Source organism: Mytilus trossulus, chromosome 5 (genome assembly GCF_036588685.1).
Source record: "Mytilus trossulus isolate FHL-02 chromosome 5, PNRI_Mtr1.1.1.hap1, whole genome shotgun sequence".
NCBI lineage: Eukaryota > Metazoa > Mollusca > Bivalvia > Mytilida > Mytilidae > Mytilus > Mytilus trossulus.
The window spans coordinates 52,325,946-52,398,034 of NC_086377.1; the positions used below are offsets into that span (position 1 = coordinate 52,325,946).

At 32.0% G+C, this 72,089-nt stretch overlaps 2 protein-coding genes and 1 long non-coding RNA gene across 3 annotated transcripts; all 3 read left to right on the forward strand.

Annotated features, from left to right (window-relative positions):
* The first annotated feature begins 11,648 nt into the window (after positions 1-11,648).
* Positions 11,649-17,372, forward strand: LOC134718908 (uncharacterized). Its single transcript, XR_010107470.1, has 2 exons — positions 11,649-11,828; positions 15,571-17,372. It is a non-coding gene; the product is annotated as an uncharacterized LOC134718908 (long non-coding RNA).
* Positions 17,373-24,768: 7,396 nt separating this feature from the next.
* LOC134719713 (uncharacterized) lies at positions 24,769-37,141 on the forward strand. The gene is made up of 7 exons (XM_063582678.1): positions 24,769-25,634; positions 27,205-27,263; positions 27,844-27,897; positions 33,785-33,838; positions 34,346-34,426; positions 35,423-35,479; positions 36,753-37,141. Exons 1-7 carry the CDS (start codon positions 25,223-25,225, stop codon positions 37,113-37,115), a joined length of 1,080 nt encoding a protein of 359 aa, XP_063438748.1. The 5' UTR covers positions 24,769-25,222; the 3' UTR covers positions 37,116-37,141.
* A 447-nt stretch (positions 37,142-37,588) lies between these two features.
* LOC134718909 (uncharacterized) lies at positions 37,589-42,980 on the forward strand. Its single transcript, XM_063581757.1, has 7 exons — positions 37,589-37,759; positions 38,216-38,316; positions 38,781-39,330; positions 39,909-40,195; positions 40,874-41,069; positions 41,397-41,760; positions 42,281-42,980. Exons 1-7 carry the CDS (start codon positions 37,654-37,656, stop codon positions 42,906-42,908), a joined length of 2,232 nt encoding a protein of 743 aa, XP_063437827.1. The 5' UTR covers positions 37,589-37,653; the 3' UTR covers positions 42,909-42,980.
* Positions 42,981-72,089: the final 29,109 nt, after the last annotated feature.

Genomic DNA, 72,089 nt, shown 5'->3' on the forward strand with positions numbered 1-72,089 from the left:
ATTCTGGATCTGGAACCAATACAACTAAAATTACATCTCCGAAAAAACTATATGTATGATCGCCTAACCATAAGCCATACGTCATTTGTTCTGTTAAAGAAATAAATGAAATTGATATGAAAAAAGAAGATGTGGTATGATTGCTAATGAGACAACTCTTTACAAGACACCAAATGACACAGAGTTTATCTGGTCGATCCATCAAACATTGCCAAAGAAATATCTTAGCGTCACATAATAAATAAAATTAAAGAGGCAAAGTTCATGAAAAAAACAAGGACAGTTACAACAATGGGTAATACAAAAATACAGAATTGCTACCTTAAACTTTGGTAATTTGGAATACAAAAAAAGATCAAATGCGCTCCGGAGTATTTATCATATACAGCTCCTCATGCAGCATCCATTGTAATTTGGTTGAAACAATAGACCAACGTATTGCCAACATAAAAATGAGAAATACCTACCTTGGACCAACACAGTGCCAACATAAGAAAAGGTATTTCTACGTTGGTCCAACGTTGTGCCAACATGGATTTCGTTTTTCATACAATGGGCCAACGTTGGCTCTATGTATTGCAAATAACCGTACAACGTTGGGCCAACATGAAGCCATCATGTTGGGCCAACGTAGGCCCACTTTGCACTTATACGTTGGGCCAACGTTAAAATACAACGATGGGCCAATGCAATGATATACGTTGTGCCAATGTTGGGCCAACATACTCATGTTGTCTGGGATACTATTAAACATGTTTTAATTAATTGTATTGACTTTGCTGATATTCGTAAGAAGCATTTCAATGTCAATAATATGTATGATTTATTTAATGATGTTCCATTTACAAATATTGTTGCTTTTTTAAAAGAAATTGGAATTTATTATAAAATTTAAAAAAGTTAATCGATTTTAATTTTTATCACGTTATTTTACTGTTGATTTTTATTTGTATATACTCAATTTGCTTTAGTCAATAATTTTAGTATACTGAAGGACTTTTTGTCTTATTTTAAAATATGCTTTAAATTGTAAAAATATTCGAATTAGCTCTCGCCGCGATATAGCCTTTTTGTGCTAATGCGGCGTAAAGCAACCAACAATCAATCAATCAATCAATCTGTGGATATTACTCTGAAATAGTCGGTTTATATTACGACTTAAGTAAGGACATATCGACTTTTAATACATACACTTGTAATGCCAACTTTCTCCAAAGAAATGCGGACCCCGTTGGAAATTGATGCCGCTTGGTCTATTGTATACATTGGGGGGTTAAAAAAATCTTCTCTCAAACCCACCTCAGTTTCGTTGAGGGGACTACTTGTTTTCATTATCTGAAATAAGGAATTCGTGATGCAGTTTGTTACTATTTCATGGATATTGAAACTAACGTTGTACTAGTTTATCAAACAAATAAGTATAAACAATGTAAAAGAGATGTGTAATTTAGATAAATTCATATTTGGATCTTTTAATTTGAAAACCGAAATGCTAAAATAATGTATATGTATTGCTACAACACCTTCTGCTTTGCTGTCACATAGTTTGTGTTATGTTTGTAATAGATGTATTTTATGTATTATTGATATTTATGCAATTCAAATGTATACCTATAGTTTACATTTAGACTTTGGTAATTTATATAACTAGTATCGTCTGCCTATTTTGCTTCAAAATCTGTAAGACTTCAAAGATTATTTCTTTGATTACATATAAGGGTAGACCTTATTTTTTATAAAATGAATATATATATATAAGGTTGATTGTCTAGGCACTTTATATATATATATATACAATACATATTAACAGATAATATCAAAGACGAAAATTAAAAGGTACAAATGTAATTGCAAGTTGTTAATGAAATTTGCAAAACATCATAAACAGAATATGTGTCCCCTTTATGCAAAGAATATGTTGTTTCTTTCGTAAACCGAATATTTAATGTTCCCTTTATGCAAAGAATAGCTAGGTTTTGAACTCTAGATTCCCGTCATGTCATTCGGGACTTAAATTTTCAACTTTAAATATTTCTTTATACAAATTACAACTGTGTCCGGCCTAATGATGTAGCCGTATGTTGCGTCACGATGTATTTTGATAAACTTGATTGGCTCGTCCCTGTTTAACTGCTGGGCCTTTTTTTCTTTAAAAGTTGCTCTCTGACATATTTTACTGTCAACTATTGCCCAAACTGTATATTTGAGGGATTTCCCTTCAGGGGAGAATTTACTTCTCACTGGAAAAGACACCACGTCTTCCAATATATAGGCTCTGAAATAAAATAAAGTTTTCCTAAAACTTTTAAAAATAGAATGGGACTCTATCAAACAAGACACAATTAAATGTTAAAAAGAAATAGTTTATGACTTGAAATAGATTAATTTCAACCTATTTCACATAAATTGAAGATAAATTAAAGAAGCAAAAAATATTAATAAATTAGCGAGGTTGGAACACGCATTTCTATTCTGCGTGCATTGGGAGAGCAACAGCCTAAACATGACGCCATCAACTCATGTATATAGAAGAGTTTAAAGTAATATTTATACATTAGACATATAAAAATTAAAAAAAAAGTTTTCCTTAAACTAAAATTGAATGGGCCTCAGTCAAACACGACCCAATTAAATGTTAAAAAGAAATAGATTATGACTTGAAATAGATTAATTTCAACTTATTTTACATAATTTAAAGACGTAAGCATGGACTAAAGAAGCAAACATTATTTATATGATGGGGAGGTTGGAACATGCACTTTTATTCCGTGTGTCTTGAAAGAGCAACAGCCTAACCATAACATCATCAATGCTTTTACCATATCTGGTTCCATGGCTTTAGCACTCCCACCAAACTTTTTCCAGCACTGATTTATCTTTGGTATGTTTCCTTTTCTACTGGTACCTCACATATCCTGCAGGTTTTTGACCTCTATTTGTAATCAATTATTTGCGGGACATTGAGCCAATCATTGAACAATGTCCTGTTCAAACAGGATATCCAAGATTTATATTCATTATAAAAGCTCAAAAGATATTAGAAATATATATCAATCACAAATTCGAAGCCTCGAAATATTTAAGAACTGGTATGAGGGGGAAACTTACAAGTAATATCAATTAAGCTAACTTAACAAAATAAATCTTCATATTTTTGATGGACATCTATTTGCTCTAAATGCTTTGGTTTTAGAGTTATAAGCCAAAATCTACATTTTACCCCTATGTTCTATTGTAGGCCATGGCGGTTTTTCTCTTTAGATGATCCCTAAGGCCTGTTTTTCTTTCCCACTTTGGACAAATCTTGATTATGTACCCATTATAATGAAATGGGGACATACCAATTTCAAAAGAAGGCATGCAGGGAGAGGTAAGTTTGAGGTAACTAGAACAAGGGGCTGAAGGGGTTCACCAGTCATGTTGCTGAGGACATTTGATATCTGCTTGTGCTTGCCCACATTTAAAGCACTGTAATTTCTGATAGATTGCATTTTATGACAAGATATCTGCATTATGTCGGTATCTTGCATATTATTGTCCTTCAGTTTTTGGACTAAGTATTTTCGCGCACTGTCAGTCCATTTTTATCGTCCAAATTGCCCTTTCCATTCGATAGTTTCTTGACACTGGCAAGTATTGTGGACCCTAATCGGTGTCTGATAAACCACAGTTCATTTTCAGCTTCTTTAAGTGGTATAGTCTTTTTTATTTGACCTCCCAGTTGGCTCTGTGTTGAATGCCGTAATTATACCTATAATTATTAGCTTTCAGAACATTAACTTGGATTGAGGGTAACAGTTATCCGATTGACACCAATACCATTTCTTCGTATATTTAAAATGTAATATTGGTAAATGTTTCCCCGATATAAATATATTAATTTGGCTTTTGAAAAGGACGCAAGCTGAATCTTCATGTTTTCACTCAAATATATCTTTTTAATAATGCGTCTGCTTTAACTTGCCCTACATCGCTATTACGGTGTACACTGAGTAATGCAAAACCACAAAGCCGATCGTCTGTCATTGCAGCATGTCTCCAAACAGTAGAGAAATATCTCTCACACGAAAACGAGTCGACCGGCCGTGTCAGAAATAACTGTACTACCACATTGACATTTGTATACAAGTCGGGATCAGCACAAGAATTGCGCATGTAAGCAATGTAAGCGTCGCAACTAGCTGGAGATCTCCAAGTATCTTAAAGGTAGTAAGTACATGTAGTTATTAAATATAAAGTTGTAGGCTCTGGGACTGTGATATGAATTCCAAGTAATCCCATTATCATATAAAGCAAAATTTATTTCATTGGCCTTTTTGTAGAATGGAGAGTTCCGCATTGGTCTTTCGTCTGTTACAATACACCAATCTACCTCTTCAGTGTTTAATTCATCTTCTATGATTTCAATTTCTGTGTTGTCTATCTTTTCCATCTCTTTCTGTAAAATTTAAAGGTGCTCATCAACCTCATTGCAAAATGTTAGATAAGAATCACATATTCTAATTTTGTATTTCATAAATACAGTATTCGTGTATACATGGAGTGTACATATATATTACTGAACAAAATGGATATCGAATAATTTAAACTAGATAAGACTTTTTTTAAAGAAAATATAAACAGAATATAGGCTTACGACTGCTTCTGGTGGATTTTGATTATGAGGCACAATTTTTATAAGAGATTTATTGATTTTTTATAACGCACTTCTGGCGTATCAAAATTTTTGAACTTTTGTTGGCTGTTGTTCGTGTGATTCTTTGTCAATTGTGTTCTCCAATTTATTTAAATTGTAGTCCTGTGTTGTCATTTTCAGGTTATATTTCACATGGCCATAAAAGTGCGAGGTTTGGCATGCACAAAACCAGGTTCAACCCACAATTTTTTTCTTTAAAAATGCCCTGTACCAAGTCAGGAATATGGCCATTTTAATATTATAGTTCGTTTCTGTGTGTATTACATTATAACGTTGTGTCGTTTGTTTTCTCTTATTTTTGAGTGTAAATTCACATTGCGATAAGACGTGTCACAGTACTTGTCTATCCCAAATTCATGTATTTGGTTTTGATGTTATATATATGTTATATTTGTTATTCTCGTGGGATTTTGTCTATGTGTGTTACATTTTAGTGTTATGTCGTTGTTCTCCTCTTATATTTAATGCGTTTCCCTCGGTTTTAGTTTGTTACCCCGATTTTGTTTTTTGTCTATGGATTTATGAGTTTGGAACAGCAGTATACTACTGTTGCCTTTATTTATTCAAGGTATTGTCTGGCAGATTTTCGTTCTAAAATATGTACGATTTACCACACAACAGGAGTGAATATGTCGTGTACAAGTTGCGATTTTGTACAGATTATAACTTGTACAAAAATTGTGTACATGTTATGATTTGTTCAATGTTAAAATAATAATTACAAAATTACCGCATACATTTTATCTATCTTTCTTAGATATCGCACTGTGGTGCTCCTTTGTTTAGTAACGTTTGTTTTTAGATTTAATGTCCTCCTCAACTTTTTGGTGGTGACAAAACCTTCCTTCATGGCCTTTTTTATCTGGTCGGACATGCGTCTTTTTAACTTTTTCAAATTTCAAGGTTTCATAATTCCTGGCAGCTGGTGGGAGTAGAACTTACCGTCTAACATCGGCCTGAATAGCCACCCAATTGCTGCTATTTTTCGAATAGCTATGTAAAATTAAATCAACCTCTGTTGGTGTTTCTTCCACGTGCGTTTTTGTTGTCATTTTTTTCTTTCTATTCGGTCAGTTATATATGCTTTTTGAAAATCGAGTTGAGGTTTTTGATTAACAGCAACAACCTATCTGTTCATAATGAATTTGAATCAATTTATTTTAACAAATGTCGGATGATTGCCAATGAGTCAACTCTCCAAATGAGACCCAAATGAGACCAAAATGACACAAGACTTTGAAATCACTGTACAGCCTTCAAAAGTTATCTTTCTCAAATACAAAATTTCTATAAGACTGCAAAGTATATATACCATGCCTGAATGACTCAAATACAAGCATTGTTATCAATTATTAAAGGAAACCAACAATTAAGGCGAAAAACAGTCCACTCAAGTTCAAATGAAGTGAATGTAAGCAATTGTAGGCAACTGGATGGCTTGCAGCTATGAGCACACCAAACACGTACACAGTCGGTTATAAAAGGTACTGACAGAAAAATCATGACCGACATGAACCAACATAAACAATTACATACTCCTGTCTTAGGACAAGGATGTAACCACTTCTTTGAAAGAAGATATTGTTTTCTATTCTGCAAAATCATTGACATGACGACATTTTAAATGTATATGTGTATTATTAAAGCCTCCTTTGTGTTCACTATGTTGTATTTACAGATATACTTAAATATGCATGATTTGACATTCGGGTAAAGACAGAGATAAATACGAGTCTTCCAACGGTTGTCTTTTTGAATGTGGTATACAATAACTTTAATCAATCATACTATTTTTATTGAATTGAGTTTTAATTAAATTGTTGAACGAACACCACCAAAGAAAATGTATTTAAATCAGTCCACTTCAAAATTATTCTTATACTTGATATAGAGATGCATTTTTATATTGTCGGGTTTTCCTGATAAAATTGATGAGACATGTAAATTTTATACCTCAGAACTTTTCTTCAATTTAAGCCATGACTAAGTGTCACATCTCAAATAGTAGTCCTCAACATAATAAAAGTGTTTGTAAAGTTATAGTAATGTCGTGTCAAAACTATTTAATTGTTATATGCACAAACTTTAAATAGTGTAAAATTACGGTATAAATCATTTTTCAGCTTTGTATAAATCTCATATACTTAAACGAAATAACATGATTTTTACCGTATGATACATGAAATAGCGTTAAATTTACGTAATATCCATATTTTGCGAGGGCTGATATGAAAAGTTTATCACATGCTTCGAATGTAATCACATGCCTTTCCGTAACGTTACCGCATGGCATTTCGGTGATACTCGGCAAATTCCGGAAAATGCACAAGAAAATGTAAGTTTTCAGTGAAAAACATTCTAAAGTAGGATTTGGATACAGTTTAACATAATGTGTAAAATGAAGAAAACAAACAAACAAATGATAAAATAAATGCATTTGTAATACAAATTCAACATAATTAAAAGAAATATTATTTTAAAAATATCAACAATCAAAACTCACAACACGCCGTTTCGTGTTCTATCAAGACAATCCAGATTTTTAACCTTCGTTCTTTTGTTAAGGCCAAATGAAACTTAATTGTAGGATCTCACCCAAAAACTTACTTACAATTGTAACACGAATAGGTTAGAGTTAAGATTACAGCCATTAACACACACACAATGTGTAATCAGATTGAAGAAGATTAATAGACATATTTGGGTTGAAATCTGTATTGCTTTTGCACCACGGTTATTTACAAATGTGCCTTTGTGAGAAAGCTAGGACACAAAAGTGTCGGTGACATTGACGATAGCTTACTTTGTGGAGAAAGCTTGAATAAATGTACGGAAAATATATTCAAGCAACTATCACAATTTTCAAAACTTTGTTATATAATCTATACTATTAAACGAGAGGACCTCATGTTGTGTGTCGCTCCTCTTCCTTCCACCATAAATTAAATATCCTGCCTCTGTGTCCTATAGGTACCATGCATAATCTCATTTGTCATCCATTCTTTTGCTTATTCAGATTGAGTAGTTTTGGGAGAAAACGGAAAAAAAGGCGTCCGGATATTGTTTCCGTCATCAGACCGACTTTCAGTCATAGATAAAACTTCAGGTTATACACTTTCGCATGAATTTCATACGTACTCGGGAGGCAATTATTTTAATGTTTATCTACATTTATACTATGATTATAATATATAGGGACTCTCTTTATAACTATAGCAGTGATCGCCGTGTAGAAAAAACTTTGAATTGATAGTTAATAGCAAATACACTTTATTGGTAATATACGTATGTTCATAGTATACAGAAGGCTTCAGACCACAATTATTTCCCTTTGTTCGTGGCCTTGGAATACAGTTCCAAATTAATATATGGGGTCATGCTTCCAAAGTACAGCATAGTGCCATAAATGAGTCAACTTTTTTAATGGATGCCAAAAATAACAAAAATGTTGAATAAACTTTGAATAAAAACTAACCTCACAAAACAAGTTTTATACTTTTAATATTTTGTTATGCCACCCTTCTGAACAAGAACTTGTCTGCAACGACGTGGTAGACTTGAATAAAGTCCCTGAATATAAAATAATGGCACTTCTAACCAGACACGCAGTAATTCAGACTTAAGGTCTTCAACGTTACGAACCAGATAAAGTCTATTTTTTATTTTATTCTTCATCAGAAGCCATACATTTTTCGATTGGGCTCAAGTCTGGTGATTGTGCAGGCCAGGTAAGTTGTGGTATCTGGTTTTGCCTTTTCCATTCTTCCACAACCCTTGACCGATGTCAGGGTGCATCATTATCATCTTGAAAAAGATAAGGTACATTGCCAAAATGTTTGGTTACAACTTGCCATAAATTATCGTCCAGTGTTTCTATATACTTGACAGAGTTCATATTACCATTTATCATAGCTAAAGTACCAACTCCATAATATGTTATACATCCCCAGACCATAATTTAAAGATTGGTGGACGGTCGCTGTGCAACATATCCCAGACATTCAGGTCTCCACATTTCATTTGACTTCCTCCAAACTTTAAGTGTTCCGTCAGGTTTGATCACCATCATCATCTCATTTGTAAATATAACTTTTTTCCACTGATTGTTCACAGTCCAATGAAGTTTACTCCTGCAATAAACCACTCTTTTCTTTTGATTCACAACCCTGATGCCAATTTTCTTCCGAACAGATCGTCTGGTGTACCCTAGTTCATGGAATTTTCGTTTAACAGTTCGTCTGGACACTTTAGCAGGTGTGCGAGTGTTGAATTTCTTGGTGATATCCTTGAGGGTTGAACGGCGAGACGTTTTCACAATCCGTGACAGAGTGTTTTCTGCCCGTTTGGTGACAGTTTTTCTCCTTCCGCTTCGAGGAACATTTTCGGTATTACCACGCACCCGCCAACGCTTCAAAAGCCTGGAAATTGTGGATTTAGCTATTCTTAAGCTTTTCGCAACACTGCTTGCTCGATGACCACTTTCAATTAAACTTACGATAGCCTTTTTGATGTCGTCTGATAATTCTTTCCGGTGCTTCGCCATTTTTGTTGCCATGGCTAAACTTCGCTACGATTCCGGTTTAAAAGTCCGTATTTTAAAAGTTTAGTTCGAGTAATTCCCCTTTGAACACATGTTATTGATTTTACGTTACACAACATCGATAATGACGTTCTAAAAAGTCGGACAACGAAAATCATCACCAATCGCCATTAAAAAAGTTGACCCATTTATTGCACTATGCTGTATTATGTCTACTGTTTTCCTTGAAATGTTTACTATTTACGGGGTCATATCAGTTGCATATATGTGACCCGCCATGACATTTGCAGGCTTATGGAGGTAGACCGACATTGTTAGAAAAATTATAAACATGATAAATATCGAGATTCAATGAAATACGTATTGTGAAGAAGAGATAAACACTTTCCTTGGCTTCTTTTTTGCGGACGCCGAACTATACATCATATATAAGTTTTGAAGAAGTTTTAGTTTATCGTTTGAAGTGAAAAATATTTGGATCTACATTTTAAATTGATACAAAAAAAAATAATTTCTGCTCTATAGATTTCCTTTCATAAATGAAGTCTCAAATATATCCATAATAAATTAACCGTATCTAATGCATATAAGAGAACACCTACTTATAAACGGTTACGCGTCGCATACCATGTAAAGAGGCATGCATTATAAACCTAAATTAAAAAAAGGAATTCTTAAAGCTTACTTTGACAAATTTTAAACTAACTTCATTTCAACAAGTTTAAATTACATGTTACAAAATAGAGCTACAAACAGAATAAAAATGCTCTGCTCGAAAGATTTTCTTTCATAAATGAAGTCTGAAATATATCCATAATAAATTCACCGTATCAAATGCATAAATGAGAACACCTACTTATAAACTGTTACGCGTCGCATACTATGTTAAGAGACATGCATAATAAATCTAAATTAAAAAAAGGAATTCTTAAAGCTTACTTTGACAAGTTTTAAACTAAGTTCATTTCAACAAGTTTAAATTACATGTTCTAAAATAGAGATAAGAATTGTTTGTATTGTAGTAAATTCAAGTCTTTGAATTTTTTTTCAAATACGCTATTGAACATCACTAAGAGCCAATAAATACAATAAATTTGTGTTTTATAAATTAGTGCCTTCAATAAATAAAAGTCGTCATATAACAGTCTTATTTTCACACCGGTATTCGAAATTACTCGTTGCTTTTACAACAAATATGTCATAATAATGTGACTAGATCTTCTAGATAAATATTCAAAAAGCAAACTTTAGACAGTGTACCCTCCTAAGCCTTGACGTGGCTAGTCACTTATAGTTAACGGCGTTTTTCTCACAATGACTTTCTACCTCCATAAGCCTTGATATGTCGTGGCTGGTCACATATATTGAAATAAGTAAAACATGTGGAGAAAATTATTGTTGAAAGTGAAAGTAGTGTTTTGGCCAAAATGAAAATAAGGTAGAAATTAGCCTTAGTAATTTATAAAAGATTCAAATCCAACCATTGACATGCTAATCGTGCTCTCAAAAGAAAAAAGCACTGATGTTTTATCCTAGAAGCATATTCTATAAGAATAATAATGGTCTATAAGAATAATAATGGTCTATAAGAAGTTACATTTACTTCATGTTTGAAGCGGTGCAATTTTTAAATTTAATTTGACTTTTACCAAAAAATGCATTGTAACATCGGGTAGAATAATTTTGGTCTGTGGCCAGAAATGCGAAAAATGGAATTTAACAGAAAGGAAACAAAAAACAGACTTTGGAAAAAAGGGAGAGGGCTTTTGGTACCTTTTCTGAAGTTCTCCAGACATAAATCTTTTACAAAAAATACTACAACAGTTTACAATTGTAAATGCCCGCTATTTCGCGGGTGTGTTCTAGTAAATATAAAAACAGAAATCTGATAAAAAAAATGTTTAAGAAACATTATAAAATCTGAGACAATGACAGAGAAAAAAAAACCATTAATGCAAATAAATGTGAATAATTGCAAAAAAAAACAAACAGCAAAAAGTTACTAAAATTTGTTGGTGTGAGCCAGGGTTGCATGTTGAAGACCGTACGTTGACCTATAATTGTTAACTTTTTATACATTGTGACTTGGAATGGGAGTTGTCTTTGGTAACTCGTACCAGATCTTCTTTTATTTAAACTTTTCTTTTAATGAAAAATAAAAACATAATCTTTAAGATCTGGACGATTTTTAAATTATTTGTGTATAAAGTTAAAATTCAGAACCCAATTTTGATTTAAGTCAATGATAATATCAGACGTCTAACTTCAGTTTAAATATAATTTACATGGACTGTCAGTTTTCTATTGATCAATCTCAGGTATTATGTTAAAATATTGAATTAAAATACACTAGTTATTAAAATATGTCGCAATGTATTACGATAATTAGTAATGGGTTTGTCCATATAGTTTTAAGTGTACATGTGGAAGCTGTTGTGTAAAAATAGGAATAATATCAAATTAAACTATAAAAACATATGTGATTTAATTGCACAATGGACGCTTAGTACTTTCCAGCCTATTACTTATAATGGACAACATAAAGCATATATTTCTAAATTTTTGTTTTATGTATCTGGATAAGAATTTCAGGTAAGCATAACTGGTTGAATACACATTGACATCCTACCTAATTTCAATTTTTAAGGTAAAATGTAACCACAAACAAAAGACAATAACAGGATTTTACTTAACATTTGACCATAATCTTGACAAATTGATTTGTTTGTAAAGGTCATTTTAGCGGGATGATTGTTAGCGGATTTATTATTCATTTTAATCGGTAAGTATGCAAATACATTTTCAGGTTTTACCAGTTCTCCCATATTCCTATTCAAAATCCCCATGTCCCAAACCCCAAAATGATTTACTCCTTATTTAACAAAATGTTAAAATTTATTGATAGCGTGTTGCTTATGTATAACGTCCAGTGACAAATATTTCATGAATTTTTAGCAATACATCGAGTCAAAAAGATACCGATAATAATAAAATAAGACATGAAGATGTGGTATTAAGTGCCAGTCTTTGTAAGAATCAGGCAATTTAGGTAAAAATTAAAACATGATTAGAAAAACCCACTGAGCTAATCATGCTAATTAGTTCTAACCATCATACTGAGTTAGAAAGTATTAGTCTTTTGTTTGTGTGTGTCTGGTAATGTCAAATAACTTGGTTAGAAAATTGGTTAAAATGATAGCAAATTACAAAGTTATCTCCCCCTTTTCGTTAATTTCTAGTGCATTTCAACCAAATTGTATCTTCAATTACCAGAACAGAAAATGGAAATGAATGTTATTTTTGTGCATAACTACATATTATGAACTGAAATCAATGTCAAACTGGGTGGGTTTTTTTTGTCATGTTTTCACCACTGCCTGATTCTTAGACAGACTGGCACTTAATGGCAATGAGACAACTATCCTTTGAAGATTAAATTAAGCGGACATAAGAAATTAAGGGTAACCGTGTACGGCCTTCCATAATGAAAAAAACCTCTATACCGTATAAGTGGGCTATTAAAGTCCCCGACATATAAATGTAAATCAAATAGAATCGAAAAAAACCAACGGTCTTATACTAAATTTCCAAATATTAAATATAAGTCAACACACATGAAAACAACGATCACCACTGAACTACAGGTACTTGCCTTGGGACAGGAATCTTAAGTATATGGCAGGCTCAATCATGTTTGTGATCGCTCAACTATCCCCTTAACTAGGACAGTGGTGTAACAGTTAGTACAACGTAAGAACAAATTGTAAAGCTAATTTGCAATATTGACTATACAGTCAGGATTCTACTTCGTCAAAACTATATCCCCATTACGCCAGTTCATTTTCACAATCGTAGAATAGGAAGCCATTGTAGGGATGACGCGCTGTCAATTTTGGTCTTGGAAACCGATAAATTTATCCACATAGCACCATTACGATCCTTATATGTCAGTTGTATTTTAAAAGTCAAATGTATCTACTAGCTGATGAGCATCAGTTAATGATCTTGTCTGCATTGGTTCAACTTAAAACTATTGTCTAATCGGTTGTCTGGTGGAATTTTCGAAAATTCTAAAACATATAAAAAATTCTAATTAAATATTTTGTGGAAGGGCAGACTAAAAATGTTCAGTGGTTGAGGATTATAAACCCCAGTTATCACACACACAATTTTTTTTTTCGAAGATATGCATTTTCATCATCCAACTTAAAAGACTATCGTCAAGTACTTTTTGTTAAAAAAAAATAGCTATTCGAACACACCTACTCTGTTTTTGTGATTCATTAGATAGGTACTTCACTTGACCCATATATTTCATCTTTTCGTACTGTGATTTTATTATGTTATATATACAAATGATAGAATCTGAAGCGAGATGATACAGTCCTTGGATGGTGTAAACTTCCTACTAACACAATACACTATTACACCATACACATTGTACAATTACACCATACACGTTACACCTTTGCACCATACACCTTACACTTTACACCATACACCATTCCCATTCTATCTACACGATCCGAAATTACCCATAATGCAATTGAATATCAAATATTAAGATCATTATTATTGTTTATGTTTACAATACGAAAAAATAAAATAAAAATGAAATGTCGTAGACCATCATTCACACCATTCCCGATCTCACGTTACACAATCACACCATTCCTCAAACACCATTACACCATAGCACCATACACCATTGCACCATATGTCATACACCATTACACCATTGCACCATATGCCATACACCATTACACCATACACGTTTTTTGGGGAAGTGTACACCATCCAAGGGCTGTATACCAAATATTCTTTCTTTGTACGTTTTAAAGACAAATTATACACCTCAAACACGCCCTAACATAAAAAGGTGCACTCGATTTTCTCTTTTCGATACAATTGTTACCCAATTTTTGGATTTTGTTCTTGAGACACATAATGGAAGGGCAGACACGAAAATTACTGAACTAATAGATTGATATGTTCGCCGTCCGTGTTAATTTTTTTTTAAATCGGAGGTTATGCATTTTCTTCATCCAACTTGAGAGATACCCATGTCGTCGACTTGATATCTAATTGTTCTGCATTGATATGAAATAGATAAATTGTAAAACTTATGCAAATGGTGTTTTTAAAATAAAACACTTCGTAATAGAGAAAAAGAAATTACCGTTTATTTTGTTTCTACTAACTTTTAAAAAATTAGTTACTATAGTAAACATTACAGTAAGCATTTATCGTCTTCTCTAACAAAGAGCTTCGATTCTTTTGATCTATTTCAACTTGGTTTCCGCCTGTATATAGATACGAGACACACCAAAAAAAAAACGACTGACATTAAAACAATAGACACAAAGCACCGAAATAAGAGTATTTGCATTTACTGAAAATTTGTTCAAAGTCAATTGCAACTATTACACAAATACATCACAAACTACAGTACTACTCAGTACAAACTCAACGGATTTGGTTATTAACAGTTTACTTGTATATTGTTGTGTGAAAATAGGAAGATATTGGAACATAGCAGTTTTGCTCTGTTAAGTGGATATTACATTACGTTCGTCCAACTCGTGATGGCGCCTGACTAATTCACCATTTGAAACTATTGGTTAATTGGCGTTCTTGTTAACAGTAACTCAAGAAGTTCATCATCGGAAATACAAGCTCTGGAAAGCTTCTCCAAGATAAAACAGAAATCCAATAACAAATTGTTAAATCGCAGCTCACCAGCAGTCAGCATTATGTTGTTATCGTAATTATTATGCAAACAAACAACTATGTCAATAAAGAAAACAAATGGTTTATATAAATACTCTTTTGAAATCAAAAAGGCAAATACGAAAAACAGGATTATTAAAAATGAATTAAGCACTAATTTCGTCTGTAAAATAAGGAAACAATGATAATTTAATGCGTCCGAAACACTTTTTGGGATATACCTTCATCGGGAACGCTCTCGGCCGAATATCTGTTCTGGTCATATTGCTCTCCAACTTTCATTATGTATAAGAACCGAAACAGTTGTAGAGCAATATAACAAACACTACAAAAAAATCTAAAATCGAGACTCGCCTAAAGGACATAACCAAACAATGATTTTAATTGTAGGAAAAAGTATATAATTTCCTCCAAAATTAATCATTAGAAAATAAGCATAGGATTAATGGAAACACAACAATAAATGCAGTTTGCAGGCTCATGTTGGGAATATGTTTCATTAATTAATAAACCTTGTTAATGTAGAATTCTTATCCTTAGCATGTTTCGATACTATTTTCTTTTTAAATAATTGTTTACCTCTAGTTTTTTTTTTACTTTTTAGTTTGAACATGGTTTTAATTTTATTGATCAACATTCGCATACTTTGATATTGGAGAAAAAATGAGGACTGGAATAAGATCAGTTAATTACTAAGTTAATAAAAATGCAAATGAAGGTTTTGAAAGCAGCGATTATCGCAGCTGGAATAATAATCATTATTTCCTTTTTGATGAATACATTATTCAGAAACAACTATTATTCCAATGGAAAAGATGCGTTTCATAAGGTCACTATGACAACCGTTGGATTATTGAAACCAAACTCTTTTGAATCATGGCTTTCGTTATGGGGACCACACATGTTAATCTTGTCTAATCGACAAAAGGCAAAGGGAACAAAAATTGAAGGACACATTTGGAGTCACAGAAAAAGTAACTTTTTACGTAAATCACAACTTCTTGCTTATTATAGACATATCATGAAATATAGACACACAATCAGGAGAATTTGTGAAATAGGATTTAATGGTGGCCATTCAGCTCTCATGTGGGCTATTCTTTTTAAAGGAAATATTGATATAGTGGTATTTGATACGTGCATTGATAAACGATGCGATATCGGGGAAGAATTAATTCGTGAAATGTTTCCAAAAATCAGGCTCAAAGTTGTACGAGGAGATTCAACAAAAACAGTTCCTATATATCGTCATAATAATCCTAATGTAAAATGTGATTTTATATCAATTGATGGCGGACATCTTGGCGAAGTACCGAAGACCGATTTGCTAAATATGCAGTATCTAGCGACAGACAACAACATAATTGTAATGGATGATGTCAACATAAAGTCGAATGCAACCTTCGAAAAAACAGTTGGAAAAGCCTGGAAATATGCAATTACAAACAAACTCGTTAAACAAATTGGAGAATGCAATCCCTGCACAACAGATTTTACGACAACTTGTCAATTTTGTTTCGGGAAGTATTTAAATAATATGATTTAACTAGATGAAGAGTTTTTGATCAATTCTTAAACCTTTAAAGATGATGTCTCCAATATTTTGACATTTGTGATCTCAATTTGCATTCAGATGCCCATTAATTTCATTGATTGTTTTCATTTTTGTTGCTATCAGTATACTTATAGTGAGAACGAGCTTTAACATTAAAATTTGTCTCGCACATAAAAATAGGCATGGTGGTTATCCTAGACAAAGTATTAAAAAAACTCAAATGACTTTAAAACTACATTAATTTTCGCACAATTACCAGGATTACAACAATTACATCATGTTGATACATATTTTTTTCTGATTTCAGTTTTTAATATCATGTCAAGAGGACAATACACATTTGTAACTTTGTAAAGATCACTTAAAATTTTCTTTTCCCATGGCAGTTTATAATCTTCCAGGCAAATCTGGTGTGGGTTAATCTGTTTAATATTTATATATTATTGTAATTCCTGATTTCAACCTATCCAATATTACCACCCTGATAATCACTTATTCTTATTTGTATGGTTATGAATTCTGGTTCAGTAAATATATTTTATATTTATTATTATTTTTTGTGATACAACTCTTTAAAATAAATTCTTGGACAGACCAAATTATAACTTAGTAACATTTGTGTGCTTGTTAAACACAACTATTCTACATTTCAAGAACCCCGCCTATGTTAACTTAACGGTGATGCTTATAGAAACATTTCATCGGTTTGTTATTTCATCAATATATTTAGATAAAAATCTTTCTTAAAACTTAACAACACAAATATATGATTCTCACATTTCTTTTTAAGTTTATATAAATACTAATTACCAAACATGTCTGTATATTCAATAAACATATTCATATTATCACTATTTCTTATCATTAACACCACTAAAGTACATGCAATTGAAGTTTAATTCAAAATTAATTTAGCATTACATGCTTTTTTTCATTGTAAATAATTAAAGTTAAAAAAAAAATTACATTGGAAAATGTTGTGTACAAATATTAACCGACAATACTTTAGTATATTTTGCACATAAAAAGATGAAAATTGTATCATTCTTTATATGTTATTAATGAGATGTGGTATGCGTGTCAATGAGACAAGCTGTATATCCAAGACAGCATGTAGTTGAATTATAGGTAACATTACAACTTCCTCAAGAAGGAGTCTTGGTGCACACCGAACAGCAAGTTACTGAGGGCCTCAAAATGACCAGTATGTTTTCTATGATCAATATATTCAAAATGATCTTTTCTATAATTTGAAAATATATTTTTTTTTTACCTAAATCTAGATTTGCATACATCAAAGGTATGTTGCAATATAGTGCGTGTCTCTGCGTGGGCCTTGTTGTGTTTCTCCACAGCCAGTGTGTCTGAATTTAATTTTAGATTAAGAAAAAGTTGACAAATTGACAGTAAAATGTGGAAAAACTATCTATAAAGGTAACATCCCAATGAATATCCAAAAAGAACATAAATTGACTGAAATAATTGACATTTATAAATAAAGCTGTGGTCGGTTAAAATGTACTTGTAATACAATTGTCAATACACATACGAAAATTGTCTTGATCAAATGTCCGATTTAAGGTGAGATCAAATAGAGTTATCTTAAAAATTACATATTTACAGTAAAATGTGGAAAACTTAATAATACACCGATAGCAGGTTAAGAGAACATTTGATACAAATATTGAAATAATTTGGTCCATTTAACGTTTCATCTACTACAATAAATCAAAAAGTGGCTATTTAATTTTAATTTTAATTATAATACAATTGTCAATACATATTAAAAAATGATCTTGATCAAATGACCGATTTACGATAACATCATATCGTTTATCAAAAAAATTGTCAAATTGACAGTAAAATGTGAAAAAATATCTATAAAGGTAACATCCCAATGAATATCCAAAAAGAAGTAAAATTGACTGAAAGAATTGAAATTTTTAAATAAAGCTGTGTTTGGTTCAAGTGTACTTGTAATACAATTGTGAGAACATACAAGAAAATTATATTGATCAAATGACCGTTTTAAGGTAACATCATATTGTTTATCAAAAAAGTTGTCAAATTGACAGTAAAATGTGGAAAAACTATCTGTAAAGGTCACATCCCAAGGAATATCCAAAAAGAAGTAAAATTGACTGAAAGAATTGCAATTTTTAGATAAAGCTGTGGTTGGTTCAAGTGTACTTGTAATACAATTGTCAATACACATACGAAAAATGTCTTGATCAAATGGCCTATTTAAGGTAACACTAAATACAGTTATCCCAAAAAATGACCTATTTACAGTCAAATGTGGAAAAATTAACAATACACGGATGGGAGGTCAGTGCACATTTAATACAAATATTTAAAACATTTGGTCGATTTAAGGTTTTATCTAACACATTCAATCAAAACGTGGCTAAATTAACTGATTTTTTTTTTTTTTTTATAAAACCTGTAGTTAGTTCAATTTTAATTATAATACAATTGTCAATACATATTAAAAAATGATCTTGATCAAATGACCGATTTACGGTAACATCATATCGTTTATCAAAAAAGTTGTCAAATTGACAGTAAAATGTGGAAAAACTATCTGTAAAGGTCACATCCCAAGGAATATCCAAAAAGAAGTAAAATTGACTGAAAGAATTGCAATTTTTAGATAAAGCTATGGTTGGTTCAAGTGTACTTGTAATACAATTGTCAATACACATAAGAAAAATGCCTTGATCAAATGGCTGATTTAAGGTAACATCAAATACAGTTATCCAAAAAAATGACATATTTACAGTCAAATGTGGACAAATTAACAATACACGGATGGGAGGTCAGTGCACATTTCATACAAATATTTAAAACATTTGATCCATTTAAGGTTTTATCTAACACAATCAATCAAAAAGTGGCTAAATTAACTGAAAAATGTATATATTTTTTTTATTAAACCTGTAGTTGTTTCAATTTTACTTCTTATACAATTGTCAATACATATTAAAAAATGATCTTGATCAAATGACCGATTTAAGGTTTAAGGTAACAGCATATCGTTTATCAAAAAAGTCCAATTAACAATAAAATGTTGAAAATTATCAATATAGGTGTTGTACCGACTTTCTGTGCTGTGTCTGATGACTTTTAGCACCTGGTGTAAAACAAGAGAAAGTTCTAGTAAATATAGATGTTTATTTCTTGAAATCAGTAATCAAAAGTGCTACAGATTTTACACAATAAAATAGCAAGTCTCACTTGATAATAAATTTAGAATTTCATAAATGAACTAAATTAAGGGACACAACTCTATGCAAATTTTAACTAATTAAATAAAACTTGCCCAAATTATATTTTATCAAGTGAAACCACTTTACAAAACTTAACGCACAGGTTAATGCATAATACAATATGTTAAATAAACCGAATCATTTCAACTAAAAAGAATACTTAATTTAAAATGTTTTGTATAATAACTTGTTGCTATGGAAATAATAAACCTTTAAAATTAATAAAATCTTTGCCAAACTATTTCTATATTTAATCGCATAAAATCTAATACCAAATACAATTTATTTCTGAATAAATTGGTATGTAAAATAACTTTGTATAATTCCTAAACAATATGAACTGTTTTTGCAAAATATTAAAATAACAATATACCAATGTTGCTTAGCAACAAACATGTACTTCGGTCACGAGTTCCGTGTATGTGTGTAATACAATAAAATTAACTAAATTCAATTTTAAATATAAGTTCTAAAGTCAATTCAAAATGTTCAAACAATTTTGTAAACAAACTTAAATCTTGACAAGTGTCGCTTTGTAAAACCTAAGTAATGAACTAAATATGCAATCTATATACAAAATATAACAAGATGCTCCGCAGGGCGTTGCTTTATACGAACGCAGAGGTTGAACCCTGAACGGTTGGGGCAAGTATGGACACAACATTCAAGCTGGATTCAGCTCTAAATTTGGATTGTGATTAAATAGTTGACACAGCATAGGTTTCTGACAACGAATGAATGTGTTCTAATGAACTTCAATTTTTTGTTTTCTCATAGAGAAATTCACTATGCTGTTGAATATTAATCCTCTCAAAAAAATGTTTGAAGAAATTTTCTTTTTATTTATGAAATTTCAAATGAGAAAAATTGAACCCAATTTTTTAATTACATCCCCCTTTCCCTTATTCCAAAACTAATCTCAATTAAAATATTCTAATGGAGTTTGCAACAATAACTACTCATTTAAATACATCATAAAATATTAAGATGTAAAAAAACTGCTTGTTATCACTGAATGGTAAAGATTATTTAAATTTATCAGTTGGTAGTAAAAAGTAAATATACATTGTATATTGTACATAACAAAGATTTAAGTTGATTCTGGACAAAGAAAGATAACTCCAATTAAAAAAAATTCTTGCTATTGCACAATAATGTGCAATAAGATATTTCTTGCTTACTATTCCGGACAAAGAAAGATAACTCTAATTAATTTTTTTTTGCTATTTCACAATATTGTGAAATTAGATATTTCTTGCCATTGCACAATACTGTGCTATTGAAAAGACTTGCTATTGCACAATACTTAATATAATAATTTTAGATCCTGATTTGGACCAACTTGAAAACTGGGCCCATAATCAAAAATCTAAGTACATGTTTAGATTCAGCATATCAAAGAGGCCCAAGAATTTAATTTTTGTTAAAATCAAACTTAGTTTAATTTTGGACCCTTTGGACCTTAATGTAGGCCAATTTGAAAACGGGACCAAAAATGAAGAATCTACATACACAGTTAGATTTGGCATATCAAAGAACCCCATTTATTCAATTTTTGATGAAATCAAATAAAGTTTAATTTTGGACCCAGATTTGGACCAACTTGAAAACTGGGCCAATAATCAAGAATCTAAGTACATTTTTAGATTCAACATATCAAAGAACCCAACCGATTCATTTTTTGTCAAAATCAAACTAAGTTTAATTTTGGACCCTTTAGACCTTAATGTAGACCAATTTGAAAACATGATCAAAAGTTAAGAATCTACATACACAGTTAGATTCGGCATATCAAAGAACCCCAATTATTCAATTTTGATGAAATCAAACAAAGTTTAATTTTGGACCCTTTGGGCCCCTTTTTCCTAAACTGTTGGGACCAAAACTCCCAAAATCAATACCAACCTTACTTTTATGGTCATAAACCTTGTGTTTAAATTTCATAGATTTCTATTTACTTATACTAACGTTATGGTGCGAAAACCAAGAAAAATGCTTATTTGGGTCCCTTTTTGGCCCCTAAACTCCCAAAATCAATACCAATCTTCCTTTTGTGGTCATGAACATTGTGTTTAAATTTCATTGATTTCTATTTACTTAAACTAAAGTTATAGTGCGAAAACCAAGAAAATGCTTATTTGGGCCCTTTTTTGGCCCCTTATTCCTTAACTGTTAAAACCAAAACCCCCAAAATCAATACCAACCTTCCTTTTATAATCATAAACCTTGTGTTAAAATTTCATAGATTTCTATTCACTTTTACTAAAGTTGGAGTGCGAAAACTAAAAGTATTCGGACGCCGCCGCCGACGACGACGCCAACGTGATAGCAATATACGACGAAATTTTTTTTTAAATTTGCGGTCGTATAAAAACTGCAAAATTTCCTTAAAATAACCAATTCAGGGGCAGCAACCTAACAACGTGTTGTCCAATTCATCTGAAAATTTCAGGGCAGATAGATCTTGACCTGATCAACAATTTTACCCCCATGTTAGATTTGCTCTAAATGTTTTGGTTTCAAAGATATAAGCCAAAATATACATTTTACCCCTGTGTTCTATTTTTAGCCGTGGTGGCCATCTTGGTTAGATGGCCAGGTCACCGGACACATTTTTTAAACTAGATACCCCAAGGATGATTGTGGCCAAGTTTGGTTAATTTTGGCCCAGTAGTTTCAGAGGAGAAGATTTTTGTGAAAGTTTACGGACGACGGACGCCAAGTGACGAGAAAAGCTCACTTGACCTTTCAGGTCAGGTGAGCTAAAAAATTAATACATTTATATTCACCGTTTACGTGACATGAAACCAAACAGGAAACCAATCTTTAGTTTCTTTGTTTTGCACAATATAATTCAAAAGGCATAAATAAACACCATTACTAGTGTTACTTGCTTCATGTTAATATTTAAAATCTATTTTCAATGTTATATTAAATTTTTTTTTAAACCGGACAGGAAACCATAAGAAACCGAAAGCATTTTTTTAGTTTTATTTTATTGCAAAATCTGCTTAAAATAATCTGAACAGTATACTTTTTCTTAAAATCCATCTTAAATGTAACAGTATTATAAAACTCCTAAATATGTGCTTGTTTTGAAATCAATTAGTACAATTTATTCAGAATTTTCCATATTTTCTTCATTGATGTAGGGTACCATATTCGTTGTATCTTGATGTTTAAGCCAAAAAAATGTATTTATATTTGGTTTTGATATTCCAGTTATATACAATTTATTCCAAATCATTGGCAATGTAACATTATTTAAATCCAGTAAAGACATATTTTTTTTATGAATAAAGCACCATAAATCCAAAACTTTAAATCTGAAATTTATAAAAATTGAAAGGGAGCTTACATCAATAGATATAAACAATTCAAAGTTTCATGGACATTGGTGAAAGCCTTTTTGAGTTATTGTCCGAAGTGTTAAAAATCCCCCTTTTTTTTATGAATTTTTTTTATGAATTAAACTAGGCACAATGTGATACTTGTGACCTGTACACCATCTACATGGTTTCCACATTTTAACCTACTTTAGTGGGCTAATATGCTAACCCCTTTTTTCAGTAAGAAAATATCAAATTTTCCGTATTTTTGAAAAAAATCTCAGTAATCATTCATAAACTTGTATTTACATGTACCAATAAAAAATACTGACAAGTGGTTGCAAAATGATGTGCACTTAAATTTGTCGTTTAACATGTTGTCTGTAGTACATGTATGTATTCCAATCATTAATTGTTCAGATGATCTCGACTTGTCAAGGAGAAGTAGAGAAAGGGGAAAGCTACTTAATAAAATGCAAGTTTGCCTCTTCAGAAGTCAGTTAGTTCCCAACAATAGGTTGATAACTCCCAAGAAACCGGAAGCATTACATTGGCGTTTTCTAAATACCGGACCAGGACGGAAAAGTAATGATACAAATCCGCGTTTTACAAAATTGAACAGCGATGTTTACGACTCCGTCACTATTCGACTTTGAACATAATAGCGTAGTTTTTATCACAAAATCCGAAAAACTACAGAAAAATCGTAATGGTTGGCATCTTTGTAAAAAGATGTAGGGTCGGGGTTACTCAGTAACGGTCGGTCAGGAAACAGATATATATTTGTTTTGCCTCATGTGACTTCCCATGTGTGCTTAAATTCCATCACATGTTGAGTAAACGTGTGAAAAAGTTTTATTTTATACGGCACAACATATTTGGGAGATTAAATTCTAAAAGTAAGGTCAGGGGGGATAAAAACATAAGGACCAATAGGCTGTGCCTATTGTTCGGCATGTATCTTTTATTATTATTTATAACTTATCTTGACCAGATGACACCATTCATGATCAGTTCGTTGGTCCGAAAAGTCAATAGTCCGAAGGTTCAATGGTCCGAAGGGTCAATAGTCCGAAGGTTCAATGGTCCGAAGGGTCAATAGTCCGAAGGGGCGTTGGTTCGAAGGGAACTAGTCGGTAATGCTCTGTTAATAATCATCTCCCAGGGAAGGAGGGGATGGACAGGACCGGAACCCTGGAGTGGACGGGACCGGACTGAGGGACAGGAACCTGGGTGAATGGATAAGAGTGGACAGAGGGACGGGGGTAGAGGGAATGGGAAGCGGTGGTCAAATGGGCGGGAAGAGGGGGTAGAATGGATGGGAAGCGGGGAAAAAGGAAACGGGCGAAAAAACGGGATAAAATAAAAAAAATGGGAAAGTGGGGGTGCAGGGGTTTGAGGGGACGGTGGTAGAAGTGCTGGCTATGGGGTTTCGACACCCCCTGTCCACTCCCTCATAAATAGGTTTCAGGATAGAGAGACATTTTTTTTTCAATTAACAGGTGTTTTTTTTTTATTGAAGCCAGTGGAAATATGTGTGTAGTTTTCAAAATACGAGACATTTAGAAAATGGCGGGAAAAGGGTTTTCTTCAGACTTTACTATTTGTTAACATTGGAATTGTTTTTTACCCTTTAAGTAGCTGTCTGCCTAAGAATCATGCAAAATCAAAAATTAGTGGCAGACCCATTATTACATATTTCACTGAAATTGGCTGTAATATCAAGAAAAAGATGTAATAATATCATTAAACTTAATAATTCCTACTGATATGGGTCGATTTGGTTTTTATCAGATCATTCAGTTCATGGATTTTGAAGAAATGCACTGTTGTTTCCTTTATAAATTTTGCATTTTTAAATTGAAATAAAATCTTTTATCGGTTACATTCATTAAAAATCTTTATAAAATCTGAAAGATAATTGTTTTACTATCCAATTTTGAAAAGAAAATGATTTGGAAATAAATAAATTAATTTGCTAAAATTTAAAGAAATTTGTATTGTAAACAGTGTATTGGTTGCTAATGGAAGCTTCAAATTATCTCCCCTTTCGTGACTCTCCAGTGTAGAAATACAATTACCCTACAGTTGTATAGTAACAATATGGCTGAGGAAGTAGACATCTCAGAGCAGACTACACTTTTATGCAGCCTTTCTCACTTTTCTAAGACTCCATGTTCACATGTTTCAACCTCAGAAAATGCTTCAAAGTTATTTTATTTGAAAGAATGTAAGAAGTCAGTATCAAATCACTTACGTTCATTGAACATTTCATACGATGAGAACATTTTGACAGAAGGTCTTCTTATATGCTTACGTGTTGGTATATTTCGTTTAATGCCACATTTCACTGTTTGCCCTTATCATCGGTCATCTTTGGGGTTGAATTGGAAGAGGAAAACATCATGTGTATTTCCTGGCCATACTGGAAAGAGTAAAGGGGATAGACCGATATCATACAGGACCAGCTACGCTCTGATTTCCCAGGGAGGAACATTCTTGCCAATAGGATCAGGTAGGTTATTTCAGAGTTTTGAAATAATTATATTCTCATAAATGGTTGTATCTTTTTTGTCATTGATGCCCAAATAATGGAGTTACCATTTGATTTGTAAAAAAAGGGGGGGGGTAGGATGAAATTAAAAATAAGCAGGACAAGACTTTTGGTAAAGAAAGCAGGATTAGCAACTGGGTCACAAAAACCAGGATATAAAGAATATCACACTTGGAGAAAATTAAGAAAATTAATTCCTGCAAAAAAAAAAATCAGTTTGTAAGCCAATTTTATTGACAGTGTATCCCAAGATCTTATAATTTCCACAATTATGTTCTAATTGCTGGAAATTCAATTGCCATATTCAAAGTAAATGGAAGTAAAGATATAACACAATATAGAAACCATATATAGTACATTGTGCATTTACATGTAAACTCAAGAACATTTACAATAAAAAATGTCCTACTATTTACTTGCTCACTTGTTGGTACATGTATAGTCTATGAATGGGTAGCTTACTCAAAATGATCAACATTTTGTAGCTACAATGTTTAGCAGGTTATTCAACCGTTATATCTAATCTAGTTTGATCTTTTAAAAAAAAAATATGCCATGAATGTCATGAATGTTATTAGCTTTTCAGCATGTTTAGTATACATAATACATTTGAAAATAAGAAGATGTGGAATGATTGCCAATTAACTAATGATGGGACAATTAACTCTCAATAAAAAAAAATAATGTTTGCAAGTATAGGTTATTAACTTATATGGCATTCAACAAAGAACATTTGCTTACTTCACATAGAAAGCTTTAATTGTTTAAATGGTCAATGCAAGATTTGTGTAAAACAATCCAAACAAAAACAAAACATGCTGATTTTGTCATTCTTTTACTGTAGCAAAAATCAGGACCCTATAATTCAGCTGGTGTCTTTGGTTGCTGTTGATTTTCATTTTTTTAATGGCCATTCAATTAGTTGTCTCTTTTCCTATAGTTTCTTAATAGATATAGGAAGATGTGGTGTGAGTGCCAATGAGACAACTCTCCATCCAAATAACAATTTAAAAATTAAACCATTATAGGTTAAAGTACGGCCTTCAACACGGAGCCTTGGCTCACACCGAACAACAAGCTATAAAGGGCCCCAAAATTACTAGTGTAAAACCATTCAAACGGGAAAACCAACGGTCTAATAATATAAACAAAACGAGAAACGAGAAACACGTATATATTACATAAACAAACGACAACTACTGTACATCAGATTCCTGACTTAGGACAGGTGCAAACATTTGCAGCGGGATTAAACGTTTTAATGGGCCCAAACCTTCTCCCTTTTTCTGAAACAATAGCATAACATCACAACATATAAAAACATACGATAAACTATCAATTAGCAGACTTAACTCAATCAAAAAACGTATGATTACACAAAGAATACTCATTTTGGTTAAAAAGGTTGGACAAACTATTCATTGATATGCTTGTGGGTGTTTCATACAATGTATATTCCTAAAAGTTAATAGGGATTCAATTGAAAATAAATGTGTTATATTTTTATTTATATTGTTATATTTTATTTCAGCTATCTGTAAAGTCTGCAAAACAAAAACATGTAACATCCTAGAATCATTTCCTGATATGGTAAGAATAAACTTACTTCAAGTAATTTTTTATTACATGTCACTCAACTGTATACAAATGTAATACAGGATAGTTTTTACATTATTTATATATAGTCAAACAGTCAGTGTCTCCTTACAAACTTATGGAATGTGGATACTGACAATGTATGACTTAGGAGGAACATAAAAAAATAGTCAATATTTATAATATGTATAATTATGCATTAAGCATACCAATCCAAACCTGACAGAGAAATATTTCATGCTACATTCATTTCCTAAATTGATAATTCAGAACTATCTATTTTTTGTTGTTGTAATATAGTTTTTTTTTCAATTGTTAGATATGCATAATGATAATCCTTACATGTTTTATATAAACAAAAACAGATGTGGTATAATTGTCAATGAGACAACTCTCCATACAAGACCTACATTAGTAAATATAAGCAATTATAGGTTACAGTACAGCCTTCAATATGGAGCCTTGATTCACATCACAGGTATATTTTTAAAAGTAAACACACTACCAGTTTGTTATTTATTATTTTCCTAAATGATTTTTGAGTACAACATGTATATATTTATCTTTATTTTAGATGGACATTATTCCTGGTGATGAGAATTCAGGAGAAATAAAAATAAATGATCAGGTATGGATATTTATTTAGTTTATAAAAAAGTATTTCTATTGCAATTATTGTACATGTGTATCAATGATTTTGATTGGATGACAGGTTAACTCAATTTGTGTCAGTTAAACTACAGATTGACGTCCGCAAAGTTTCAAATATAATACAGTTATCTCTTAAATGTGGTATGGGTGCCAATAAGACATGGCTCTATCCAAGACGCAATGTAAATTAAGAAAGAAGAAGATTCACTTTTCAATAATATAGCATTTTTAAAAGCATAATTTAACCTTTCTCAGTAAACAGCAATAATTTAACATGATCTATGCAAAAGAAATTGACCACCAAGACAGCACATTTTTTGGAGATGTCTAGACACACTGAAATACAAAATACACAACTGAAAAATGGTTTGAACAAAATTTCACTGGAGACTCCATCATCTTCTTTTTGTAAAACATCCCCCAATTTATATTTTGAGAGGTAAAAATCCCATTTTGGTGGTCAAGCAATCACTTTTAAAACTACTTGTATTCTGTATACCAAACTAAAACTTTAGTTTCAATTTTAGGATACATATATGACGCCCGTCAAGCAAAAACCACCCTTATCGCATTTGACGTCGTTATCGGTAGTCAACGCTAGAATGTAACGTAGAACAAACCGATAAATTGCACATTGAAATTGAGATATTTTTTCTAAACATAGCGTTATCCATGTGAACTGCATAGTATAGTCTTATATTAAAACATTTAAATACTTCTGTCAAATAATGTCGTATTTACGATTTAAAATTTAATTTTGTAATACATTTTTATTAAAACTTTTCAAATGCTTGTTTTGACGTGCTGTATAATCTTACTTTCTTGAGCGGAATAATTTATAAACAATATAATAAAATCCCACACATCAGCAAGTCTCATTATGACATAGTACCACGATATGTGATGATTTACGTATGAACCGAACCTTCTACAATATATAAATAATACCAATGTTGTGTGAAAAAAAAATCCACTAAAATATTTTTGTAAAAAACACTTAAAGTTTTTTCCGCAGCTAGATTTCTTTTATACTTTTAATACAGCAAGTTATTGTATGAAGAACCCAAGAAAATAATTTAATATTTGGCACAACATCATTATGCATGCCAAATGCGGAAAATCTTGCATGGTTAATCACACGAGAGAGTTTGCTTACAAGAAATTAAGTACGACAGAGAAGAAAGTCTGTTTGAAATTTTTCGTCTTTTATTTTGCCACGCAATATTTACTTCTGTACAGAAAACAATAAACCAATTTTCCATGTTCAGTGGACCGTGAAAATGGGGTAGAAACTCTAATTTGGCATTGAAATTAGAAAGATCATATCATAGGGAACATGACTGTGTACTAAGTTTCAAAGTTATTGGACTTCAACTTCATCAAAAACTGCCTCGACCAAAAACTTTAAACTGAACTGGGACGAACGAACGGTACGACGACGAACGAACGAACGGCGGACTCACAGACCAGAAAACATAATGACCCTCTACTATCGTAGGTGGGGCATAAAAATTTGCAATGCGTTTAAAACTGTAAGTATTAAACAAATATCAGTCTATAATTATATCACTAACTGTAAAAAAAAAAGTGGGGGTATACTGTTTTACCTCTGTCTGTCCTTTAGTCAGTTCACCGTCAGTCCGTCCGTTCGTCCGTTGAATATTTTCGTCGCATTACAAGGAATTCTGAAATTTGGTTTCAGGGTTTATATAAATCAGTTATATCGTGCAATGCGTTTTCAGATTCATCACACAACAACTTCCTGTTTACCGAAATATTTTGGCGGGGGTATCATCAGTAAGTAGTAACTCAAAAGTTTCACTTGTTTTAAATGCTTTAAAGTTTACTTAAATTTCCTACTAGAATCACCAAAATCGGGTTTAGAGGTCCCGGCCACTCATCTTCTATGTGGAAAGGGGATGGAATTAACTTGGATCATACGGCACAAAAACTATAATAAACCTATAATTCGATTCTTTGGCTAGGATGTTGTCTTTTTGACAGATTCTGCATTAATTTTTCTCTCTCAATTTTATTCAGGACAAATTTTATCGTAATTATTGTTTTACATTTTCTAAAAGTGAACAAAATATAGGTGTTCTGCTTCCATTCGAAAACAAATTCTTTGAATCTTTTATTCTTAATGGTTTGTGTGGTAGGCCATGAAGAAACAAAACAACAAAGAAAGGAAGAAAAAACAACAGTTATCATTAGAAAATAAAAGATGCTAGAGGCTTGAGCTTATTCGAAATATGATTAACAATTTTGGATGCATACACGAGATTGTTTAAGCTGGTTAATCATTGTTACAATGTTGTCAAATATATGTATACTATTTAATGGTCGCAGTTCAATTTCATTTGTCTTAATTTTCTTTGATTGTGAATAAAACGAGATGCGGGATATTGTTTGACTTAAATTGAGTTGTTAACTTTCTTGAAATAAATATGCAACTCCAGTACGAAAGGTTATACAACGACGAGAAGACAATTTTTATATTGATGTTTTTGACTTAATAATCAGAAGTCACTGACTGGATCACCCGTCATGTAAATCTCTAAATTCACGGATAGATAAGGTTAATACTCCGATAATAAACTTTCAATGGAATTTTTAAACGCCATGTAAAAATCAGAAACAAAAACAAATGCAAGTTTGCAATATCGCGTTAATTTAAAAAAAAAAGATGATGCTGGATATATTAAAATGATCTGTAAACATGAAGCAAGGACTAACTGAGGCAGCACAAGCTGAAAAAAAAACAACAGATAATTAGATCACATCAAATAATCTTGTTGTTCTTCATATTTATTTCAATCTTGAAATGTCATACTTTAGATGTTAAAAAACGATCTATTTTACTTTTGCATAATGTTGAAATTTTCAAGTTCACTTCGAATCGAATTTCTCTGATAAGGGATATCCAGCGAAACTTATTATAATCATAGTAATACATAAAAATAGTCACGCATTTTAGCGCCTGTCCCAAGTCAGGAGCCTCTGGCCTTTGTTAGTCTTGTATTATTTAAATTTTAGTTTCTTGTGTACAATTTGGAAATTAGTATGGCGTTCATTATCACTCAACTAGTATATATTTGTTTAGGGGCCAGCTGAAGGACGCCTCCGGGTGCGGGAATTTCTCGCTACATTGAAGACCTGTTGGTGACCTTCTGCTGTTGTGTTTTTTTATTTTGGTCGGGTTGTTGTCTCTTTGACACATTCCCCATTTCCATTCTCAATTTTATCATATTTATTACGAAGACGGACAGATTGAAATTTCGCTTTCGAGATATATTTTTAAAATATAAAGTTTTTAAATGTTATTTTTAGCATGTCACTTTTAATTTAAAGTGCGTTTTAGTTTGTTTTGTAAAAATTTACATGCATATATATTTATTGCAAGAAATATATCTGAAATGGACGAAATATCACACGCAGCTGCAGTTCTCATTTAACGATAACATTGAAGATAATACATGTAGAAATGAACAATCCAAAGAAGGCAAAGATACGTATTTATTTGGTAAATTAAAATAAAAAGGCGTAGATAAATACCGTTCTAGATACGGAGAGCGAAAGCGAACACAATTTTACATACACTTTTGACGACAGGTAAGTTTGTCGAGATGTATTTCTGTTACCTATAGTATTCGAGAGTCCCGTTTAAAATCTTTGATTAAACACATCAACAGTAATAGAAATACCAAGAAAATATTTAAATTTTAATAGACGTTTGAGGGAAATTTCAAATCTGGTACAATATTTGAAAAATTAGGCTAGTCTGCATGGTTTACCACAAACAGTACCTCATAACAGACATGACTCTGAACCTCAGATTGTGTTATCTTCTTGTGAATCAAAACAGTCGGTTTTTGACACATATGTACCAGCATTTCAGACAAATGGAACTGGATGTAGATATAAGAAGTTGAGTATGAGTGTCAATGAAACAACTCACCAACCATGTCATAATTTAAAAAGGTAAACCCTCATAGGTCAAAGTACGGTCTTCAACACGGAGCATTTATAGACTAGATATGTCCACTGAACAGAATGAACAAATGTCTGTTCGCCTTGCTGTCCGCACATAATATTTGCATCTATATATTCTTATGTCGTAGGTGGGACTCTTATACTAGTATAATAGTCCTATGTCGTACGTATATGCCTTCAACATTGAGATAAAACATACAGTATGATCGTCGGCTATAAATGAGCCCGATATGAAAAATTTGAAACAACTAGATTAATCACAGCCGATTCCATTGAGTGTGTAGGCAAGGGTAATAACTTTGGTTAGCTAAGGTATACGCCCATCCTTTCGGAGTAGCCTGGTCTTATAACAGACAGATACAGATTGGTTATCTGTCTGATGAATTTACATTTAAAGGAGGATAGTTTACCTGAACTAAAAATGACTTCACAGTTAAGCTAGTGGCGAATCAAGATAACCAAAGATATTACCTTTGCCTTCACACTCAATAGAATCCGCTGTGAATTAATACCAGTATTAAACGCCCTATTGGCAAAATACATTCCACTCCTTTAGATTGAATGTTCAAAACACTGACCTTCAACGACAAATTCCCACATTGACCTCCTTTAATCTATATTTCATTTCTAATTTTATTGTCAATTTGATTTTGAATGGCCAAACTGTTTTAACTGTATGAATTGATTCAATCTGAACCTGAGAAAGATCGAATAAGAGTAAAAATTAGCCAAGTTGGTCCTTAATATCAAATAAATACAAACAGACACCACGCGTGAAATCATAAATCATAAACAGAAAACTCAGATGACCATGTCTTAAAATCAAACGAGTGATACAAAAAATAACACATAAATTTTAAGTTTGAGCAACACGAACCCCATGAAAAACAGATAGTGTCCTGTAAGAATCAGGAGTTCACATTTCAGTGTTGTTTTGCTTATTATATTTTAGATAACACTGAAATTTCTACCAAAATAAAAAGAATTCTTTTATATTTGAAATCCAACAAATGAAAGTCTTAGTTTATTGTTCTGTTATTGTAGGAGAAAAAAAGTCGGTATATGACGGACTATCTTGCTTTGTGTGTGCTACATGTAACTGAACAATATTAGAAAAAAAGCCTTTGGTCATACTAAACGTTTGGTAGATTTTGTCAAGCTAAAAAAAATATTGACGATCAAACTGTGATACTGTATCGCATGTGACAGAATTCTTCCAACAATCATCATCAATTAGTTAAGTCGGTTAACATTGTAAGCAAGAGAACGATGAAACTACTTAGAAAATGGATAGATTAGAAACCGCAATTTTTTCTGTCTAGATTAAACCTATTCTATGATATCAGAAAGAACCATTATTTCATCGTTGCTCATGATAAATCAGAAATTAATTTTGCCAAAAAAAAAAATGCACAAAATAAAAAGAAATAGATACTCTGCATTGTCCTTGATAATAGTTTGATAAGTTGGCTCGTCCTGTAGATATTCATGTAGCCAGAACTGCACGTGTTAGGTAGATACATCTATACATGTATTTAAAAAAATCGTCCATATGCTAGGAAGGGATATCAGGTTACATTTGGTCAAGCACCAGGGGAAGAGTAAAGTAGTAAATTGCAGCAAACTTAAATTGACGTCAAAATGTATGATTTCAACGTTACGTTGAATTTTACGTTAGAACACATTTCATGTGTTACCAAAATTGAAATTTCTAAACTAATTTTTCACCGATTGTTTTCAAATTTTTTACATTGTGTTGGCATGAGTATTTTATGTTTAATTTATTAAAAATCTGATAATTCATAATTTTTGCCATAAGGGTCGTTTTTGCTTGTCGGGCGTCATATATATTTTATTCATTTATCTTTTAGATGGACATTTATCCTTGTGACATGGATTCTGATGGTCATTATTTAGAGCATAAGGTATGGATTTTTGTGTGATGTTTTTGCTATATATTTGTAATGTGCCATTAGTATTATTGATGATTTAACAGGAAAACCTCTTAAAAAATGTCATAATCACTTCCATTCAATTATAAATAAAATGTGTTATGATTGCCATTGAGACAGCTCTCAAGCTCAGACATAACTTTACATTACTACAGAGTCTTCAACATGGAATAAAAGCACAAATCCCATAGCCAGTGATCAAAGATCTTCACAGGACGACTGTCAGTTAAAAGATTTACATAGTTTTTTACATACAGAATTCATACCAATTATGATTTAAATTTAAAAAATGGGTATAAACTTGGTTTTTATTTAGGATGTACTGGATGAAAAAAAAAAATACACAAATGTATTTGCAAAAAGATAAATAATATGATGAAATGGTGATCCAATTCATATTATCTTTTCTATTCATCATCTCAGTAATTCTGTTTTTAATTACTCTGCATTTTACTGTTCAAACTTCTTTGTTTTTATTAGTTTTCAGTAGTTGAACAGAACCAGACAAGATATAAGTGCATGCAGTCAGAAGATACGACAGCTAAGGAAGAAAATGACATGGTATGAACATTAACACATAAATAAGAAAAAATTAACTGCTTTTTAAAAATAAATCAACTATAAAAGTTCAATGTCATAGAATTTAACTACCGGTTATATTGCTTTTATAATACCACTCCATTTATACTGGTTAAATTCTTATAATTACATTTGATGTATGTTTCATTATAATACTTTATTTTGATTGGCTAACTGTATATCATTTGTTATTCCGTAAGCAATTGTATCAGTCAATAAAACTTTTCATTCATGATAACACGTGGTCCCACAATAAAGTGCACTGGTAAATAAAATACAAAAATTATAAAATTCGTACTTTCGTGATCATAGCAAATAAATGTAATTATAAGTATTGAATGCTTCTTTTGTAACTTTATAGAGTGTAAAAGCGTTGACCGTGCGCACATTTTTAGTATGAAGCGCTTCCGCGCTTCATACAAAATGTACTTCGGTCAACGCTTTTACACCCCAATAAAGTTACAAAAAGAAGCATTCAATTCTTAAATAAATAATAAAACTTATTTGTGTCAATAAATGAACTTGTGTTTTTATACGTCCATCAATTTTGACAGGAGGAATTATGGTATTCAAGTGTCAGCCGTCCGTCCTTCTGTCTGTCCATTGTAAACATTTCGCACTGTAACTAGAGAACAATTTACCCAAATTTCTTCAAACTGAGCATAGTTGAGTCTTATGATAGTCAAACGATCTGTATACCTGAAAATGAGACCGTCAGTCTGTCCCATGAAATTTTGTCACATTTTTTTCAGATCCTGTTTTTTTCAAATTTGGTATCCATGTTCATATATATATTAGAGCTATCTATACCAGGTGCTATGTTTTCAGATTCATCGCTAAACAAATTCCTGTTTACCCTGTTCCTTTTTTGGAATGAGGATGAGCAAGATATAATTAAAACATATCTTGTATTCTTCTTGCATGTATTGCACACATGTATGTTTGTAATTAGAACCTGAAATAAATTCCTCTTTTCAGATAAGTGAAGATGAAGCATCTATATGGATTTCACAGTCTGATTCAGAAAATTATACGGTATTTTTTTTAAAGAATTACACAATAGAAAAAAAGAATATATATAAAGATTCATTATACAAAATCAGTGCATACACAGAAAAAAAAAATTAAAACAGCCACATATAAGTTATAACATATATTGATATATCCTCATAAACATTTCCTTGTATGAAGTATTTTAAGCCTTTTTATACCTTGATAGTTCAGCTTTACTAACTCAATTTCAGTAAGTTGTTTAGACCCCCTATCTTTAAAAAAAAGAAGGAAAATATATATGCCCTACCAAGAATCTAGATAAAAAAATGTAGTAAACACACAGTCAATATGGACCCACAATCAAAGTTTTGGGGGTATATAGGAATCACCCTGTCAGTCTATATAAAAAAGAAGATGTGGTATGATTGCCAATTAGACAACTCTCCATAAGAGACCAACATGACACAGAAATTAACAACTATAGGTCACCCTAGGGACTTCAACAATGAGCAAAGCCCATACCGCATAGTCAGCTATAACAGACTCCTAAATGACAATTTAAAACAATTCAAACGAGGATACTAACGTCCTTTTTTATATAAAAAAATTAACAAATTAATAACAAATATTTAACACATAAACAAACGACAACCACTGAATTACAGGCTTCTGACTTGGGACAGGCTCATACATATATCTTGTAAGTGCAACTCCTCCCAATCAAATTGATAGATACTAATGAATTTTTACACAGATGCAGTACACAACCTGAGGATATACATGAAGAAGAAAAAAACCTGGTTCAAAATATTTAAAGGGAGATAATTGAACTTACTTAGTTTGAAATTGCAATATGTGGTAACAGGTCTTGTAAGCGCAACTTCTTCTTAAAGCCTTGATGGATATTGATGAAACTTGACACACTTGCAGTACATAATCTGAGAATGTGCATGAAAGACAAAAATCCTGGTCCAAAATATTTTAAGGGAAATAATTGAACTAATTTAGTTTATTGAAGTTTATTGGAAGTGGGGGTATCCTTTAGTGAGTTAACTCACAGTTCTATGCAACTCTTGGAATGTCAGATACAATCCACTCTCGTTTCATTTTATTTATATCCCTCAAACAGAAACTGAGTTATGACGACCCCAACAATCTATAATTTCACATTAAAATTTTAACCACCCCAACAGAAAAAAAATCTTTGGCGTTCCATGCCATTGCCAATGATTCAAGACAGATGATTTAAAAAAAAGCAATCTGAGTTATATGTATTTAAAAAAATGAAATCTATTGCAATTCCTATTTTTTAAAGGTTTCTCTGCCATCATCTCAGATATCATCATGGAGTGCAGAAAATGACATACAAAGAAACACATTAGAGGAAATAAACAGTGCACTGAACATCATTGGTGGGGGAAAAATCAGTCCAATTACATACCAAATAAGGAAGGATGTTAACGAACTCAAACCAAGAACAGTGCGCAGCCTGAAGAGAAAAGCATCTGCTACTGTTCATGAAGCTCTTGACTGTCTTGCACCATTTCAAGCAAAAAAAGTTTGGCAACTCATAGATATGGACATGGTAAATATACTGCCCTTGAAACAAACTATTTTTGAGATTAATGTAATATATTTTATACTTGGCCTATGTAAAAAGTATTTGCAATTTGAGTAAACAGTCACAAGTCATAGAATATAGAATCTAACCCCCTAACATTATTTTTCAATGATGAAATAAATTAGTCTTAGCAAACAATTTTGATTTAAATGTCTTCCCAAAGGTCATTATGAAACAACTGCTCTGAAACCATTTGAAACTTCTGGCAATTATTTTCTATCACATGTGTTTGACCTATTTATATACACATTTTGATCTGACAACTGTTTTAGGAGTTATAGAATTTTCACATTTCTACTGGGTATTTCAAAATGCTGCATGCTTGGCAGAGAAGCAGCAAATACCAATTTCAAGTATTTGGTTTTACCAGGCTGAGAGTTGAACTCACAACCTACCGCACTCAAGCCGATTACGCTAACCATAACATCACTGAGGCAGATACCCTTATTTGAGATTATAATTTAAAAATATAACTTAAATGTTAATTTTTGAAATGTTATTTCAGTGTTCAACACCATCACTTAAAGTAGATGAGCTGGTTGTTCAACTCTTCAAAGAATCAACTGACAAGTGTACCAAAAAGCAGTTTCTGTCAATGATCTCATTAAATTACACAAAGCAGCAGCTGAGAGACATATTTCCTGGCATTAGCATATATGAGATTGACCAAGCCAGAATACATGCAAAGACTTGTGGAAAAGGTATTACACTCTTCATAATCAGTTCTGTATGTCTCTCTTAGGATATTACACCCACTCTTTGAAATACCAAAGTTACAAAAATGACAAATTGAGGATTTTTTTGTAAATACTGAAACCATTTATTTATAATATTTTAAAAGTACATGTATCAATGTCATTTGCAGTGATTATGAAAGGACACTGTCAGTCTTTGCATCAAAAAAATGTAAGTGGTACTTTTCTCTTGGCCAGACACAATCAAAGTTTGTATTTTAAAGATTCCTGTTTGCTTGATTTCAGATTTATTTTTACATTCATAGCTCTTCATTAGCATCCTTAGATTTGGTTAATTTTGTTCTTAAAAGCAAGTTCTACTGAGTAATTGATTATACATACATGGCTCTTGAACTTACTTTTTACTAAAACGTATATTTGTTGTATCATTTGTGAGCATAACATCTATTTGATATATTTCAGGTGTTCCACCTCCAATTAAAGAAAAATGTGTTCGCCAAAAAATGAATAAAGATAAGCTTGATCATGCACTAGATTTCTTCCTGAATCCTTCATTTCATCAGGTAAATATATTTTCATTATGTTGCCTGTGAGCATGTGGAAAGATTACCTTCTGTCGTCTTGCATCTGCTTCGTAGTACATGTATGTGTGGTCTTCACAAAATTTTCTCAACTAGGTCATGTAGGTGTCAGAAGCTTTATCTTATGTGCTATACTGTGAGAAGTGATTTTTTTGCGGCTGCTCATCGAACTCCTGCTTAAACTTGCTGTTTCTTAAGGACATACTTCTTCCATGGAAGCCCATCTAATCAATTTGTAAAATTTTATTTATTTTACTAACTAACTTTGAAACCATTTGTTTTTTTTGAATGGTCATGATTTGAAGGCCTGCTAAACTTCAAAATTTTAAAATGATAATATTGATAAGATGAATACCTGAAATAATTTGCATAATCAGTATTTCAGAATGTGATAGATTATGAAACATGTGTCCTAAGTATTTGTCTGTAATGTATTTATTTTTCAGGTAACTTCAGTTGGCACTAAGCAGATGCATTTACGAAATGGAGAAGTCATCACCATCCCACAGGTTGTAAGGACAGCATGTCACTCAACACTAGTGACAATTTACCAATCATTCTGCCAAGAAACAGATTTCTCACCTTTGTCCAGAGCCACTCTTTTCAAAATTTTGGCTGCATGTCCTGCATCAAAAAGAACTAATCTAAAAGGACTGGATAATGTTGCAGCAGATAGTGCTTTGGGATTTGAGACTCTATTATCAACTCTGTCAAGCATTGAAAGATATGTGTCAGATAATGACAAGCTAATACAAGTTAAGGAATGCAGAGAAAACCTGTTAGCAGCAAAGCTTTACTTGAAAACAGATTTCAAGGCTCACATTAAGCAAAAGGATAGATGTGCTGATCACTGCATTAGTTTTGCCCTTTCTGATCCTATGGATCAGAAACATCAGCAGCTGTGCAGTGATCACATTCATGACACAAGCTGTGACAGGTGTGATTTATTTACCAACACTGTTCTGGAGGTCAAAAGCCAGATCCGTAATTTAGGAGGTATGATACACTGTTAGTAAAACAAATATTGAATTACAATGTCAAAAATATTATTTGTATGCCCCACCTACGATTGTAGAGGGGCATTAGGTTTACTGGTCTGTGGGTCTGTTCGTTTGTCTGTCTGTCTGTCCACTGTCAGGTTAAAGTTTTTAGTCAAGTTAGTTTTGATGAAGTTAAAGTCCAATTAAATTGAAACTCAGTGCACTTTTTCCCTATGATATGATCTTTCTTATTGTAATGCCAAATTATAGATTTGACACCAATTTCACGGTCCACTGAACATAGATAATGAGAGACCTGTGTCGGGTTAAATTTTTTGGTCAAGGTAGTTTTTGATTAAGTTTTAGTCCAAACAACTTTAAACTTAGTACACATGTTCACTATGATATGATCTTTCTAATTGTAATGCCAAATTATAGTTTCGACACCAATTTGACAGTTTTGAAGTGGTGGTTTGTCATCAGTAATTAATCTGTAACTCAGTGCATCAACAACAGTGTCAGTTTATATAGATTTTAATAAAATTATTGTAATAAGAAAGTAAACTAAACTGAAATGTTTTTTAACTATTGCAGATGAACTTCCACCAGATTTACTATCTGACATATATGGTGACATTGAATCAGCCTGTGAAAGAATAACAGATTGGAAAAGACACATTGTAAGAACCATCAACCAAGACAAAGGCCGCAGTGATCTTTTGAAGAGCCTTTCACCAGAACAAGCAGTCATTGTCATGGACTGGGCCATGAAATTCTTACCCATGTCTTTTAGGGAAAAACAAAGTGACTGGTTTGGACAGAAAGGTGTCAACTGGCATGTCTCTGTTTGTATTTATAAGTCAGAGAATGAAGAGTTGAAGGTTTGTATTATTATTTTTTTTTTTTGTAAAAAAAAGTGTTTTTGGGTATATCTACCAACCCACTCCTCCACCAGCACCCTACACAAAAGAAAAACTTTTTTTTTTTTTAAATAAATGAAATAAAAGTAAATAAAAACTACTGTGATCAGAGCTCACACAATTATACCCCTGATCCTTGCAAATTTCATGTTTTGGTATTGGGAACCCCAAAAATCAATTTGATCAAGTACAAAATAGGAGGTGCACACTGGCATAATATGATTGAGATTCTCAAAAAGTTTCATTACAAAGAAGGGGTAATGCAAATTGTACACAATTTGGTTTAAGATATAAAATAGGTCAAACACTGTACTCAATGCTTCTGTCAAAAGATATCTGGATGCAAAAGATAAAAAAAATCATAGGTCAATGAGATATTTACCAAAGATATTTGGCAGGAAAAACGTTATTTCTCAATTTTTTTACCAGTTTCATTTCTAAATAATTATTGAAAAGATTTTGAAAGGTTATAAAAATGGCTTATAATTGAACAAGTAAAAGATTTATGATAAATTAGGGGTAAGCATTCAAAAATATTTATGACAGTCAAATGGATAAAACCTGAGGATTCCTAAAGTCTGACAAAAATTACAAAACATGACTAGCAAACATCTTTTAAAAATGTCTTTTCTATTTCAGCACAGAACTTTTGCACATTGTGTAGAAGCAACCAAACAGGACTGGTATACTGTGTCTGCACTTTTGGAGCATACTTTGCAGACCATCAAGAGCCAGTTGCCAAATATCAAAACTGTCTTCTTACGCAGTGACAATGCTGGCTGTTACCATTGTGGTAACCTTTGGTTCTCCATTCCTTTTATTAGTGAAAGGACAGGTATGTTGTATGTAGGTTAAGAATTTACCATTGATAAGTATGTATCAAATGTTACCTGATTTTCTTACTTGATTTTCTTATCTAAAAATACTTTATTGCACACAAACAATTTATGGATGGATAGGAGTAGAACATGATAATAAAAACTAAATATTAAGGACTAGAGCATGATGATCAGATTGGAACATTGACCGTTACTTCGTACGGGTCTGACATACAGAGCTTGATTTTTATATGCATAAGGTAACCGTCTGATAGCAGATTGTTAAGAAACAATTGAAGTAATCTTTTGATGTATAGTTTTCTAAATAGTTTTTTTTTTTGTAGGAGTTTATATAAAAAGATATGACTTCAGCGAAGCCCAAAGCGGAAAGTCATACTGTGATGCCAAAATTGCACACATGCGAGGGAAAATCAGACAGTGCGTTTCAAATGGAAAAAATGTAGTTTGTGCTTCAGATATGAAGTCTGCAATAGATGACTATGGGGGAGTATTTGGATGCCAAGCAGCTCATGTGGAAATCACAAATACTTTGGATGATCATAGAGCAACTGGTCTTATTAAAGGAATCTCCAAAATATCCAATATAGAGTTTCAGGAAAATATGCAAATAACTATGTGGAAAGCATATGGTATTGGCCAAGGGAGAAATATATCTGTTCAGGGACAAATGAATAGTCAAGATGAAAGGTTGGTACAATTTACTAAACATAATAATATTTTGCATGGTATATGTTGTTTCAGCTGCCTAGCAAATATGCCTATCCTGACATTGATTTCGATAATAGATTATTTGTCTATGGTGTTTTATAGCATGAAAACAATGGGTCCCCATTTTAAGTGAATTAGTAATTCAAAAGAATGGATTTGGGTATTAAAATTCATGACACAAAATCAATTCATGGACCACTATCCACAATCTACCAAATGATGATAATGGTGTTGATGTAAGCAGTTACATGTCACAGTACAACCTTAAACTATTGACAAAAATCATTCTGTTTAGATAGTTTGACATTATAAATATGTGAAGTTTCATATAATAACAACTGTTAAAACAAAAACCAATATGATAAATAGCAATTAATGACTTGAGACCATATTGGTCATGTTTCTGTTCACACAATCATGTTTTATTAAAATACATACATGTATAATCATGATTTATTTTTATAAAAAGATGAATTTGAATTTTATAAACTTTTTTCAGGTCATTGAAAGTGATAGCTGATTTTAAACCTCCAATGAAGGTGGAAGGATCCATAAAGCAGAGTTCTGCAGGTGATGGTTTCAGTTGTCAAGAAGGTTGTGTTCAGACCTTTACCTCATTTATGGATATGCATATGCATTGTTTGATTGGTGATCACAACTATGATCTACAACAAATGTCAACTTATGACAAGATTAAGCTCAGATGGTATGATGCTTGTATAAACTTGTCTGAAATATTGAATTTTAATCGAACTGATGCTTCTCAACCAAATATCTCACAAGATATAGCCAAAGAACAACAAGGTTGGGCCTTAAAAAAAGAAAGGAAGCATGTGAGATTTTCAGACAAAGTTAAATTATATCTAAAGTCAATATTTGAAGATGGTGAAAAGAGTGGGAACAAGATGAATGCTGGTACTGTAGCAAGAAATATGAGAGTTGCGCTAGAGAATGGTACCAAAAAGTTTTGCAACAGTGAATACTTAAATGCTAGTCAAATCACATCTTACTTTTCATGGTTAACTGCAGAGAAAAAAATGCCATCAAAGTCTTCAGAGGATATTGACAGTGCGGTAGCTCTTATCGAGAGGTTTGAAGCCATAGAAGAAATAACAGCTTTAATCTAACAATGATTTTTTTAATAGTACTGTGTAATTTGTGTTAGTTGTGTCATTCATACTGAACACACTTCTTTTTTTAAGTTAACCATTGTTTTAACACATTGTTTTTATAAGAACATAATTATAAAATGATATAGCTAAATTCATCAAAATCTAAACAAATCAAAATTATTGGCAAAATAACCCCCCTTTTTTTAAAGAGAATTCTTGCTAATATTGCCTTATAAATGAAAAGTCAATGTCTTTGTCATATAACTATTGAGTTTTCAGTCTGGACACTTTTTATATTCTATTTAATAAAAAAATGAATGGAAGTATAGGGGTTTCAGAAAGGAAAAGTTAAACACAAAAAATTAAAATGTTGATAAATTGTGGAAATTGTTCCAAATAAATAGGGGTCATCTGATATTGCAAACAATAAGTTAATACAATGCAGATGAAAAACAGATTGTCAAAAGACCTGATAAGTAAAATCATGTGCCAAAAAATATTAAAATTGTTGTTTTTTGGGCTAGAAAAATGATGAAAAAAAATCCCATTTTTTTGTTATGTTGCTATGGAAAATTTGGTTACTATGGTGACTGAGGAAATTTTAAATAGTCTTTTACTCTTTAAACATTACATAGTGAATATGGAAATGTGAATTGATAAGATATTAAGACATATTTTAAATTTAAGTATGTAATAAATGTATGTTTTGTATGGTTCTGTTTCCAATAACTTGAAAAATGGACCATTTTATTGTTGCCTAGCAACCGCAACCCTGTATGTTTCCGACTCATTTGAATTTTGTTTTATGAAGTCAAAGTACCAATAGTTGTTGACATATGCATGATATTAAATGATCTTTCAGATAACTTGAGAAAAACACCAATGAATATGTTGTAAAATTTCAAAATTGTCAATAAATTCTAAGAATCAAAACTATGTAATGCTTGGCTAGCAGTCAAATTTTTTTTTGAGAATATCTGTCTATGATATATGCCTTATGTATTATGCTTATATGTATCTTTCATGTAATAAATTACATTTTTACCTAAAGCATGATTTTTTTTTTCTAATCTAACTTAAAAATTGGTGATTTTTCTGATTTTGCCCAAAATTTCAAACCAAGTTGCTATGGAAACTAAATGGCTTCATTTTGCCTAGCAACGAAAGACTGACGAAAGTTTTATTTTGAATGCTAACTTAGACCATCAATATGAAGTGTTATGCAAATTTTTATCAAAATCTGAGATCATCAGTATGCCACTGTTTGCATGATTCTTAGGCAGACAGCTACTTAAACCAAGAAAAAATAACAAGGATTTCATGCCGCCGGATCACTAAATCTGAAATGATCTATTGAACAGATTTATGAAGACAAAAGTGGGGTGTCGTGTAAATTTTTTTTTAATACATTTGGATGGATAAAACCTGAGAAAATCGAAAATATGACAAGAATTCAAAAACATGACCAGCAGACATCCTTAAAGGAGTGGCAATCTTTGAATATGAATCAACAAAGCGTCGATAATAATTGCACATTCCCAAAAATGAGCGGACCTGTTTTTGTCTTGTAGGGACAGGAAAAGTTCTAATAGCTTTTGTCTTTTCAGGATCCACCTTAATACCTTCTTTTGAAATGATGTGACCTAAGTATTTCACCTCATTTGCTTGGTTTCAATGTGAGATTTGCATCACGAAGACGAGTGAAAACTTGTTCTAGATGCGAAAGATGCTCTTCAAAACTCCTACTAAATACCAAAATATCATCCACATAAACTAAAACAAATTGCCAATTAAGACAACGTAAAACATTAGACATGAGCTGTTGAATAGGAGCATTTTTAAGACCAAAAGGCATTCTGAGAAATTCATAGACACCATTACGAGTAATAAAAGCTGATTTATGTCTGGTTTCTTCGTCCATCTCCACTTGCCAAAATCCACTGTGAAGGTCGAGACAACTCAGAATTTGAGGCTGCACCTCACCAATCGTGTCGAATACGTTTTCTAGCCGTGGAATAGGAAATGAAGAATTTTTCGTTTGAAGGTTCAATTTTCTAAAGTCCACACAAAATCTGTACTGCTGAGGCTGACCCGGTGCAGTTTTCTTTTTCACTAATATAACAGGTGAATGATACTCACTGGTTGATTCTTTGATGATGTTGTTTTTCTTCATTTCTACCAAATGTTTTTCTGTTTCCTTGTGCATATGAGGAGACTGGTTATAGAATCCCATTTTGACTGGTCTGGAATCCCTAAAAGTTTCAATTCTGTGCTTGTACCTATTAGCAAAACCTAATTCAGATAAATTAGTAGCAAAAATATCTCTATAAGAAGCTAGAAATGTCTGCATCTTCTGTCTCTGCTCAGAATTCAAATCAGATGTGCTGAAATCAAAATTAATAGGTTCCTTGGCTTCCTTAGTTTGCTGTAAACTAGCAACAGATGGCATGTTATTATAAAAATCATGAATAAAATTTGAATCAATGTCTGATACAGAAGCAAGCACTTTTGTTGCGGGAATATGTATTTTCTGATTTGTAGGATTCATCAATCTTATGATCGCTCTTTTCTTAATAAATTTGACCAAACATTTAGCATGCACTCGTAAGATTGGAATCCGCTAAATTACTTACTGGTTCCAAAAGAACTATTTCTCCAGAATTTCTTTTTGAAATTTGGACACCAACATTCATTTCACAAAATGGAGAAATAGACAGGGTAATACGTTCTAGCAAGGCCAGTACTAGACGTCTGTATCATACATACTTTAGGAATATCTGCATTTTCTTTATCTGGTACCTGTAATACACTTTTAGAAAAATCAATATTAATCTTGTTTGCATGTAAAAAATCCCAACCTACTATAAAAGAATGATGTAGCCCATCTATAACATAAACATGATAATTAAAAACAGCACCTTTAAATGAAATTGGTAAATTAACTTTTCCTAGCACTTGTAACCTATGTCCACTTACACCTTTAATTGATGGAATACCTGATTGTGAAAGTTTATCAGAAAGGGCTAACTTGCTATAAAAATCAAAACTACAGCAAGTAATTTCTGCACCAGTATCAATCAATGCATGTGTGTTCCTGCCATTGATATCAATAATTGGAAGTATTTTTCTGCATAGGCAATACCAAATTTACCTCTGCAAAAGAATTTCTACCTCTGTGCCTATCCTTTGACAAATGCCTAGGGACAGGCGCGAATCCCTGGCGGTGAAAAGGGGGGTTTTGACCAGATTTTTGAGAACCTCTGCATTTACGACTATAATGCCCTATCTTATGACAATTAAAACACTCTTTATTTCTTGCTGGGCAATTAGTACCACAAAACATACCACAATTTTCACATGAACCATCATCTTGTTGTTGTTGCTGCTGCTGCTGCTGGTGATATGGATTCTGTACTGCTGCTGGCATTGGTTCGCTGTACTGTTGACCATTATACATTGGCTGTTGTTGAATATATTGTTGCTGCGGAATAAAAGAATGTTGTTGTTGGTAACCCTGTCTTAGTGGATAGTTTGGTCTCGGTTTGTTGTACCTGGGTTTGTTCTGTTGTTGAGGCTGGTTTGGTTTTGCCATATTAATCGAGGTATGTAGTCTTCTGATTTCCTCTAATGGTTCCTGCATCTTGGCCTCCAGTATTGCTGCAATCGTATCAGCAGTTATTGATGATGCTGGTAAAAGTTGTTCTGATTTCTCTGCATTTTCTGCAATGGCCCTTAATTGTTCCAATGTAGTTGGTTTTGGGAAAGTGTTGTGAACTGTTTTCCCTATCTCCCCTCTGAAACCTTGAATAGCTATACCTATTTTTATGTTGTCAGGAATGTACTGTCCTGTATTTTTTTTCTTGTAATCGCGACATAAACTCTTCCTCTCTTTCGTTTTGGCCTTGTTTTAATTGGAGAATGTTAACATCAAACAGCCCTTGTGATTTTGCAAAGCGTTTGAAAAATTCATCCTTCAATAGCTGTAATGAATTATGCACAGTTTCTGAAAGGGTTGCAAACCATTGTTTTGAAATACCATCTGCCATAAAGAATGGGAAGGAATTACACTGTTGTTCGCACATTTTTTGAATGAGGGTCCAACGTATAAAATATCCCCACCATTGTGATGCGGATGATTTCCCATCATAATTGTTGAGGTTAATTCCTGAAGGCATGTTCACACTTACTTCTCTAATCACTTGGACTAGTGCAGGTGTTGATGATGTTGATGCAGTTGATACTGTTGATGTTGCTGATGCTGTTGATGCAGTTGATGTTGCTGATGATGTTGGTGTGGTCACGGTTGACGTATTTTCTATTAATAGGACAGGACCTGTTGATGTTGAAGCTGTTGTCTCTGTTGCTTGTTGATGCACTCTTGCTTCTGGTCTTATAGTATCTTGACTTCGGAGAAGGTAACTATTCAGTGGTGCTGGCATTTGTATGGTACTGATGTTATCTTCTTACTTGTTTTGGGACTAGCTTTGGAGCTTTCGGTCTCTCCACCAAATGTTGTACCGACTTTCTGTGCTGTGTCTGATGACTTTTAGCACCTGGTGTAAAACAAGAGAAAGTTCTAGTAAATATAGATGTTTATTTCTTGAAATCAGTAATCAAAAGTGCTACAGATTTTACACAATAAAATAGCAAGTCTCACTTGATAATAAATTTAGAATTTCATAAATGAACTAAATTAAGGGACACAACTATATGCAAATTTTAACTAATTAAATAAAACTTGCCCAAACTATATTTAATCAAGTGAAACCACTTTACAAAACTTAACGCACAGGTTAATGCATAATACACTATGTTGAATAAACCGAATCATTTCAACTAAAAAGAATACTTAATTTAAAATGTTTTGTATACTAACTTGTTGCTATGGAAATAATAAACCTTTAAAATTAATAAAATCTTTGCCAAACTATTTTTATATTTAATCGCATAAAATCTAATACCAAATACAATTTATTTGTTATAGAAAAATTATGAATTGCCAAAGACAAAATTTTAATATAACATAGGTAAAATCTGAATGAATATCTAAAAAGTAGTAAAAATTTACTGAAGAAAATATAGCAATTTATAAATAAAGCGGTGGTTGGTTTAAGTTTACTTGTAATACAATTGTGAGAACATATAAGACCAGATGCTCCGCAGGGCGTAGCTTTATACGACCACAGAGGTTGAACCCTGAACGGTTGGGGCAAGTATGGACACAACATTCAAGCTGGATTCAGCTCTAAATTTGGATTGTGATTAAATAGTTGACACAGCATAGGTTTCTGACACAGAATGAATGTGTTCTAATGAACTTAATTTTTTTGTTTTCTCTTAGAGCAATTTACTATGCTGTTGAATATTTATCCTCTCAAAAAAAGGTTTGAGGAAATTTTCTTTTTATTTATGAAATTTCAAATGAGAAAATTGAACCCAATTTTTTAATCACATCCCCCTTTCCCTTATTCCAAAACTAATCTCAATTAAAATATTCTAATGGAGTTTGCAACAATAACTACTCATTTAAATACATCATAAAATATTAAGATGTAAAAAAACTGCTTGTTATCACTGAATGGTAAAGATCATTTAAATTTATCAGTTGGTAGTAAAAAGTGAATATACATTGTATATTGTATATAACAAAGATTTAAGTTGATTCTGGACAAAGAAAGATAACTCCAATTAAAAAAATTCTTGCAATAAGATATTTCTTGCTTACTATTCTAGACAAAGAAAGATAACTCTAATTAAAAAAAAAATTTGCTATTTCACAATATTGTGAAATTAGATATTTCTTGCCATTGCACAATGCTGTGCAATTGAAAAGACTTGCTATTGCACAATACTTAATATAATAATTTTAGATCCTGATTTGGACCAACTTGAAAACTGGGCCCATAATCAAAAATCTAAGTACATGTTTAGATTCAGCATATCAAAGAGGCCCAAGAATTTAATTTTTGTTAAAATCAAACTTAGTTTAATTATGGACCCTTTGGACCTTAATGAAGGCCAATTTGAAAACGGGACCAACAATGAAGAATCTACATACACAGTTAGATTTGGCATATCAACGAACCCAATTTATTCAATTTTTGATGAAATCAAATAAAGTTTAATTTTGGACCCAGATTTGGACCAACTTGAAAACTGGGCCAATAATCAAGAATCTAAGTACATTTTTAGATTCAACATATCAAAGAACCCAACCGTTCATTTTTTGTCAAAATCAAACTAAGTTTAATTTTGGACCCTTTGGACCTTAATGTAGACCAATTTGAAAACATGACTAAAAGTTAAGAATCTACATACACAGTTAGATTTGGCATATCAAAGACCCCAATTATTCAATTTTGATGAAATCAAACAAAGTTTAATTTTGGACCCTTTGGGCCCCTTTTTCCTAAACTGTTGGGACCAAAACTCCCAAAATCAATACCAACCTTCCTTTTATGGTCATAAACCTTGTGTTTAAATTTCATAGATTTCTATTTACTTATACAAACGTTATGGTGCGAAAACCAAGAAAAATGCTTATTTGGGTCCCTTTTTGGCCCCTAATTCCTAAACAGTTGGGACCTTAACTCTCAAAATCAATACCAACCTTCCTTTTGTGGTCATAAACATTGTGTTTAAATGTCATTGATTTCTATTTACTTAAACTAAAGTTATAGTGCGAAAACCAAGAAAATGCTTATTTGGGCCCTTTTTGGCCCCTTATTCCTAAAATATTGGGACCAAAACTCCCAAAATCAATACCAACCTTCCTTTTATGGTCATATACCTTGTGTTAAAATTTCATAGATTTCTATTCACTTTTACTAAAGTGAGAGTGCGAAAACTAAAAGTATTCAGACGACGCCGACGACGACGACGCCAACGTGATAGCAATATACGACGAAATTTTTTTCAAAATTTGCGGTCGTATAAAAATTATATTAATCAAAATGACCGATTTAAGGTAATATTATTATAATAATAAAAAAAAGTTTGCAAATTGACAGTAAAATGAGAAAAAAAAATAAAGGTAACATCCCAATGAATATCCAAAAATAACATAAATTGACTGAAATAATTGACATTTTAAATTAAGCTGTGGTTGGTTCAAGTTAACTTGTAATACAATTGTCTATACACATACGAAAATTGTCTTGATCAAATGTCCGATTTAAGGTAAGATCAAATAGAGAGATCTAAAAAAAAATGACATATTTACAGTTAAATGTGGAAAACTTAAAAATACACCGATAGCAGGTTAAGAGATCATTTGATACAAATATTTAAAACATTTGGTCCATTTAACGTTTCATCTACTACAATAAATCAAAAAGTGGCTAAATTAACTGAAAAATGTGATTTTTTTTTATTAAACCTGTAGTTAGTTCAATTTCAGTTATAATACAATTGTCAATACATATTAAGAAACGATCTTGATCAAATGACCGATTTAAGGTAACGTGTATCGTTTTTCAAAATTTTTCAAATTAACAGTAAAATGTGGAAAAACTATCTATAAAGTAAACATCCCAATGAATATCCAAAAAGAAGTAAAATTGACTCAAAGAATTGAAAAATTTAGATAAAACTGTGGTTGGTTGAATTGTACTTGTAATAAAATTATCAATACACATAAGAAAATTATATTAATCAAAAGACCGATTAAAGGTAACTGTATTTCAATTATAAAAGAAAGTTGACAAATTGACAGTAAAATGTGGAAAAAATATCTATAAAGGTAACATCCCAATGAATATCGAAAAAGAAGTAAAATTGACTTAAAGAATTGAAATTTTAGATAAAGCTGTAGTTGGTTCAAGTGTACTTGTAATACAATTGTAAATACACATACGAAAAATGTCTTGATCAAATGTCCGATTTAAGGTAAGATCAAATAGAGATATCTAAAAAAATGACATATTTTAGGGAATAAAGATAATTTCCATTAAGTATTTTATTTGCATTCTAGAATTCTGTTTCTGGAAGAAACATACATGTAATTTTGTATAATCAACACTATTAATTATTATTATTATCGTTATACTATGTCATTGATCAGAAGATTATCTGATTTGTGCTTGAAAATGATAGTGATTGAATGATATTAACTTTGAGTTAAGATTAGTGCATATATAAATATGAATGTAATAATACTGAAAATTTATTTGTAGGGTATTGAATAAATGTATTTTTTTCTAATATGAGTATTTATATTCTAGAATGTGTGATAATGATATACAGATAAGGGCAGACGGGCAGGAACTGTAACAGTTCCACCATCTCGTCATCCGCCCTGTCACACCTATCTTTAATCCGTTGGGTCAATATTGTCAAGTGAGGAGGTGCTGTTCTCTGTCAAAGTACATCACAATGAGAGAGTTGCACACTAACTGGCAGTATCTTCATCAGCCAAATCGTCAAATATATAAATGTGGAAAGTGCCGCAAGATGTTCGGGATAAAGTTGAGGTGCTTCCGACAATTTTTTTTAAACATTATGTCAGAGAGGATATTTTCCATAAATTGTTGAACACAATTGTGACACCAAATGTAGATTACATCGAAACTCGTGGAGCGGTGTTGCCCAGGTTAGGATTTGCTGAATTTATTAATCGGGGAAAAAGTGAGGCTAGCAGGAAGCGTGAAGAAGAAGCTAGAGCCTAACTAGTTCATCGTCTAACCGAGCGTTTGGAGGCTGCAGAGATTATGGAGAGAGACTTCTCATGATAAATCATTTCTTTGAATGAACATTTAATTTTTGTGTTAATATATATGCATTTACAATTTTTGAATGCTCTGATTTATAGCTTATGAATTTAATTCAACTTTTAAAGTTCAAATTTTAGAAAGTTTTATCTACTAAGTGCCTTAAATTAACTTTTAGTTGGATCAATTTTACCCGTTATATTGATCTTTAGCGGGGAGGAATGTAGTGACCAGGCAATTTTATAGAGTAAAACTATTATTTCCCCAGATAGGAATTTGCTACAAATTTATATACATGTATAAAAGGGATTATTTGATTTGGGAAATTAATCTTTTAGACTATTGCTTCTTGGCTTCAAGTATGTTAATTAAATTTCGTCCCTACTTCTGCAGCACGATGACCGGAAGTAGATGGACATACGGCATTTTCTATTCATTTAATCTAGTGGTCAACTTAAGCCAATGCTGTCCTTTGATTCAAAGTTAATTCGAAGATTTCGGTGTTTATCTCCTCATTTACGTAATAAACTTGTTGTTTTTCACGGTGTTTGATTCCATTGTTTTAAAACGTATACATACTGGAGTGTTTGCTACATCAGGGAGTTGCTGCATTGATCCGGCTTGTATCAAGCCACCCTCAAACTCTCCAGACTGCATCAGTCTACTTGGGCCGAACACGTTGTTGTGTAAAAACACTCCAGTGTCCTTGACCTTTAAGGTATGGGTTATTGATCGTTAAATGTGAGGGACCGTCTAAAGAGACATACGTATACTTTTTCGGCGCTAAATTTAAATAAAGTCCGTTTAACATAGAAAATAGGTAGTTACTATTGATTTAAGGAAAAGTTGGGTGGAATTATATTCATAAAGTGAATTTGTGAATAAATAAAGTTTAAGATATTTAATAGCTCCCTTCTAAAAAAAACTATTGGTCAGAACAGTTATTTGTTGTACTTTTTGTTACTTTACTATTGTTGAATTTTAATATATGCAATGTATTGAACTTTACTGATGTTATTGGTATAATAAATATTATCTTGTTTAGTTAATTTAGTGAAACATTGAAAAGCAAGACCTATATAGGTAGAGTGTATCCTGCTGATCGAACCTAAGCGAAGTACTACCACTACATATCCCAGGAGGACTATATTATGGCATTGTTAATTTTATCGTTGACCCCCTCCTGCTACAATATATTTATTATAGAAACCGTATAATTCTGTATCTGTATGTGACTAACTTGGCTAGATTAATATAATTGAATCTCCTCATATAGTGGAGTGACAAATCAGGAAAAAGTCGCTAAGTTAAGGAGTTTAATGCACCGAAATACCTCACGGCTGAAAATGCACATGACGATAGAGTTAACATTATACTTTCATTTTAGCCCTGTCGTAGAGTTTTCCCGCGGTGCATTTTTTTGTTAAATTGCGATAAAGTGTGACTTTCCGATTTTTTTCTTTTTCATTTTCAAAAACGGGAACGTTTATAACTAATTCCCGAATAAAGATATCATCACAAAAGTTGTTTTCAGATGAAAGAGTAATGTATCAGCTTTAATTTGATATCAAACTTTCTTATCATATGAACATATAAATTAAGTTAATTGGACGATTTTCAAATGTTTATGTCATTTTTTTACAATGTTACCGTCTGACAAAGTATATAACATTTCTTATATATATCATCAGTGGTACATTTTCACCAAAAACAGTATAATAATCAATATGCAAGAAGTTTTAATGCCTAAAATTTCGAAAAAGCATGCAAATTAAGTTTTTCGGGCCGTTTTATAATACTCATCATTTAGCAGTTTTACTATTTGATTTTCACCTCATTAAGTCTTGTTGCTTTCCCTTTTCCTATTTTCCCCTGACTTATGATTTGCTGTTTTTCCCCAGAAAATAAAACTGTGTATTTTCTTTATTTTCATCTATAATAAGACATATTTATATCATTGTCAATGTCTAGTTTTTGACTGAGTAAACAGATTTTATGTGTTAGTGTTTTTTAGTTGTTTTATTTCTTGTTGATTTTGTTGAATAAACTCATTTTAAACCACATTGGTACACCCCCGAAATAACCCGGAAAATAATGGACACGAGTCCTGTTAAGTTTGCTCACTCAGTTCCAAAAAGGAGTAGGCTTAAGAGTAATTGGGAATTATGCGTTATTTGCCAAATATCTACTAATGAAAATTTGTCAAATGCAACAGAAAAGGGGAAGACTACTCTTTTAGACGCAATAGATGTATAGGGTATTATTTATCGCCGCCTTTATGATGAATTTGAGTCAACGAAAGTGATTCCATAAGAACAAACAAAATATCATAGATCGTGTTATAAAGCCTATACAAGTAAAAAAAACTTGGAAACATTTCAAATAGGGAAAGAAGTATGCTCAACATCGAGTGCAAACCATTATGTGTTTGAACCAACTTGTGTTGAAACACGCTCAACGGTATTACAATTAGACTGGTATAAATGTTTATTCTGTAAACAAAAGTCCTACAAGCGAGATAAGCAATTACGGCGAGTCGAGTCTGTTGAACGTGCTGATAATATATTAAATGCAGCAAAAGACAAGTTTGACTATCAAATGGTAAGTTTAATCTCTATGGAGAACTTCAAGGACAAGGCACTGTATCATTCAACATGCATTGCTAACTATATGCTGAACCTTCCATTTATACAATGCCATTGGACCAGTGATTTCTAGTATTTTACCAGCTGCTCACGCTCTAACGGGATGCGACACGACGTATTCTTTCTTTGGAATAGGCAAAAAGACAGTATACAAGGCATTAAAACAACACCCAAGAAGATATCAAAGTTTGATCAATCTAGCTAGTTCTAATATCGAAACATCTGTAACAGTGGGAAGACAATTTATCGCTGATCTTTATGACCCCAAAGGCAAGGCTCAATCTGAACATGGTGATCTAAATAAACTGCGAGTGAAATCATCGCTATCTAAGGATGCTTCCTTAGTGAGACTTCCTCCTTCAGAAGCATCTTTCAGACAACACATATTTAGAGTATCCCTACAAGTGTACGTCTGGATGAATGCCCATATCGCAAAACCACCACCTAGATCACCTCTTGAATATGGATGGACAATGGGGAATAGCTCAATAGTTCCACTATATTTTGAGGGGCCAATGTCTTCTGACTTTTTACAAGACCTTGTTTGCACATGCAAAGGCAAAACTATTTGTGGTAAATCATGTGTATGTTATGAACAACACTTGTCATGCACAAGCATTTGTGGTTGTCAGGGCAGTAATGTTTGTAGAAACCAGCTTACTCATCAGACTGTTTTAGAAGATTTCAACGACGAGGATGATGATTAGTATGAACCCCAATGCCCAATATTTCATGTGTTAGATGCTAGAAGCCATTTCGCTGTTGAAAATTTTTGAGAAAATAAAATTCAAAAAAAATAAAAAATAAAAATAAAAACAAAAATATATAAAAAAAACCTACCAGTGGTCTCCGACCTTGACGTGGTTGGTAGGCTTGTAAACCAACTGGAGACTTTATCGAATATTTTAGAAGTATAACATGTACTTTTTTGTGTTAGTTTTTCGTAACCACTTCAAATCATCGGACGTGCATAATAATGTCAAATGTTATTGAAATATACACACATATCTTCATTTGTATCAAAATTTCTGTAAATCGTGTTTGTGTGATATATATAGTGCTTTAAAACGGTAAAAGTCAAAAGTCTACTCTTGATTTTTTGTTGTTTGCGTTGTTTTACCGTGCGTAACGTCTAAAAAAGGGGGATGCACATCGTCATGCATATTCAAAATGATATTACTCTTGCACTGGTTGACCTATTGTCATCAATAAAACTTCATATACTATCGTGTTCATGCTGACATTTATGCATCAAGACTATTTTTATAATTTCAACATTATTTTTTTATTTAAAAAAGGAATAATGAATTTGATCATTTTTTCATTGAATCATGGACCGGGTGTAAACTTTAGAGTACTAACTTCTCCTTTATTCTTTATGTTATCTTAACAAAACTTTCCCAAAAATATCTTTATATATTGTAATATATTATTGCAAAGCTGAATATTAAATATAAATATTTTTTATCGATAATTTTTGTAAATAAAGATAATCTTTATCATTTTCTTCCATGTTGGCTGCGGGGGTGAACATCAGTAATCTATGTCAATCTGGCATAAATATTAGAAGCTGAATTTGTGCCCTATAGCTTGATTCCATTGAAATCATGAGCGACTACCGAGAAATTGTCCGAAATGTCCAAAAATTTCGATTTTTTAAAATCCCCCCTTTTTACCTTTAATCGCAATTATCAAAAATCTGCACCACTTTGTTCCATTCATATTAACAACATTCCTAAAATGAAAAAAAATCAACAAAAAATTAAGGAAGCTCACATTTATTCATAAAAAACAATTTATCAATATTATTCAAAGAAAATTTCCAGAAATACTATGCCCCTGACAACCCCTAGAGTTTTGTTTTTGTTGATAGACTATTGTTTTGCCAGATATAAAGTTTAAGTTGGTGCCTTCAAATATTTGTTCTGTGATATGTGGTTATAATATACATATGAATGTTTGATTAATTATGTGTGGATAGTGTCGATTTGTTAAGCTTAATGCAATTAATATGATGAATTGTTAGTACATCAAGGGTTTGAATTGAGTTGCGATGAGCCCAAATAACTATTCAATATCTCTTATACTTAGAAATTATTTATTTTCGTATGGATTTAAACTTGTGGAATATTTCTTATATTTTGTGCGTACCATCCTCACAAAGGAAATTTCCTTTGCGTTTTCCATCTTTTTTCAACACGCCCATATCTTGCTCTACTCAAACCGTCTCTACAATGTCATTGGCGATGTAATGCCATATGTGTCCGTCCGTCGTCGTTTCAATCTTTCATTCCCAATTTATGCATGATCATGAGACAGACGTAGCCCTCAGTCACAAACTCAATAAAATTATGTACTTTGTTGAAAGACTCTTTTTGTGCCACCTCTGTGATTAATCACATTTCTTAAAGATGTTAGTGTGCCCTTATGGTTGGCACTGGCACCAACAAACAGTTTATTCATAGTGTCCTGCAATATTATATACAGATGATTAAAAATCATAACATTCTTATATAAATAAACGTCATTCAGATTTATGAACTCAATGAATGCCCAGATTTTTTAAATACAAATATTCTATAACCTTTAATATTTTGTGACGAAAAGACATGTACAGATTATGTTTGTTCCCCAAGGGTGACTGGGGATTAGAAATATGGTCACTTGGTCTTCTCCCGACCGGCAGTAAAACGCTTGCCGAAGTGGGGCGTCCGTTTGGCTGTGCGGGATGTATCAAGTTCGCAGTCACGTCCGGTCAGAAGGGGACGTTAAATCCGATGCCTCGTGTAAGGAGAGTGCCCCGCTCTTTGCACGTTAAGAACCCTTGCAACAACTCTTTGAGGGGTCCGTAGGTGGCCTGTTGCAAGGCAAAATTTCTGTCCTTATCCAATATACCCTTATTTTCCAGTGGCAGTCTAAATATCTCCGACCATCATCCCAGATGGCCTCTAGTATATTAGCCTACCTATTGTATTTATTGTGAACTTGTTCTCGTCCTGAATATGCATGAAATATTTGCCACTGGACGTTAAGCAACCAACAATCAATCAATAAAATCAGATTATGTTTGATATATATAATTTTTATGAAAGCTGAACAGTTATAATTATGTTTCAAGTAAATCAACCAATTTGAATCTTGTCAATGTTTATTCTGTAAAAAAATATTTGTTCAGTGGAAGACCAAGCTTATATATAACCTGAAGCAAAAGCATCCTTTTATGGAATTCCCAGAGCATCTCCCCATGAAATAAGGTGGAATATTTTATCACCATCATATGGAACATGTGCATGCAGTTTGTCCAGTATCTTGATTACCCCGTTTGTAGACGATGGGTTTTCGTCAATTTCCCAAATGCTAATCTCTAAAAGTAAAACTTATTATTAATGCTGGCAATATTAATAAACTTTTTAAACAAAAGTTTGTTTTAAACATGCATGTATGCATCAAATATATATCTCGGTTCTGAAGATATTTGACAGATAAGACATTGTTTTACTAAATAATAATCAATCAATATCCATTTTTGAATTCGACGCATTTTTTGAAATTAGATAAAACTATTTTTTTTAGGTTTTCTTCGTCTACTTTGATGGAGAAATAGAATATGAAATAATAATTTAATTAAGGTGTGATTGCTATTGACACAACTTTACTCTGGAGACAACAAGGCCTTCAACAATAAGCAAAACTAATACAAAATAGTAAGCTCAAATGTTTCAAATGATTTGAAATAAATCGGACATGATTGATTTATTTTATTGTTTGTAAATTAACGTTGATGCGTCTTACAATTTTTGCTTTTTATAATACTACTGTCCCACTTCTCATGTTTTCTGGGATTGAATGCAGTCTCCTTCTCCTCGGAATGTGTGTTGACGTATGTAGCCAAGATACGTTCTACCATGACAGTCATCCTGTTCTTCAATTGTAGAAAGTCTTCCTGCGTAGGAAGGAAGGTCATGGCTGGGATGTTCATGGCGGGTATTGTCGGTGGTTCAGGTTTTTCTTCTTATTGTGGGTACTCTATTTTCGGCTATGTAGGCTAACGCCAAGTTATGCATTACATTTATGCTTTCCTCTGACTAGTGTCTGGCCACTGTGTTTCCCAACACTGTCCCAGCAGACTGTTTACCCTAAAATGCAAGTGTTTCTCCATGAAATAACTGAAGAAACTTGAAAGTTATAATAGAAGACTAGTATATACTATAGTGCATTTAGCCTCTTCCAGATTTACTATACTGTATAAGAAATCAACTATTTCCACTTACATTTCTATGGATAAATATCTTAATTGTACGGAATTTTCTTAAAATATGAAACAGGTCGAGCTCCCAACTCGGATAAAGGGTGAAGGTGGTGTTCTAACTATATGTCCTATTTCAAATGCATTGTTCATAAGCAATTCGGGGTGTTTCAACCCTCACCACCCCTTTTTGGATCTACCACTGATATATATTCAAGATGCACAAGTGAGTTTTTAATGGCAATTAAATGATGCAGGAGAGTCTCACTATCATGTTGTTACTAACTTACTTCTATCAAGTGGTGTCATATCTACTGCTGATGATAGCGTCAAATGTTTATCCATGTCTGGTGATAGGGTTCCCAATGAACTAATGTTTAATGGCGATAGCATTGGCGGCACTGTCAGTTTTAAAACTTTTTTGGATGAACATGATGGTTCATCTTCATGATCCGAGTCTATTGAAAGAAAATATATGCAATAGAAACGACTTAAAAAATAAAGTATATATACATTTTTTTCTATCAACAGGCTGCACTATATATAATCTACCAAACTAGACCACAGGTCATAAAAGAATTTCTACTAACAATAAAAAAATCTATACCTCATTTTTCAAAAGTGATCTTTAGAGAAAAAAAATTGTTTCAAAAACAGTTCTTTCTTTTGCAATCTAGATTAATCAATATATATATATATCAATTTTGTCTGGACTGGCTGAACATTGACAGGGTTTTTGTCTGTACTGGCTGGACATTGACAGGGCTATCTTTCTGGGTTTCCCCCTGATCCTCACTCTCTACAATGTATGCGTCTAAAGCTAACTTTGTCTTAATTACAGCCATTTCATATGAATCTGCAAATTCAAAATTTAAGTTTAAATTTTTAAAGACATTAAACAAACTTGTATACAATGTATAGTTACGTGTATTATAAAATGTTTTTGATTTAATTACATATATATACTTCCTGTAGCAGATGATGCTTATTGAAAGTCCTTTTTGCTTTTTTTAAAGTATTTTTATTTGAAAATCTTAATGTTTTATTGAAATGTTGACATTTTATATTTATATTCGATATATTTCGATATATTTGGTCGTACTGTTTTAATCAGAGACAACAACAATTCCGAAAGGCCAAATAATAAATGGTTCAATGAAAAATGTGAAAAAGCTCGCCAACATTTCCATAAAGCAAGGAACTTTTGACAACATTGAACTTTTCTCATCAGCAACAACACATTATAATTTGAAAACCGTTGGTAGAAGCAATTATGAAATTTTGAATGGAAAGGACATCAAGCGCCATTTTAAAGTATGTCAAGGACACATAACTCCTGAGGGGAAAAAGTGACTATCATCAATTTCTTTGTTCATTCTACCACAGTCGTTTGAATTATCTGGCAACTCTTTTCTATTTGTTTTGTTTTTTTTTCTCACTAAAATTCAAACGAGTGAGATTATTTATCTAGCGACCTTTTTCTATTTTTTGTTTATTTATCACTAAAATCCAAACGACTGTGATTGAGGTCTTAAATAAATATAATTCTCAGAGGGAAATCATAGGCGTATCCAGGAGGGGGGCCTGGCCCCCTCCTTTTGCGGGTAAAATTTGGTTGATTATATAGGGAATCACTGAAGTGGGCCCCCCTTAGGTCAGTCAGTGGGCCCCCCCTTATGTGGATCCGCCACTGGAAATAATGGTAAAAATAAATAAACTAATGATAGACAATAAATGGTTCTAAACTTAAAACAAATTAATAGAAAATACCTGTTTTAGTTTGTAAGCAGTTATTTTAAAAGGCAATTCACAACAAAAATCATATTATCAATTAATTCAAGCAAAATAAGTAACACTCAATACAACATGAAAGAAAATTATGTACCTTGGATAACATTAGCACCTATTCTATTCATGAGTTCCTGAGTAAGTCCTGCTCCAAGAGGGGCTGCCCCAAATACCATGTTCTGTACTGTACTGACATCAAAGTTGTCTACCAGAGGACTCTTGGCCATGAACAAGGCTAATGGTGGTACTAAATGCATATAGGATATCTGGAATAAAATTCCTCAATGCTTGAAAGATTTACAACATTTGTAATCAATAATAGAATTTTATGATGTTTTTGCCATCTTTAGTAAATATAGCTGTCAACATATCAAGAAACATTTCACTTACATGTAGAGGTTAAACCCAACGTCATCCTACCGATATAAATAGACTCTCTTATGTAGTCGCTAGAAATAGTTTCAATAAAATAAAACGCCAAGCACAATATACTTTTAAACGACGAAAAGGCATGGAACTGTTTAATATAACCAAAACGGATCCCAGAAAATTTTGGTCGGCACTTAAGCATAAAAGCAAGAAAAACTGTAATTGATAATGAAAAGATGTCTAGATACTTTGAAAATGTTCTCGCTGCTGATCCTCCGGAGCTTTGTGAGGAAGTATTAAATCTATTAAACAATGAAACTTTTGATAATTTAGACATACATGTTTTAGATTCTGAATTCACAGAGGATGATATTGTAAAAGCGATAACGAAACTGAAAGCTGGGAAAAGTGCGGGAAATGATAACATTGTTGGCGAAATGTTTAGTGCCAGTCCGGCATTTTTTGCACCAATTTTAAATACATTATTTAATTATATATTCAACAGTGGAATATATCCTGATTTTTGGACTGAGTGTATCGTCATTCCCGTACCGAAAAGCGGCGATTTATCTGATCCCAATAATTATAGACCTATTGTGCTTGTGTGTGTCCTATCCAAACTTTTTACAAGTATACTTACCGACCGGTTACTATCTTGGTGCGAAGAAGAGGAGAAACCAATAGACACTCAGTTTGGGTTTAGGCCAGGAAAATCTACCATAAATGCAATATTTGTTCTCCACGGTATTATATCGCATGTTTTTCAACAAAAACGTAAATTATATTGTGCGTTTGTGGACTTTCGTAAGGCGTTTGACAAACTCAGTAGAAGAATTCTTATATACAAATTATTACGAAATGGAGTAAGCACTAAATTTGTAGCTATGGTGAAATCTATATATTCGTCTGTGCAACTTCGTGTTAAATCTGGAGGTTTACTGTCCGATTCATTTGAAAATCTGCTTGGTGAAAACCGTTATCTCCTCTGTTATTTTTTTTTTCATAAACGATATAGTCAATGTTGGCAAATTGTCGGCCCGTTGGTGTTGGCTGCACAACATTGGCCCAACGTTGGCAAATTGTTGGTCCGTTGGTCGCAAGTTTATGTTGGCTGTACAACAGTGGCCCAACGTTGGCAAATTGTCGGTACGTTGGTCGCAAGTTTATGTTAGCTGCACAACATTGGCCCAACGTTGACAAATTGTCGGTCCGTTGGTCGCAAGTTTATGTTGGCTGCACAACAGTGGCCCAACGTTGGCAAATTGTCGGTACGTTAGTGGCACATTAGTATGTTGTTGTAAATTTATAATATTATCTCATGCTGGTTATAAATAATCGGGCAAATGTTGGCATTATGTTAGGAGCGACATAGGGCCGATATGAAATTTTGTTAATAAAAACTGATTATGAAATATTTTACACTTTATTTCTCTTGGGAGGCGGATAATTTCGATTGCTGCAGGCTTTATGAAAAGTTAATGTTATACCGTTATATATAAGTGTTTATCAACTGAAATTACATTTATAATTCTATGTTGGGCCAATGCTGGGCCAACGTTGATCATATATTCTGGTATATTATAATCTTTATATAAGCCAGGTAAAATGTATACTGGAATATCCAACGTTGGCCTACTGGTAGTCTGTTGACTGGGTAATTCATATTCATGCCAACACCGAAGTGCTGACTACTGGGCTGGTGATACCCTATACTTTTTTCATGAACATTAGAATAGTAGAATATTTGCATGTTTATAAAATTTCATAGTTAATTATGTGGCATTTATTTTTTCTTTCTGGTTTTATGCCGCTGAAAGTTTTTTTTTAACCTGGAACATGACTTTCAATTCGAGTCTTTGTCTTCCTTTGATCTTTTGTAAAACTGTCGTCTGTATTTTGACGTCATGTATAAACAGGGTTACGTATACGTCGCAAAGAGATGCGATTTCGTTAATTGCAGTAGAGCGATTCATCGATGTTAATGGTCGTCAATGAAGCCGCTGACATTTCTCGCAATCGGACATCAAAATTTGATTATGATGATTATAAATCTGATTGTTTGACAATGTTTTTCAATAAGGGATCTTAGAACAAACATGTGATCCACAGTACGTTTTTTCTTTGTAAATCCTATTTGTTCGTTAGGTATAATATTGTTTTTTAACAGAAATTTATCTTATCTTAAATTGAGGACTTTTGTGAATAATTTTCCAACACAGCTATTAATAACACTGCCTCTATAATTAGATGGATCATCTTTAACTCTATTTTTATGAATAGGATAAATATACCCTTGACTCCATTGAGTTGGATACTCCCCTGATGAGACACACGCACAGGTAACATAATAAAGTTGTGGTTATTGATATGTGCCAATGTATTGTATTGATTGTCACATATATTAATCTGTATTATCTCCCTTACTCCATGTGTCATGATTATACATGTATGATTGATGGGTTATTTCCATTTACTGTTTACCGCCTCACGACCATTATTAAATGTGCCTTTCTAACGATCACATGTGTTATGTTTTCTCTGCTTACTGGCGTGGCGGCAGCGGTATAAGAAACCCACATCTCAAATAACTCAACAATTTGAACATTATTCCACTCTAAAAGTAAAAGGTGAGCAGGAAAGTTTTTCATTCATTCTGACTAACACGACGACATTTTCGATTCGCTCACTGATCTTTACAAAATGGCAGGCCCGCGTGCTCGAAAACAATGGTCACTCTCAAAAGTTGAAACAATAACATCATCAAGAGGCATGGAGACACAACTTTCAATATACCTTGTCCCTTGATCAAAACTTCGCAGCGTTCCTTGTAGATGGATTTACATGGCTGAGAAAAACTACCGCCAATCCTTTAGGAGGCATTGTTGACGATGGCGAGGCGGTTGTCGACGAATCAGCAGCCCAAAAGTGCACATATTTGTACCTTATGCTTGGGCAAATAGCAAATTACTGTCCGCTTATTTCAAGAAACACTATAATTAAAAATTCAACATCCATTAATTATATTTGGCAGTCAATTCATCTAAACACAAACGACACAACGGAAACACAATGTTAAAATAATACACAGACAGAAACGAACTATGATAAAACAACGGTCATTTTTCTGACTTGGTACAGGACATTTTTAAAGATAAAAATGGTTGGTTGAATCTGGTTTTAAAGCATGCCAAACCTCGCACTTTAATGGCAATGTTAAATATAACATTAAAATGACAACATAATATTACAAGATTACAATACAAATAAATAGGAGAACGTATTAGACAAACAAAATATATGATTAATAGATAACAAGACATCATGTTTAAAATTCAACGCGCCTCGTCCACACAAGACTCAATATGACGCAGAGATATAAAAGATCGAAAGTGAAAAAAAGTACAAAATTGTACAGCACTGAAGATTGAAACTAGAGTTTGCTGAAGCTTTACTTTTTTGTCTAAAACATGATTTGGATCTTTAAGACTTTACCTTGCTTGGTGCCAATTATATTGCTGTCTTTTCAGTTGATGATGTTTTGGAGTTGCTTTCTTTTTATCAAAAATGTGTACTAGTTACCCAAATCCTAAGTTTATAAGCTTGGATTTTGTTGTATTCTTTGTTTTTAAGTTTTGCTTTTAAAAATCTAAATTTCTAATCTTTTTTATTTAGTTGGATTTTAATGTGTTTAGTAGTGTAAAATTGAAGAAAAGAAAAGAAGACAAGAAAGAAAGAAGAAGAAATACAGAGAAGGAAACTGTAAGTTCATCAAGATAAGCAAGTTTACTTTCAATTAAAATTGAAACTGCATTTCGATTGGCTCTTAAATGAAATAATCCATTATGGGATTCGAATGCAGATCACTTAAAGTTACGATTATACACCAACGACAAAACAGTGGTTGAACGAATTTTACAGTTTTTGTCACTTTATAAATTTATGACAGTGAATATTTTAAACTAACTGACAACGTGCTATTGTATGTATAGAAAGAATAAGGTAATTATCTTTAAAATGATGCCACTGATTATTAAGAGGAGTAACACTTCAGTATACAGTTTATTTCCTTCTTCAAAGGCTCGAGAGCCTCTAGATTAATTACTTAGTCATATGATTAACAACAAAACAAAAATATGCTTTTCTATTTCAGGGAAAGAATTACCCCACTATTTTTTTTGTTTCTCGTTTATTTTGTGTAATGAATTGTTTTCCTTTGGTTTTTTTTTAGTTTTGTAAATTGTGAAGATTATATTTCTGCTTTTGATTTTAGTACTTTGAAAAACTATAAAATTGAGATCTGTTTGTGGTAGAAATCATTTGTTACTTTTTTCAATCGAATCTTATTTTCTTTAAAAAAAATCCTGGAATAAAAAAAAACAACATTTCACTCATCTTTTTTTGAATATTTATCTGAACCAGTCTTTGGTGGGGGTGGTGATTCTTTTTTTTAGAAAATGTAAACGTGAGTATAAGTATAGAAATTTAAAGAGGGGTTGAGGAAAAGTACTTTTTTAAAACTAACTGATTACGTGCTATTGTTTGTAAAGAAAGAAAAGGGCGATTATCTTTAAAATGATAACAGAAAATTAATTATCTCAACTGTTTATGCTTATTATGTTCAAGTTCCCTGTATTTTTTTAAAAATATTGACAATATTTATACTAAACAGACAATGACAGAAAATATATGTAGCCAAATGCCGCTGTTTAGTAGCCATTTGCCGCTATTGAGTAGCCATTCAACTGTATTTAGTAGCCATTTACCGCTATTGAGTAGTCATTCAACTGTATTTAGTAGCCAATTGACGTATAAATGTAGCCATTCACCGTTACAAGGTATTCAATTAGTGCTGTAGTTAATGGCTACAAATTTGCGGTGAATGGTTTCTTAGTAGCCAAATACCGCTCTTATGTAGCCAATTGTCGCTTTTTAAGTAGCTATTTGCCGTTTTTGCGTAGCCCATTACCACAATTCGGAGTTTGGAATGTAGTTGCACAAAGTCTTTTTTTGTGTAATAATGAAAATCTGTCCTATATAACTATTGAAAAATTGAAAGGTAAAAATGTTTCCTCTGATATGTTTTGAATAATGAAATCTGGTTTTTTTTAATGACAGGTTGCTAAAGGTAAAATATATAAATATAAAATACAGAAATGTATATCAAGAAATCTACATATTTCATATTTATAGAGACAACATTTATTTGGTGTTTTTATTCTGCAATAACCTTCTGTGACCAATTAACAGGTTTCTTCCCAACCAGAATGTCAATACAATACACCATCTAAAATATTTAAAAAAAAATTGGTATGAATTTGAAAATGTATCTGAATACAATTTCAAACATAACTATAATTTCTCGGGCTGGGTCTTTGTCAGCTTATATCCTTCAAGCCAATAAAATGTCTTATGTCACAAGTTAACATAACTACATAACTAACATAACTAAAAACTGAACTGTGATGATTTTTCTATAACTCACAATTTCAAAGAACTCAAAGAAATTTAACTTATTCTATTAAATGAAATAAATAATTCACAACACTGATGTTTAACTTTTAGCATATGTTTCTGTTGGTAAACTAAATGTCTAATTCTCGCTACAATTTAGTCTATACAATGTTTTTTTTCATGTTCCTGTATAACACTCAAGATTACAACCTTATTCTTCAATTACTTTAAGTTAACCCCAAAAGTTTATAAAGCGATTGGAGCAACAAAATCAACAAGAACATGAGTTCATAGGACTCAATGCTCTGCTCCCACTTTCATTTCCCTTTTTCAGCAAACCATGAAATTAGACCAAAACTCTTATTTGGTATACAATTTAGAATGATCACAACATATGGATCGTGTGTACTAAATTATAATTTGACTAGAACAAACCTGCGAAATCGCGGGCATAATTACAGCTTGTGAACTGTTGTAGGATAATTTTTGTAAAAGATATTATGTATTGAGAATAACATAAAAGGTATCTCTTTTCCAAAGTCCGATATTTGTTTCCTTTCTGTTAAATTCAGTTACATTCGTGTTTCTGGCCTACGACCATAATTATTCTTCTCCTTTGCTACAATGCTTCTTTTGGTAAAAGTCTAATCAAATTAAAAATTTGCACCGTTTTAAACATGAAATAAATGTAACTGCTCATATACAGACCATTATTAGTCTAAAAAATATTCTTCTATGACAATCCATCAGTGGTTTTTTGAAAGCCTTATTAATATGCAAATGGTAGGATTTGAATCATGTTTAAATGACTAATACCGACTAAGGCTAATTTGAGGGGTTGTCGATCGGAGGCGTCCTGATCCCGAAATCCCGGGCTTAAAACCATGAAATCCCGAGATGCAGAATTTAAAGAAATTCATATATCATGAAATTGAAAAAATATATTCTCTATATATTGAAGATGTATAATCGTAGCCTTTTCGAATAATTCTCTAGAAAATATTTCAATAGGTTTTAAAATTTATATTATAAATTTACACACTGCTGTTATTCATAGATAAATAAAAAATATATTGTACCTTACATCCAATCACAACGCTCCTAATTTGACTTCCTTCACGTCTTGGGTACACAAAAGGCCAACCTAATGCTGGGAAAATTAAATACTACCATTTTCCCTCTAAGGAGATATAATAGTTGTGGTTCTTGCAATCTAACCATCATGATATGGAGAACGCTCTGATTGGCTTATCTATTTTTCTTTTTTGTTATCTATCATACGATTGGTTGTATTTGTGGATGTTTCAAACAGGAAGTCTTATCTATGCCTAAAAGTCAGTCTGATGACGGAATCATTTCCGGACTCCTTTTTTGTCGTTTTTCTCCCAAAATAACTCAATCTGAATAATCATAAGAATGGATGACAAATGCGACTATGCATGTTACCTAGGACACAGAGGCACGATGATTGATTAATTGTGGAAGGAAGAGAAGCGACACCCAAAATGAGGTCTTCTCGTTTAATAGTATAGATGTGACTACAGCTTAATCATAAACTACCTTCACCAAAAACTTAAAGCTGAATCAGGACGAACGAAAAGACAGATGCAGCTAAGGTGATAAATTTTATTTTAAACAATTTTAGCGTGATGGCGTCTTTCGTAGGGTTTTTAAAATAAACATACAACAGAGCAAAACAAATTATAGATTATGAACAAAAAAAAAGAGTATCCAAAAAACAACCTTATGATTTCATATTCAGTGGTAAAAGATCAGAGATTAATAAAACTTCAATATCATTATTACATTTCTGAGTCCTACTTTGCCAAAATTGAAAATGTCGTTTTCCAAAACTAAAAAAAAATCAAAACCAACGTCAGACATAAAAACCCTTAGAGAGAATACCTTGGACCCTACCTGCTGAAGTTGATCGAATTTCTTTGCTACTAGTCCACAGTAGATGTTGATAATCTGAATAAAAGAATTTACTAGTAAAAGAAAACACATTCATTTATATACATAAACTCAATGACAAATATGAGGACTTAAATTTTCCAAGTGTTAACTTCCCCTTCCCCTTCCACATTACCAATATATCAATGAGTTTATATTTCGCATCTCATATGTTACTTTATAGTCTATTGTCATTACTGTGACTTCCTAGATGTCTTCTTCCAGTTTGATTGAGAACCTCTTTATGTCCTAGCTTTCCTTCCTCCTTCTCCGAATTAAAAATTAAAAACCCAACAATCCTGAAAATTTTCTTCTGAAAGAAATAATATTTTTATGGGTTCCGAGTCATGTTGGAATCCTTGGAAATACAGCTGTAGACCTTGAGGCAAAGAATGCCCTGGGTGACCCTCTATCTAACTGTGATATACCATATACTGATTTTAAATCTAATATTAGAGAATATGTTTTTAATATATTGAAAAATAAATGGAGTAAAAAGATGATAATAAATTGCATGAAATTAAACCTAGTTTAGGCAAACCTTTTGATAATATTATGTGCAGAAAAGATCAGTGTGTTATTACTAGATGTCGTATTGGTCATACTAGAATAACACACGAGTATCTTTTAAAAAATGAAGATGAACCACAATGTGTTCCTTGCAACTGCAAGTATACTATTAAACATGTTTTAATTAATTGTATTGACTTTGCTGATATTCGTAAGAAGCATTTCAATGTCAATAATATGTATGATTTATTTAATGATGTTCCATTTACAAATATTGTTGCTTTTTTAAAAGAAATTGGAATTTATTATAAAATATAAAAATGTTATTATATTTAAATCGATTTTAATTTTTATCACGTTATTTTACTGTTGATTTTTATTTGTATATACTCAATTTGCTTTAGTCAATAATTTTAGTATACTGAAGGACTTTTTGTCTTATTTTAAAATATGCTTTAAATTGTAAAAATATTCGAATTAGCTCTCGCCGCGATATAGCCTTTTTGTGCTAATGCGGCGTAAAGCAACCAACAATCAATCAATCAATCCTTCTCCGAATTTGATATTAACAAGTGTGGACACAGACATACATGGATAGTATCCATCATTCAAGACCAATACTGGTCTGGACCTGTGTCACTGCATATATTTGCTCTAAAGCAAATCTAAAACAATTCCTTCAATAGCACCAAAACAAATCATTCTCTTTTATAGAAGCCAAGAAAATTTCAATTAATGAGCTAACAGGAAGTGGTTGCACTGCTGATCTAATAATTGCTTTTATGTTACAATTCAACACGATCAAGCTAGGGACCAAATATCAAATCATTGTCACTGATAGAAACCAAGAAAATTTTAATGAAAAATTTCCTTGTACACTGAGTAGTTTAATTTCAAACAAATACAAATACCTGATCATTCACTTCCCCGTTTGTCCTTAATGACATCAGGTCTGATATAAAGATATTTCTTTTCTTGACCATGCCCAGAGCCTCTGAGGTGTCTCCTTTCCATTTATTCCAAATTGTTTCAAGAAATGTTGTAAAATCAAATTCAAGCCTCACATGATGCTGCATCTAATAAGTTAACATGAACATGATGAATCTGTCTACAGGACAATGATCACAGGTAACTATACAATAAATTCACGTAAATATCCCATAATGAAGATCTATTGTTATGTCTAAAGGTAAGTTTCTATTGGGAACCTGGTTGAACCCAATTATATTTATCTGTATATATTTTCAATAGGGGACCAGGGGTAACCAATGTTATTTCTATCTGCATGTTCTATCAGGGAACAGGGGCAAATCAATGTTATTTCATTATTTATAATTCTGTAGGGCACCAGTTACGACTGAGTTATCTTTACTTATGTATATGTAGGTTTATTTAGGGGACCAGGGGCAACCAGAATTATTTATATATGGAACTTAGGGTAACCCCATAGGTATAAGTTGAAATGTACACTGTGTAAGCTTGTATAGGGCAGGGGATAAGTTTGGTTTAATTTGGCCCAGAATTTTTTGGTGTAAAAGTTAACGGCGACGCCGGACGCCAAGTGATGAGAAAAGCTCACTTGGCCTTTTGGGCCAGGTTAGCTAAAAAAGCAATTACATTGAATCACCACAGCTTTATTTAAAAATTGCAACATTTCCTCGGTAACATTTTTTCAGTAAATTTCACTCCTTTTTGGATATTCATTCATTTATACCAACATTGAGATATTTTTGAACATTTTGATGTCAATTTGACACCTAATTGTATATGATGTTACCTTTAATCGGTCATTTGATCAAGATAATTTTCTGCTATGTATTGAAAAATGTATTAGAAGTAAAATTGAAACACCACAGCTTTATCTAAAAATTGCAACATTTCCTCGATAACATTTTTTTTTATTAGATTTCACTTTTTTTGGATATTCATTCATTTTTACCATTATTGATATTTTTTCAACATTTAACTATAAACTTGACTTTTTTTGGGATAATTGTATATAATGCCACAATAAATCGGTCATTTCATCAAGATAATTTTCTACTATGTATTGAAAAAATGTAAAAGAAGTAAAATTGAAACATCACAGCTTTATTTAAAAATTGGAACATTTCCTCGGTAACTTTTTTTTTTAGTAAATTTCACTATTTTTCGATATTCATTCATTTTTACCAATATTGATATTTTTTCAACATTTAACTATAAATCTGACATTTTTTTTGATAATTGTATATGATGTTACCTTAAATCGGTCATTTGATCAAGATAATTTTCTGCTATGTATTGAAAAATGTATTAGAAGTAAATTGAAACACCACAGCTTTATTTAAAAATTGCAACATTTCCTCGGTAACATTTTTTCAGTAAATTTCTCTCCTTTTTGGATATTCATTCATTTTTACCAATATTGATATTTTTTCAACATTTAACTATAAATCTGACATTTTTTTGGATAATTGTATATGATGTTACCTTAAATCGGTCATTTGATCAAGATAATTTTCTGCTATGTATTGAAAAATGTATTAGAAGTAAATTTGAAACACCACAGCTTTATTTAAAAATTGCAACATTTCCTCGGTAACATTTTTCAGTTAATTTCACTACTTTATGGATATTCATTCATTATTACCAATATTGAGATATTTTTCAAAATTTTAATGTAAATTTGACAACTTTTTTGGATAATTGTATATAATGCTACCTTAAATCGGTCATTTGATCAAGATAATTTTCTGCTATGTATTGAAAAATGTATTAGAAGTAAATTGAAACACAAAAGCTTTATTTAAAAATTGCAACATTTCCTCGGTAACTTTTTTTTTTTTAGTAAATTTCACTTTTTTTGGATATTCATTAATTTTTACCAATATTGATATTTTTTCAACATTTAACTATAAATTTGACATTTTTTTGGATAATTGTATATAATGCTTCCATAAATCGGTCATTTGATAAAGATAATTTTCTACTATGTACTGAAAAAATGTATGAGAAGTAAATTGAAACACCACAGCGTTATTTAAAAATTGCAACATTTCCTCGGTAACCTTTTTTTTTAAGTAAATTTCACTATTTTTGAATATTCATTCATTTTTACCAATATTGATATTTTTTCAACATTGAACTATAAACTTTGACATTTTTTGGATAATTGTATATGATGTTACTTTAAATTGGTCATTTGATCAAGATAATTTTCTACTATGTATTGACAAATGTATTAGAAGTAAAATTGAATCACCACAGCTTTATTTAAAAATTGCAACATTTCCTCGGTAACATTTTTTCAGTAAATTTCACTACTTTATGGATATTCATTCATTATTACCAATATTGAGATATTTTTCAACATTTTAATGTAAATTTGACAACTTTTTTGATAACTGTATTTGATGTTAACTTAAATCGGTCATTTTATCAAGACAATTTTCTAATATGTTTTGGCAAATGTGTTAGAAGTAAACTTTAAACTCCACAGCTTTATTTAAAAATTCCAATATTTCCTCGGTAACATTTTTTCAGT

Bases quoted from the DNA above. Each gene is read 5' to 3' on its own strand.
- LOC134719713 (XM_063582678.1), top strand. From the start codon at position 25,223: ATGGCTGAGGAAGTAGACATCTCAGAGCAGACTACACTTTTATGCAGC. The intron at 27,264-27,843 runs GTAAGAATAAAC...TCTTTATTTTAG, and splicing joins TAGAATCATTTCCTGATATG to ATGGACATTATTCCTGGTGA. The intron at 33,839-34,345 runs GTATGGATTTTT...TGTTTTTATTAG, and splicing joins GTCATTATTTAGAGCATAAG to TTTTCAGTAGTTGAACAGAA.
- LOC134718909 (XM_063581757.1), top strand. From the start codon at position 37,654: ATGATCTCATTAAATTACACAAAGCAGCAGCTGAGAGACATATTTCCT. The intron at 37,760-38,215 runs GTATTACACTCT...GATATATTTCAG, and splicing joins TGCAAAGACTTGTGGAAAAG to GTGTTCCACCTCCAATTAAA. The intron at 40,196-40,873 runs GTTTGTATTATT...TTTCTATTTCAG, and splicing joins CAGAGAATGAAGAGTTGAAG to CACAGAACTTTTGCACATTG.